The sequence below is a fragment of the Numenius arquata genome, chromosome 8 (assembly GCF_964106895.1).
Source record: "Numenius arquata chromosome 8, bNumArq3.hap1.1, whole genome shotgun sequence".
Classification (NCBI taxonomy): domain Eukaryota; kingdom Metazoa; phylum Chordata; class Aves; order Charadriiformes; family Scolopacidae; genus Numenius; species Numenius arquata.
Genome location: NC_133583.1, coordinates 25,275,977 through 25,343,710, shown reverse-complemented (window position 1 = coordinate 25,343,710; position 67,734 = coordinate 25,275,977). Strand labels below are relative to the sequence as shown.

At 59.8% G+C, this 67,734-nt stretch overlaps 4 protein-coding genes across 5 annotated transcripts in view; 2 read left to right on the top strand and 2 right to left on the bottom strand.

Moving 5' to 3' along the window:
* Positions 1-20,754, bottom strand: part of RIPOR1 (RHO family interacting cell polarization regulator 1) — a 24,374-nt gene extending 3,620 nt beyond the window's left edge. Inside the window, exons 1-17 of one of the 2 annotated variants that reach the window (XM_074151355.1) lie at positions 20,690-20,754; positions 9,240-9,366; positions 6,857-7,006; positions 6,492-6,570; positions 6,163-6,186; positions 5,626-5,679; positions 5,363-5,515; positions 5,212-5,275; positions 5,085-5,128; positions 4,747-4,872; positions 4,391-4,539; positions 4,040-4,169; positions 2,120-2,920; positions 1,533-1,672; positions 982-1,156; positions 701-836; positions 1-119 (exon numbers count right to left, since the gene is read on the bottom strand). The exon at positions 1-119 is cut by the window's left edge and continues 43 nt beyond it. In XM_074151355.1, the coding sequence (XP_074007456.1) occupies positions 1-119; positions 701-836; positions 982-1,156; positions 1,533-1,672; positions 2,120-2,920; positions 4,040-4,169; positions 4,391-4,539; positions 4,747-4,872; positions 5,085-5,128; positions 5,212-5,275; positions 5,363-5,515; positions 5,626-5,679; positions 6,163-6,186; positions 6,492-6,570; positions 6,857-7,006; positions 9,240-9,340 (2,445 nt within the window). In that variant the 5' untranslated portion in view covers positions 9,341-9,366; positions 20,690-20,754. Of the gene's footprint in view, positions 120-700; positions 837-981; positions 1,157-1,532; positions 1,673-2,119; positions 2,921-4,039; positions 4,170-4,390; positions 4,540-4,746; positions 4,873-5,084; positions 5,129-5,211; positions 5,276-5,362; positions 5,516-5,625; positions 5,680-6,162; positions 6,187-6,491; positions 6,571-6,856; positions 7,007-9,239; positions 9,367-15,073; positions 15,205-20,689 lie in introns of those variants that run through there. The other variant, XM_074151354.1, reaches the window with a different exon arrangement.
* Positions 20,755-34,865: 14,111 nt separating this feature from the next.
* On the bottom strand, positions 34,866-41,974 carry LOC141467350 (C-signal-like). The gene is made up of 6 exons (XM_074151832.1): positions 41,810-41,974; positions 37,704-37,755; positions 36,664-36,854; positions 36,168-36,326; positions 35,796-35,906; positions 34,866-35,156 (listed from the first exon to the last, which is right to left on the bottom strand). The coding sequence occupies exons 1-6, from the start codon at positions 41,954-41,956 to the stop codon at positions 35,043-35,045; spliced, it is 774 nt and encodes a 257-aa protein (XP_074007933.1). The 5' UTR covers positions 41,957-41,974; the 3' UTR covers positions 34,866-35,042.
* An 8,148-nt stretch (positions 41,975-50,122) lies between these two features.
* On the top strand, positions 50,123-52,379 carry LOC141467490 (C-signal-like). Its single transcript, XM_074152062.1, has 6 exons — positions 50,123-50,296; positions 50,793-50,844; positions 51,050-51,237; positions 51,500-51,658; positions 51,783-51,902; positions 52,185-52,379. Exons 1-6 carry the CDS (start codon positions 50,150-50,152, stop codon positions 52,296-52,298), a joined length of 780 nt encoding a protein of 259 aa, XP_074008163.1. The 5' UTR covers positions 50,123-50,149; the 3' UTR covers positions 52,299-52,379.
* A 10,699-nt stretch (positions 52,380-63,078) lies between these two features.
* LOC141467530 (C-signal-like) lies at positions 63,079-65,569 on the top strand. Its single transcript, XM_074152119.1, has 6 exons — positions 63,079-63,225; positions 63,671-63,722; positions 63,928-64,115; positions 64,547-64,705; positions 65,064-65,183; positions 65,456-65,569. Exons 1-6 carry the CDS (start codon positions 63,079-63,081, stop codon positions 65,567-65,569), a joined length of 780 nt encoding a protein of 259 aa, XP_074008220.1.
* Positions 65,570-67,734: the final 2,165 nt, after the last annotated feature.

Genomic DNA, 67,734 nt, shown 5'->3' with positions numbered 1-67,734 from the left:
GTACTGGGTGCTGAGCACCTGCAGGAACCGCTCCACGGGGCAGGTGTAGACATTGGGCGCCTCCACGCAGCTGTCCCAAAGGGGCAGGACACCCTCCTTCCGTGTCGAGAACTGCACCACTGCGGGGACAGCTGCTGTCAAGCACCCCCCGGGGCGGGGGGGCACGGCTGCAACAGCCCCTTGCTGCCCAGGCCATGCCAGCGACGGGAGGACTGGGCCCCGCGCAATCCCCGGGATATAGAATCATAGAATCATAGAATGGTTTAGGTTGGAAGGGACCTTAAAGACCACCCAGTGCCACCCCCTGCCCTGGGCAGAGGCACCTCCCACCAGACCAGGTTGCTCCAAGCCCCCTCCAACCTGGCCTTGAACCCCTCCAGGGATGGGGCAGCCACAGCTTCTCTGGGCAACCTGGGCCAGGCTCTCACCACCCTCACAGCAAAGAACTTCTTCCCCACATCTCATCTCCATCTCCCCTCTTTCAGTGTCAAACCCTTCCCCCTCCTCCTATGGCTCCCCTCCCTGATCCAGAGTCCCTCCCCAGCTTTCCTGGAGCCCCTTGAGGGACTGGAAGGGGCTCCAAGGTCTCCCCGGAGCCTTCTCTTCTCCAGGCTGAAAACACCCCCAGCTCTCTCGGCCTGTCACAGCACAGTGGCCAACCTGGTGGCATAAACGGTCCCCCTCAGCTGTTTGTCTTTACCTTCTGCGGCAGAGCCGGCGGCTCCCGCTCGCTCCTCTGTCAGCTGGCACACGATCTCCAGCACCTGTGCCTCCCGCATGAGCCTGTCCAGGGCGTACATCTCCCGGCACCGCAGGGGACCGAAGGTGCCCAGCTTCTGCAAAACACAGCCAAACCGGGGACCTCAGGGACGGAGCTCACCCCCACCCCTCCTAGACCAACCACAGCCTCCATGCCAGGGCGTCCCTCCCCAGGATGTCTCCTGTCACCGCGCGCCACCGCGCCACAGCCCTTGTCCTCACCAGCAGCAGGCGGTTGCAGTTGTTGAGGTGAAGCACCAGGGCCTTATCCAGGAACTCGTTGCCGGTGCTCAAGGGGTCGGTGCTGGCCTCGGAGCCACTGCACATGCCGGTGCTGTCTCCCCCTGTCTCGCCGGTGCTGGGGGCCCTGCTGCCGCGCCGGGCTCTCCCAGCCCTCCTGCGAGCCAGGGAGGGACAGAAGCAGCGGGTCACAGTGGGAAAACTGGACCCAGACCTTCCCCACCCACAGGGACAACGCTGGGCAGTTTCTGTAGGACCTACGGTATCATGGTGTCAGGGCTGGGTGAAGCAGCAAGTCCTGGGGGGACAGGGCATGGGGGCTGCCCCCCAGCACAGCCCCCGTGAAGCGATGCGGGGTAGCACTGTGCCACCAGAAGGGCCGCATCCTGCTGCTTCTTGACCTGGACCCGGCTCTGAGCTGTGATGGGCTGGTCTAAGGCTTGGGAACCCGAGGATAGCTGGGCACCCCCCATCCCAACTGCCCCAGGGCCACATCCTGCCCCGCACCCCATCTCACGAGCCCCGCTCTGCACCTCTCATCGTGGAGAGGCTCCTCCTCAGAGCCCTCCGAGTCCTCCATGTCAGAGGTGTTGAGGAAGCTGAAGCTCTCCAGTGCGTGCTCCACTGTCAGGCTCATGCTGGAGGCTCGGCTGAGGAAGACGCCCTGCTTCTGCTGCGGAGGAAGGCATGGTGGCGTCACATCCTGGCTCACCAGCCACAACAGCCCTGCCACCCGTATCCCCAGGCACTGCTAGCAGGGATGGCCCCATCCCCCTTGTCCCCAGGCACTGCCATCAGGGGTGACCCTATCCCCATTGTCCCTGAGTGTTGTGACCAGGGATGGCCCTGTCCCCGTTGTCCCTGGGCACTGTCATCAAGGATGGGCCCATCTCTCTTTTCCCCAGGCACTGCTATCAGGGATGGCCCTTGACACCCTCATCCCTGGACACTTCTAGCAGGGATGGCCCTGTCCCCATTGTCCCTGAATGTTGTGACCAGGGATGGCCCTGTCCCCATTGTCCCTGGGCACTGCCAGCAGGGATGGCCCCATCCCCATTGTCCCTGCTACCAGAGACGGCCCCATCCCCGGTGTCCCTGGGCACCGCCGGGAGCCCCTCACCAGCAGTATCTCCTCCAGGTGCTTGAGCTCCCGCTCGAGGGGCTGCAGCTCCGGGAACTGCCCCCGATAATCATCCAGGGCTGAGCCCAGGAGGCCAATAGCCTCCTCCAGACCTGAATCCACCGCCTTCCCCCGCGGCACCTCAGGGACGGTGGCAGCCAGCGGCGAGGCCGGGATGGGCCTCTCCTCCACAGGGGCTTGTGCCAGCGCCGCCATCACCCCGGAGCCGCAACCGCCCCGTGCCGGCGCCTGGCTCTGCACCGGCTCGTCCGCGCCGGCCTCTGCCTCGCAGGTGGTGGCCCACGCCGCGGTGGCACGGGGCTTGGCCTCGGCGCCCCTGTCCTGCCCTGCCACGGCCACTGGGGCACCGGGGAGAGGGTCCACGTCCTGCTCGCCCATCTCCGTGTCCTCCGGACTGGGTGCGGGCTCCCAGGGGCCCTCCGCAGCCTTGGCTTCCATTGTGGCATCCACGCTGGCCTCGCTGATGTGGCTCAGAGTCCGGGAGTAGGGCACATGCCCGTTGGCCACCACATCCTTCTTACGGTTGCCTGGTTCCTCCGGCTGGCTCCCGGAGGGGGGGATGCCGACATCGCCGCCACCGGCCACGGCCTCCACCGGCTGCTGGGAGAAGGAGATCTCGATGGCGGGGGCGGAGGCCTGCACCTCGGGCTGCACGATGGGCTTGTGGGCGGCATGGCGGGAGCTGCCGGACAGCTGGGGGCTGGAGGAGTCGTCCGAGGACTCAGAGGAGATGGACCAGGCCGTGCCGTTCTCCAGCTCCTCCTGGCGCCGCAGCATGTTCTGGGGAGGGGGGCAAAATGGTGTCAGCCAAGACCCTCCTGTCGCCCTTGCTCCTCTGGCCACCTTCCCTTCAACCGGGGACAGGAGCCAGAGGGCAGCGAGGCCAGTGCGACCACCGGTGCCGGCTGCCACATTGCCACAATGCCTTGGCTCTGCTGGCACAGCAGGACGGGTGGGGAGGACCCGGCAGACCATGGCTGCCCCTTCCAGCCCTGCACCCCGTGCCATGGTTGGGGGGGAGTCTGGCTCCCCAGGCCCAGCCATGCACACCCCGGAGCCCCGGGGTGCCAGCAGCTCCCCGGCACAGCAGGCAGCTCCATCCCGGCCATGATGGCGTGTGACATGTCCAGCCAAGGACACCACCCGCCATGGCACCAGCTCACGGGGGACAGCACCGACCATCACACCAGCATCCCACCAGTGGCCATGCCAACGTTGGCCACGCCAACACCATATTAGCATCACACCAGCAACCACGCCAGCATCACGCCGGTGCCACGCCAGCAGTGTCACACCAGCACCGTCCCACCAGCACTACGCCAATGCCACGGCACAGCACACCAACGCCACCAGTGCAGGGACACGGACAAGCCTTCTACTCACTAGTGCCCAGCTCTCGCACAAGGGCACGCGGACAGAGGCTCCCCCAGCTTGGGGAATGTCTCCCCAGGCCCCGGCCTGGCAGGATCAGGCCTCTGGCCATCAGCGAGGGCTAGTGAGTAGGAGACAAGGAGCTACGGCTAACGGGGGATGGCCACACCGCTGGGCTAAGCTACTGGCCGGCTCCAGCCCTCACACTTACACGGCCCTGCTGCGGCCATCTCCCGAGCTCGGCCGAGGAGACGTCGCCGCAGGAGCAGCTTTGAGACAGCTTCTCGAAGAGTGTCTCCCGAAAGATGTCCAGCAAGGACCACCCATGCTTGTCGGCCGCCCGCCCCAGGCTCTTGGGCAGAGAGAAGAGGAGCTGTGAGCACGGGAGGAGGAGCGGCCGGTACCAGGGAGCCATGGCCGTATGGCTGGAGAAGAGCTGCCCAGCCCTGTCCCCAAGCCGTGCCACCCTCTGGGACGTCGCCACACTGACCCCCTCACCCAAGCAGCCCTGCCCGGTGTCACACTTACATAGAAAGCCTGTTCCCGCAGGGATGGCGTGTCGGGCGGGCTCTGGTTGTAGGTGGAGAACCTCTTGTTCACCGTGGAAGCCTTGTTAACAGTGCTGGCTGCTGAGGGCTGGTCGTCCTTGTCGAAGGGGCTGAGGAGGACAGCAGGAAGGTGAGGAGTGTGTGCCAGCCCTGAGGGGCAGATCTCAACCCTGCTCTGCAGCGAGCAGGACACCAGGATGCCATCCAGTCCAGCTCTGGCAGCCCAGCTTTGGGATGGGAGAGAGCCCAGGAGAGGCCACCTCTTGCCAGACCGTGCCAGGCGTCCCCAGCCCCGTCATGTGCTACCAGAAATGCCTGCCGAGGTACTCACTTCCAGGTCACCTCCAGGCTGAGTTTGAGGGTGCCCAAGTCATTGATATCCACAGCCACTACCTGGGGCAGAGCCGCAAAGAGGTCCTTCGTCTCGCAGGACACGTTGCCCACCACAACATGGTTGGCCAGGCTCTTCAGCTCCGTCACCTGGGGAAGGAGAGGGAGGAGAGGAGAAGGTAAAGCCCTGGACTGCACAGATGCTGTGTGCATCCACACTGTGTGCCAGGATGCCACCACCACCAGATGGCCTCCTCTCCACCCCAGTGAGGGTGAAGTTTAAGTGAGGTCCTGCAGGGAAGCCCTGCTGGGGTGCAGGGTGGCTCCACACCATCCCTGCCCCTTTCTGCACTGTACCTTGATGGAGAGGAACTCGGTGACGAGGGGCAAGAAAACCATTTCCTCACTGTCCCACACCTGCTTGCTGTTCACCTCGATGCGCCCCCGCAGCTTCCACCGCTGCCGTCCATACTTCATGAAGATCTGGGGACGTAGAGGGGTGGTGGGTTATGAGGGAGACACCGCCCCAGGGTGGTGGGTGCTCTCTGCGCGTCCCCGGGCACGGCCAGGGAACCTTGCCACCCACCACCACCCTGCAACATGCTTCCATGCCAGCGCCCACGTACACCCCCCCAGGCACCCCAAGGACCAAGGGCAGGAGAAGAGCAGATCCCAACCCCTAGAGCCCCACCAACCTCATACTGGTCACCAGCACAGAGCCGGGCAAAGCCTGCCAGTCCTGCAAGAGAAGGCAGAGGGGCGTCAGCAGGCAGCGGGCAGGCAGGCAGGCAGCAGGGCAGGGATGGAGCGGGACGCGGTTACCTTTCATCCGGACGTGGAACTCGCCCAGCTGGCTCTCCAGCTCGTTCTCCAACAGGCACATGTTCTGGGGACAGACAGATCCACAGCACCCATCAGCAGCCACCCACGGGACCCAGCACCCTACCAGCCAACCCCAAGCCAGTGGCCTCACCTCCGTGTACTCCTTGTAGCCCTTGCTGGCCTCGGCCAGGCTCTCACGTGCTTCCCGGCTGCCCGGTGAGCCCGTGCTGTAAGCCTTGACCATGTTGTGGGCTCCATCACGGAGCCTCCGCTGGATGCAATAAGCCTCGTAGAGCTCATCGATCTAGAAGGACAGGCCCGAGCTGCAGTGAGGTGCAGGGCAGGGGACAGTACGGCCATCCCGGCACTGTACCCAGGGAGACCCAACGTGACCCCCGGGTCCCCAGCTCTCACCTTGCTAGCGTGAAACTCCAGGCGACGCAGGAAGCGCTCGATGGACTTCACTTGCTGGAAAAGCAGAGGAGATGGCATTAGAGGCAGCCCAAGCCCTCCAGAGAGGAGCTGTGGGTCAGGATGTGCCCTGCTGCGTGCCCGGGCTGTGGCTGGGATGGATCCTGGTCACCAGCCCTGCCTGGGATGGTAGCCGGGTGTGCCTGCACCCAGGTTCTGCAGCATCCTCCAGCCTCCCCTGCTCTGGAGGGTCCCCCACAGGAGACAGGCCAAGCTCTTGGGTGCTCTTCTCCCAGCCTCAGAGTTAACCCAGGCTCAGCACTCGCCCAACCACAGCTTTTGTTTGCCAGAAGCGGGCTACAAGCTCCTGCCCGTCTCCGCTTCATCCCCTGCCCAGACTCACCTTGCCTGCAGAGCCCCGATCCCACCCCACATGCAGGGGACTGAGGGGCAGGCAAGCGGATAAGGGGCTGGCAGTAGCACATCCCTGGCACGAGGATGAGGGGAGACAACGGGGATAAGGGCATGGATCCCGCTTACCTTATCCAGATCGTAGAGAAAGCCCTGGAGGAGAGAGGAGAGAGATAAAATGCAGCACAAAGCCAGCTCTGCCCACCCAAGGGGACCCAGCACATCGCACACCCACCACCCCTAGCACGTCAGCGGGGACATGCAGCACCCAGCCAGGGCTGGAGACTGGACGACAGGAGGACAGGAGCCACGTGTAGCCCAGCACCACAGCCCGGGCTGGGCCCTGATGTCCCCAACAGAAGCAGGTCTGCCCTGGGGCACAGATGGACCACAAGTTGCCACAGCCTTGCCCACAACCCTGGCTGTCTGCCCCAAAGGATCTTCCCAGCAAGACTCACCAGGCGCGAATTCCTCTTTGACTCACGTATCTGGGTGCTGAGCTTCTCCAGTTCCAGCTGGTGCACCTCCAGGTAGGCTCTGGGGGCAACCACACCACAGGGGTCAGGCTGGGACACCTTGCCCAGGGCTCCTGTCACCCACAGCCCACAGCAACCCAGTATATCTGGGGCCCACAGGTGCCTCTACATGGGACGTGGTGGGATGTGGGACCCCACACCACTCTGGGACCCCAAGACACTGTGCCCAGGAGACCTAGCATGTCCCTGTCTGGTCCCCTGTCTCAAGGAGAGACCTGCCAACCCCAACCCACAGGGCAAGCTGTCCCCGTGCCCCTCACCCAGCCATGGGAAGCCCCAGCACTTACGTTAGGCCTTTCTTGAGAGCTTCGTACACCTCGTCCAGGCGGTTGGGCTGAGGCACCTTGGGTGGTGGCGATTTGTGGGACATTGAGAACATCCTACTGACCCTGGAGCCAGTCTTGCGGGAGACAGTGGGGGTGAAGGGTGAGAGGTTCCTGGGGAGAGAGGCAGGCAAAACTGGGGCGGCTGGGGTCAGCACACAGTACCAGTGTCATCCTGGGTGCCCCAGCCTGCTGGGCACCCTTTCTTGAGACAAGAAGGAGCTCTGGGATGGAGGCCAGGTCTGCCCGGACCTGTCTGCCTCTCCCAGGACTCCCCAGCAGCTAGTCTAACCGGCCAGCGGGGCCAGGCAAGATGGGGACATGAGGCCAGGTAGTGCTGCCTGCCCTGGGTGTCTGCAGCCCCCTCGATGCATTCGGCTGCCCCAAAGCCATGGGAAGGACAAGGAGAAACCCACAAAGCTGGTGGGGGTCCAAGAAGCTGGGGTAGCCTCTGAGGAGATCTGTGGGTCCCATGCGCTGGTCAGGGGGAGCAAAGGCAAACAGAGCTGACACCAGCTGCAGCCAAACTGTGCTCCTGGAGTGCCCGTGGGGACACCTCCAGCCCTGGCCACTCCCCAAAGGGCCCGTGTTCTGCTCCATCCCCAGCATCCCAGGTGGCCAGGGCCATGGAGATGCCCCCTGCGGTCTGGGCGCTGTGGCAGGGTGACACATGCCACCATCAGCTTGCTGTCCTGCCACCATGAGCTCCCAGCGACAGGCAGGGATCCCAGCAAGGGAGCATCCTAGGGACAAGCAGCACTGTCACCCCATCCCAAAGTGCAGCAAGATGGGGCATGGACATCCTCACTGATGCTATGCCTCCCCAGATGTCACCAAACCTGCCGTATGGAGCTGCCAGCTGCCCATCACCTCCACCTGCCCCACTGCTGCCTTGGGGACCTGAAGAGATGCTGACCCAGCACATGGGACCCAAACACCACCCTTCCTGCCTTGTGCAATGGAGTTGCTCCCCAGCCCAGCCACCAACGCCCCACTCAGACCAGCTCTTCCCTTCCTCCTTCCAACTCATTGTCGCGCCACTGGCACCCAGGAGACACCATGGGCTCCTCGGTTCCCAGCCCCAGGCCGGACCTCCCATCCTGTGCCGCTCTTTTGCAGGAGCGGCCAAAAGACTTCCCCGAATCATTGGTGGAGGGGAAATGAATGTCTTGGCCTCCTCCCAAGCCAGAGAGATGGGTAAGCGCTTGATTTCCACCATCCCTCCTCATTCCTGTCCTCCAGGGCCTCTGGACACATCTCCCACAAGCATCTCTCCATCAGTGGGCATCCAAAAGTCCTCCCTCTTCCCTGCCCCCAAGCAAGCTCTTACGGGCACTCTTAGATCCAATGATGTGCTGGTGCCCTGGAGCATGTCTCTTGGCTCAGAGGCTGGACGAGACCTGGGGACAAGAGCCAAGCAGGGCTGGAGGTCCACTCCCAGGCATGGGGAGGCTCTACCTGGGCTTGTGCCCACCCAGTGAAGGTGGCCCACAGCCAGGCAGCTTGGCGCTGCTCTCCCCAGCCCTTTGGCTGAGTGATGTCTCTCCCCTGGCACCAGTGGGTGCACTGGGAGGTGAGGAGCCTGGCTGGGTGCTAGGAAAAGGGATTAAGAGCATTGAAGTCCTGCAGCGCAAAGCCATGGCGTGCCCATGTCCTGAGAACCACCGGCAAGAGGGTAGCCAGGAGCTAGGGACAGTGGAGAGGAGGGTGGCAGGGATGAGCAGCGTATGGGGCAGTTCTCACTGACATGAGGTTCAGCAGAGAGGAAGAGGAAGGGTACCATGGGACCGTAACATCACCAGCAGCCAGAGAGGATGAGGAGGGAACAGCTGCTCCTCGCAACGCAGCTGATGGGCAGCCAATAAAACCTTTCAGCAACAGGTCTGAAGTGACCCGGAGGAAACCCTAATTCACGTCAGCCCTCAAATCCCAAAACCAGCCGCCGCAGGAGGTCAACACCATCGAGACACCGCTTCAAAAGCCACCCCAGCTCCTTCACCATACCCATTAACCAGGATGAGATGGTCACAGGGAAGTCCTTAAGAGCTGACTGGAGAACGAGGGTGAGCTACACCTGCCCCCTCGATGCTCTGGTGACAGCAGCCACGGGGCTGCAGGGTCCTCATGCAGCTGGGACATGGCACAGCGGAGAGTTGGGGTGATGTCTCCCATCTCGATGCTCCCTGCAGCCCCCCCTGCAACATCCCACGGGTACCACAAAGGTCCCTGAGGGCGATGCCAGGACAGCGGGTTGGGAAGATGCCTCAGGATGCACAGCAGGTCCTGCCACCACGCCCAAGCCTGTCCCTGTCCCTGGTGGCAGGCAGCATGAGCACTCATCTCCTACCTGAAGGGCCGGTCGGCTGTCGAGTTCACTCCGGCGAAGGACTGGCTCCTATTGATCTTGGTGACGAGGACTCGGCGCTGCGGGCGCACAGACAGTGACATCGTTGAGTGTGACCTGGAGGGCCTCCCTGGGGGACGTGAGAGAGCGGTGTCACCAGCAGCAGGGTGGGGAAACACACTCAGGCAGGGCTGCCGCTGAGACTGGGATGGGAACGGCACCCAAGGGCCAGGGTGGCTACGACACCCACGGGCTGGAAGCCTTCCCTCCCTCAAGGATGCTCCTGGTGGCACTGGGGATGCTGGTCCCATGCTGTCCCCAGCAATGGTGTCACCCTGCCCTGGGTGAAGCAGGGCTCCGGACACTGTGAGCACTCGGCGGGAACAGACGGATGGACACGTCCCAGCTCGGCCCCCTGGGAGCCAAAGGAAGGGGCTGATGCCCAACGCTTACTGTGGCCCATCCCAGACACAACCATGGCAAGCCCTCCGCTGTGCCCCATTCCTGCCACCTCCTCCTGAACCCCGACTCGTCCCCTGTCCCGCTGTCACTTGTGCCACCACTGCAGGGGCAGGAAGGGCGGGGGGCCGGACCCGGACGCCCAGCCCTTCACTGTCTCCATGCTTGCTTCCGCTCGCTCTGGCAACCAAGAGGGAAACCCAGGGACAACAAAGCACTTCGGAAAGTCCCCAGCTTCACCAGGAGCTCTGCATCGGGGAAGGAAAGGCCGAGCCATTCCCTGCCGGACCCTGGAAAGTCCACGCAGGCAGCACGTGTCCAGCCCCATGGCCACCGCAGCCATGTCCTCTGCTCCTGGCAGCACCAGAGGGGGTGCTAGGAGCCCCGAACACACTGCTGGGACCTGCCTCTCCCCGCGGTGGCCGGTGCAGTCGATGCCAGCCAGGACAGAGCAGATTTCCAAGTTTTGGGGCCCCGACCCAGCTGTCACCCTGGGTCACAGGAAGCATTGCCGCAGCCCTGGCCGGGGCAAAGAGCAGGGGACCCCGGGGCTCCTCCTGGCAATGCTGGGGGGTACACAGGGGACCCCAGCCCGCAGGGCAGCCGCAGGAGCAGGGCACAGGCTGCTGGATACTCCACCCCTGATGGTCACCTCTGATGCCAACTTGGTCCCCCTGTCCCTGCCAGCCCCCAGAGCCGAGCTGCGGGCTGGGGAGCCAGGAGCTGCCGGGGATGAGCCCACACAGTGCCCGGCAGTCACGGACCCTGCTGCAGAAGACCAGGCAGGGTCCTAGGGATGCACAGCTTCCCCGGTTGGCAGATGGAGCCAAGCTAATGCCAGGCAGAGACACCCCGCACTCCCTAAGGGGCTTGCTCTGCCTTTCCTCCTGCCCCAGCACAGCCCCCGGCCCCAGCAGCCCAGGGACGGCACGGGGACGCAGACACTGCCGGGGGTCCCACCACATTGCCACCATTCCCACTCCTTCCCAGCTGATGATGCCAGCTGGAAGCATCCCGGCGCGGCACGCACCTGCTCGGCCACCAGCTGCCATGCCCCCGGCGCTGTGGTCCCCACCGCCCCGCAGCCACGCCATCACCTCCCCGCACACCAGGCTGGGGCCGGGCATTCACAGCGCTAGAGATGAGCCGCAGCCGTTTGGAATCAAAGCCAGCCACCGCTGATAACCATCATCCCAATGAAGCCAGGACGCAGCAGGTCCATCTGGTCCCCTCTGGGCACCAGGGTCCCAGCCCAGGACCAGAGAGTCGCCCTGTGGGTGCCACTGCCTCGGCGTTATCTCGGTGCCAGTCCCTCCAGTTTCCAGGACAACACTGTCCCAATTAAGCTCATTAGGAGGAGCTGTAATCCCTGGCAGCCCGGCTGACCTGCAAGGCCTGGGCAGATTACCCTCTGCAGGGCTCTTTAATCTGCTCCCCACTGAGCGAGCAAGGCCAATGGCACAGGTGCTTGCTGGGACTGACAGCGGCTCATCTATAGGGCAAGCACCCACCACTCCTACGATGGGGCTCTCCACAAGTGGGGCAGATCACAGCTCCTATGGGGTGAGCACAGCCCTGCCAGCCCATCCTTCTCCAGCCCACATTACTGTCTGGGGACATGGGAGGGGGGCTCTAAGGAGGGTCACCCAGGCAGGAGCCTGGGAGAAGGATGCTGGGGACGTTGCAGGGGAAGAAGCATGCTGAAGGCATCACAGGGGAGAAGGATGCCGGGGCTGTCACAGGGGAGAAGGATGCTCGGGGTGCTGTAGGGGAAGATGCTGAGGGTGCTGTGGAGGAGAAGGATGCTGAGAGCGTTACAGGGAAGAAGGATGCTGAGGGCATTGCAGGGGAGAAGGATGTCGGGGCTGTCGCAGGGGAGAAGGATGCCGCGGGTGTCGCAGGGGGGAAGGATGCTGTGGACCAATGCCCCAGCACAACTCCCCAGTAGAGTTGACCCCTTAAATACTCCAGCAGCCACCTGAGGCTCCTGCACTAGCACAGGGACTAGTGCCATGAGCGGTGTCCGCTGGCAGCACCACATCCCTCTGCCCCAGCCCAGGGACCCAGCTCTCCCCCAAACCCCCCTGCAACGCACCGCACCAGGAGGCCAGACCACCGGCAGGGTGGGTGCAGACCTAAAGGGTCAAAGGGACGGCTCAGCCCCAGCACTTGCCACCAGTGAGCCCAGCACCTGGCCCTGGGCACTGCCAGGTCCTGCCAGCGCCAGCCTGTCTGCCATGCCACCCTGCGTCCCCAGGCCTGGCACCCTGCAGCCCAGCTCCTCTGCCAGGACCCCAAACCTCCTTCGAGGAGGGGGACACCATACCCCAGTTTGTGGGACCGATGCCCCGGGAGCCCCAAGGATGCTCGAGCCTGGCACACGTGGGCAACCAGCCCGGTGCCAGATGGCAGCGCTGCCTGCATGAGGCAGGGCAGGCAGGATGTGGGGTCTCCGCTCCTGGCACGCTTGGCTCACAGCGGAGGGAGGAAAAGAGCCCGGCGTGGTGCATTCCTGACATTACCGAGATAAGAGGTACCTGGTACCGCGGGGGACCAGAGCCCGGGGCACGCTTGGAAGGGGCCACCGGCCACCGCATCTCACCCAGGGTGGTGAGCCCCCATGCCAGGCTTACCAGGAGGCTGGCACCGGGCACAGCACCGCCACACTCGTGTCCCTGCCATGGGCTAAGCCCAAAGCACAACCCTCCCTCTCACAAGAAGGAGCCACAGAGGTCCTGCCCCAAAGATCCTGCCCGAAAGGTCAGGTCCCTGCCAGCCCCACCGCCCTCTGCCCTCAATTAGAGCTTCGGTACTAACGAAGCAACCTCCCCACCAAGCTTTTCACCTTGCCGTGCCTGCGCCGCAGACTGCCAGCAGCTCTCCCGGCGTAGAAAACACAATCCAGGGAATCTGTCCGTTCGTCTGTCCCCGGCCGGCGCTGCCCGTGGGGCCAGAGCAGCCAGCTGTGAGCAGCCGGTGTGGCCGGGGCGGGGGTCGGGGTTGCCCACCCCGGGGCTCACCAGCCCGGCCGCCGGCTGGCTCCTCACTCGACGCCCGCCCGCCCGGTGCTCTGGAGATGATTGGGATGCCAAGAATGCTGGTCGGAGCGGCAGAGGGGGCAGTCCAACCGGCTGGGTTGGTCCCAGCTGGTTTCTGTTTCCGACACTCCAGACACCAGCCTCAGGTCGATCCGGCGGGTTTATCAACACTGCCCTGGCTGGAGACGCCCCAAACTGGCTCCCCCCGAGCCCCACAGCCCTGACCACCTTCTCCGGTAATGTCACTTACTGGAGGCCAGCAATACGTGGGGTGGCCGACCCAGCACCCCAGGGAGAAGCACCAACGACCAGCCAGCTGCACCCCCAGCCACCCGAGGGGCGTCCCCAGGAGTGGCTGGCAGGGCTGGGCTGTGGCCCCCACACCGATGGCACCGCGGCCACCTCCCCAGGCACCGGTGTCCCCCAACGAGGGCACAGCACGATGGCCACGGGCCAGTCCATCCCGCCCACGGTGTCTGTGGCAAGTGGGGGGTCCTGCCACCCCACCCCAGCGACATGACCCACCCCCCTCCCCGCTCCCGGCACCCTTGGGTGCACGGCGGGGCTGACCTTGGGAGCCTGTGAACTCAACCCCTTGGCACGGCTCCCTCCAGCCCAGGCGCTGCATCCTTGTTTGCACAGCTGCGTCCCCGCTGCCATAACCCAAGCCCGTACCCCAGCCTCCCCCCCAGCAGCCCCTTCCGGCCCCAGGACGGCCCTTGGCCGGCTCCTGGCGTGGGTTGGAGCAGCTCTTCCCTCCCATCGCCCCTCGTCCCTCCCCAGCACACAGGACGAGAGCATCCGGGGACTGATGCCACGCTGCCTTGGTCACATGGAGACTGGGACACCTCTTCCCTGACCTCCTCCACGCTCTGCCTCTCCTCCAGGCAGGCAGCCCCCCTTCCTCCTTGCCCGGCGAGGAGGGAAATTGGGTTTTTTGGGGAGTTGGATGAGTTGGCGAACGGCATCCTGACTGCCTATGGCTCCCCCGAGAGAGAAATTCCCAGCCATGAGGCGCCAGGAGCAGGGGATGGCAGTTTGGGTGCCGTGGGCAGGGGTCTGCATGGGTGCTGGGTGCTCATGGCAGTGGTGCTGGGTGCTCTCGGCCCCGTGGTGGGGGGGACATGGTGGCTGTATCCCCCCTCGGGGCTACAGGAGGCCGGCTGGCTCCTTGGGCCGAGTGGGAGGGCGGCAGGAAAGGGAAGGAGCTGGGAATGGGAAGAATTGGAGGAAGTGCTTATTTACCCCGTGGAGTGTCCCCGAGGAAGGGCAGGGCAGGGCACGGCGCAGGCAGACACTCACGGACGGCTCCCTCCGGGGGGGGCCTCACAGCCTCCCACCCCACCACCCATCCCATCGGCTCCCAGTTCGCAGCCAGAAGGGGATGAAAGCCCCAAACCAGGACCCACCCCACCCCACCGGGGCCGGGGAGTTCCCCGGTGTCTGGCTAAGCTCAAGCCCAACCCGTTTTCTAGAACAGGTCCTGAGAACCAGCCCAGGACCCACCAGGGTCCCAGTGAAGTGGGTCCCCCACCACGGAAGGCACAGACTGAGCACCCAGCCAGGATCCCCCTGGCTTTGGAGGCCTGGGGGCCCATAGCTCACCTCCGTGCTGGCCAGGGGCAGCACAGTGGGCTGTGACCCCTCTCAGAGGGGCTGTGATACTCTGGAAGGATCCTCCTGGGGTTGGCATAACCTTGCGAAGGTGCCGCATGCCACCTTTGGCCGTACCTTGTCACCTCCAGGATGGGTACCGGTAGCTTCCTGCCCCCCCTTCTCACCTCCAGGATGCTCTGCTGGGTACCAGTAGCTCCCCCTTGCCCCCACCTGCCCCAGCAACTTGGTCCCTGTCAGCGAGAAGCAGCCCCAGGACCCCCTGTTCTGCCCAGGTCCCCTGGGGTGGCCGTGGCAGGGATGCTCGACACAGAGCCGGGCTCTGTTTGTCCTCGTTGGCACAATATATGGCGGGTACAAGGGGGAGAAAACCTGATTCGCCAAGGAAAGCCTTGCTGCTGTGACACCTGGGGGCATCTCCTGCCTTGAGATGAAGAGCCCGGGTTCTCAGCGCGGGCAGCAGCAAGGCTGAGCGGCTGGCGGGTCCTATCCTGCCCCGGGCACCGCGTCACCACACGCCACGGTGACAACCGTGTCCCTTGCAAGTGGCGAGTACCCTTGTCCCTGGAGCCCCTGGCAGGGAGAGCTCTCCTCTCAGGGAAGCCCCTTGCCCAAAAAAGCCCCCTGCTAGCCCGACTACGTCACCCTGGGAGCCTCAAACAGCTGGGGGTCCCCAAGTTAACGATGTTTGCCGGAGCCCCCCCGGTGCTGCTGGCGCTCGGTTACCTTTTGCTTTGCCATTCATGGCGGGCTGTGGCAGCACGTCCCCCCCGGGCTGGGCTCAGCGTCCCATGCGGCGCGGGCGGCTGTTGCTCTCTCATGCCGTCCGTCCCTTCGTCCGTCCACCCGCCCGTGTGCGGGGGCTGGGGGGGCTCCCCCCCGGGGCAGCAGTCTCCTCCCACACTTCCCCTGCCCGAGGGCTGACATCACTGCCCAGCGCCGCAGCCCAGGCCGTGACTCAAGGGCTGGGGACAGACGTCAGGATGGAGGACAGGAGGACAGAAGGACCTCCATCCCCCTCGGAAGGAGGAGACCCCACCAGCACTGGCCACCCTGGGAGCAGGGACAGCACGGCTCGGTCCCGTTCCTTCCCTCCATGCCACCCGCCTGGGGAAACTGAGGCGCAGGGGAGGGGACCACACTGCAGGTCACTGTGGTGCAAACTCAGGACCGCAGCGTCCCCTCCGAGCCCTGCCAGCCTCATGCCACCCTCCCCGCCATGAGACCGCTCCCCTCAGAGGCCCCCTTCCCTCCAGCACCCAGGGCAGGCCACCAAACACCGCCCTGCCGACTGCACTGCTGTCCCCAGGCTGGTCCCTGCTCTGGGGGGGGGGGGGATGCTCCAGGCACAGCCCCTCGTCCCCATCCCTGGGGGCTCTGCTGTGGGCAGGCACAAAGCCGTGGGCAGAGCAGGCAGCCCACACTCACGCCACTGCGGCAGCAGTCCCGGCAGCCCTGCTGCTCGCTTCTACATTGTTTTGTTTTGTTTTGATTTGATTTTTTAAATATATATATACATAAAACTGCCATGGCTTTGCTGTGGGCTTCCCATGGCACGCATCCCCATGGCACATCCGTGGGCACCCCGCAACAGCCAGGAGCTGCTGGCAAAAGGGTTTCCTTGCTCAGATGTCCCCAGTTTGTGCTGTTTGGGTCTCCAAAGCCTCGGAAGGGCTGGCTCTCCAAAGACGCTGGGTGCCATTCCCACACGGGAACCGAGGATGCCCCGCTCCCCAGAGGTCTTGCACCCACGGGGCAGCGTGGTAGACCCACCTGCCCCCCATGCCAGCCTCCCAGCCCCACAACTGCCTGCCAGAAAGCACACGGATGTCCTAAACAACCAGGGGGACCCTTTGGCACAGATGTGACCCCCCCTTCCCAGCGCTGTGGGTCACTGCACGGGTCCTGGTCCTGAGTCCCTGGCACCCGCCTCCGGCTCCGAGGGAGGAGGGTGGAGGGAGCAGCCAGCCCAATCCAGGCTGGGACCGGCTGCCACCACCACGTCACCGGGGCAGGAAAAGACACCTCCCTCCCGGGCTCCTTTCCTGTTTGCTCCTGCTTTTAGAGCAAGTTCAGGCCAGGTTCGGGAAGAAAAAATATTGGGGCAGAGCCTTGGGGGGCTGTTCAGAGAGATGGGGTGCTCCCAGACACCCCAGAGGGCAAGCCAGTTGTGGGGCTGCTTGCCCAGCCCAGAGCTGGTCCCCTCCTTGCTGATCCCTGCACGGGACAGGGCCAGGACACAGGAAGGAGAAGTGTCCCTTGTAGGGTGGCACAGTTCCCCCACCATGGGCACCCATGCACATGGCTCTGAGGCCAGGCTTGGCAAGTTGGGGCTTGCAGCGGTGCCACCAAAGAGAGCTGTAACCCAGGGCACCCTCTCGTTCTGGTGTCCGGCTGGGCACCAAGCGCCAGCCCCATTGGGAAAGCAGCGAGGAAAAGAGCTGGTGAGACTGGGCTGGCCCACGAGCAGCACCCGAGGAAAAACCACCCCAGGACTGGCAAACAGAGGCATCTGGTCACCCACCTGCCTGCAGCCTCCAAGCCAATGTCACAGGGAAGGAAGCCAGAAGCCCAGTGCGCCACAAAGCATGGTGAGGAGGGACCCACCTCCACCCCAGCCTCCAAGAACTTTCAGGAAGACCATGTCTCCTACCCTGCCTGGATGGGATGGTCCCCCCGGCTCTCCCTGCCGATGGGTACGGTCCCAACCCGGTGGCTGCCATGGGCAGAGAGCCACCACCCGGCTTTTCATCCCTTGCTGCTTCTCCTTGGGGGAAATCATGGCTCCCAGCACAGCCCCGGCACCCACCAGCCTTCTGCAAAGCCACCGCCATGCCGGCAGCCATGCGGAGCCGGTGTCCGGCACACGGCCAGGCAAGGCGCCCGCAGCGACGGCCCATGCCAGCTCGTTTGTTCTCATTAAAGGTTAACGAGAAAGCCACGCTAAAGCTGCCGGGCGCTGCAGGAGAGGCGTTCCCCAGCGCCACGCGGAGCGAAGGGACCTCCAGGCTTCCCTACCTGGAGGGGAGGTGACGGCCAGGCTGTGCCACTCGTGGGGACTCTGCCTCTCCGTAGCCCTGCCTGGGGGGCAGCCGGTGTGCGGGCAAACTGCCTGGCACGGCACCCTCCTGGGCATCCCCCCTGGGGACACCGCCGGGAGCTGGCAGGAGGTGGGGGGCTGAGCATTCAAAAGCTGGCAGAGGACGCCGGAGGAGGCCACGGGCCACCAGACATCTCCTCTGAGCACCCCCTGGCACCCTGAGCGGCACTCAGCAGGGCTTGCCAGCTCGGGGACACCTTGCCAAAGGAGGGCAGAGGAAGGGCACGAGCCCAGCCACTGCCGCCAGGGCCGGGGCGGTAATTGAGTTAAATGAATCTCTGTCCCTGGCCTGGACAAGGACAGGGAGTGGGTGCAGGGAAGGGGACAGCACTGTGGCCCCCCACAGGGCGCTGGTCACCCCCCCCAGCTCAGGGGACTTTCCCTGGATGCCCACCACCCGGGCTCGGCACAAGCAGCCATGACGGCTGCCTCCATCCCTCCTACACAGCAGGGACCTGGGCGTAACACCCTAAGTGCACCCTTTCTGGGGGTGTCCCCGTCATGCCCTCCTCTCACCAGGCCTGGGGACCTGCCCCCAGCATCCCCACCCCATGCAAACCAACCCCTCCGTGGGCAGCTGCGCTTGGACCCGGGTGTACAGCCATGGCCAAGCAGATGAAAAATCCAGACACCCCGGGAGGATGTTCCCACTTCCCTGCCGTCCATGGGATACAGCACTGGCATCCCAGAGACCCTGGTTCCTGCCAGCACCGAGTCCTGGGGAAGTTCTCCAGCTGCTCCCTGCTGGCCCTGGGACCACCAGCACCGAGGTTGTATCCACCTAGCATCAACCAGCCCCTGAAGAAGCCCCCAGCCCCAGGAGCACGCTCTCCTGGTGGCACCAGCACCAACGGCCAAGGTGATGAAGAAGCTGTTTCAGGCTGTTCCTGGACAAGCGCTCCCTGGACACAGCCACCCTTGCATGGCGGGGAATGTCACCGGAAACACAGCACGACAGGACACAGGCCAGCCTCAGCTGGCGAGCAGAAGTCACTGCTGGCCAAAAGAGGCTGGCGGAGGCGAGTGCCAGCATGTAGGCACCAGCCTGGTGAGGAAGCCAAAGAGCTCCTGGCCATGGGGGTCACCAAGGAGGACACACAAGGTGACAATTCTGGAGAGAAGACCCACCATCATGGCTTGAAGGAGAACCACGGTGAGTGACCAAGTGACGTATGGCCTTGCAAGAGCCAGTCCTGCTCTGGGAGAGCCTGGTGGTGACCACCACCACCACGGTGCCACAGCCGGCCCCTCTGACTTCTTTTGTTTGTTTGTTTTTTTGCAGAAACAGGCAAAGCCAGCTCCACAAAAAACCTGGCAGATCATCCGCAAAGCTTTTTTTCTGCAGGTTGGTGCCCCGAGGGCTGGAGAAGGAGCCGCCCTTGTGCCAAGCCAGGGCTCTACCCGTAGCCAGGCTGGCACCAAGGCCGCCGCCGGCAGCATCCCTCGCCGGAGGGGCCGGGCACCCTGCATCCGGGCAGGCTCAAGCCCTCCCCCTTCGCTTCCTTGAGTCGTCCCCACACGGCAGCAGAAATAGAAGCGATATAAATGGCAGCCCTATAAATAACCCCCAAGCACGAGGCGGGGAGCTGGTCCCAGCCTGGCAGTGGCCTCAGCCCGGCAGTGGCCTCAGCCCACGCAAAGCCAGGGCTTGGTCTGCCTCCGCTGTCCCCTGGGGACCCCGAATGCCAGCTCCCTGCCCACCACGGGTCTCCCAGGTCCCGTCCTTGAAGTCAGAGCCACGGCAGCAGCTCCAAGGCGCCCACCGAGCCTTGGCCACCGGCGCAGGATAGAGCCCAGCATGGTGGCATCCCTGGGGGACGTCCCCACATCCCTGCCTGCTCTTCTCGGGGTAGCAGCAGGCACTGGACAGTGTCCACCCTGGGTCCCCCAACAGCACCCCAGGCTGGAAATTGGTGGGCAAAGCAGGAGCACTGGCCAGGAGCCTCAGGAAGGGTTTGGGAAGAGATGTCCTTGTCCCCACCGCTGTCCCCGCTGCAGATCAACAGTTATACCCCGGTTGCGCCCCAACACCCACCTCATCGGCTGCCCATCCCGGCATCCCCCATCCCTGCCCACCTTCCCACGCTCGACCCCATTGCCCCGTCTCCTCCACAAGGGGCTCGGCCACCACCACGCCAGCTCCTCTCCGCGTCAGGGACGTCCGCCAGCTGGGAGCAGGACACACCACCGGCACCAAGCCCTGCACCGCCTGATTTAACGCGGCGTCATATCCTCACGCCCCAGCCCTGCCCGGGGGGACGCCGCAAGACTGGTCCTCAGCCACCGGCCAGGAGACGGGTCCTTGGACTTTATAGGAAGGCCAGGACATCCCGGTGGCCTCGGTAGACTCCTTTGGGAATCTGGCAGGGGTAAAACCCGCTAAGGCCCTGGGATGTGAGCCCTGGGGGTGGCAGGGAAAGCGTTAATGGTGGTAGGCCTTCCCGAGCACTTCTTGGCAGGCTGGGGAGGGCTGGGAGATAGGAGGATCGGGCCAGCAACAAAGCCAGATCTGTCTCATTAATTCCTCCGAGCATTCCTCCCCTCCTCACCCGGGAGGAGGAGGAGGCAGCACCCAGCTGACACGGTCCACCCAGGTCCCACGGGAGACCCCCCCACACCCCACCCCACCCCCGGGGTCCTGTTTTGGGTGCAAGGCAGGGGGAGATGGGTGCAGCTTCTCCTGCGGGTTCCCGCAGAGCCCTCCATGGCCAGCCGGGCAGCCCCCCCCCCCCCCCCCCTTGTTTGCTTGTCCCCCTGCCCCGCGGTCCCGGGGTGGGGGGGTGGGGAACGGGGACAGGGGCAGGGACAACCCGACGCCCGTCCCCAAGCCGGGAGCGGAGGGAGCCCCCCCACATCCCCGTCGGGGGGCTTGGGGACACCGGGCGTCTTTGTGGTGGTGGGTGCTGTGCCGGCTCCCGTATCCCCACAGTCGGGGCGGTGACTCCTCCCGGTGTGTGTGTGTGTGTGTCGTGTGTGTCCCCCCCCCGCCCGGAGAAGCGACGCCGCGTCCCCGTCCCCCACCGCACCCGGAGGAGCCCCCCCCCCCCTTCATGTCCTCCCCCGTCCCCACCCGCACCCCGCGGCGGGTGGCACACGGCGACATGTCGTGTGTCCCCCCCCCAACAACCACCCCCGGCTGCTAAAGCCACCAAGCTCCCCCCTTCCTCTTTTGTGTGCCCCCCACCCCCCCCAAAACCCCGGGGGGGGGGGGGGGGGGGGGCGGAGGTGGCGGTGTCACTCACATGTCCCAGGAGAAGCGGGGGGCGCCGGCCGGCCTCATCCCCTCTTTGTTCCGCTCCCATGGAACGGGGCGGCGGGAGGTGGGGTGGCGGTGGGGGGGGGGGGGGGGGAAGGAGGAGGAGGAGGAGGATGGGGGGGGACGACGACGAAGGAAGCGAGCGGGGAAGAGTTGGGGCAGGCTCGTCTTTGGCAGCGCCCACCCCGGCCCTCTCCATGGAAACGCGGGAGAGCCATGTGATTTGGGGGCAGGAAATGGCGGCCGGGAGGAGCCACCGCCGCTGCCGCCACCGCCATCACCGGCACCGCCACCGCCACGGCCGTGGCGGTGGCGGTGCCGGTGATGGCGGTGGCGGGGGGTGGGTTGAAGGGACCTGAAAGACCACCCAGTCCCACCCCCTGTCCCTGGGCAGGGACACCTCCCACCAGACCAGGTTGCTCCAAGCCCCCTCCAACCTGGCCTTGAAGCCCTCCAGGGATGGGGCAGCCACAGCTTCTCTGGGCAACCTGGGCCAGGCTCTCACCACCCTCACAACAAAGAACTTCTTCCCCACATCTCATCTCCATCTCCCCTCTTTCAGTGTCAAACCCTTCCCCCTCCTCCTATGGCTCCCCTCCCTGATCCAGAGTCCCTCCCCAGCTTTCCTGGAGCCCCTTGAAGGACTGGAAGGGGCTCTAAGGTCTCCCCAGAGCCTTCTCTTCTCCAGGCTGAACCCCCCCAACTTTCTCAGCCTGTCCTCACAGCAGAGGGGCTCCAGCCCCTGATCACCTCTGTGTCCCCAGACCTGGTGACAGTGCAGGCTGCCACTCCAACGCATGGCACGGAGCCTCATGGCTGCCCTGGATCCCTACCCTTCCAAGTCCATGTCCTACACCTTGACACCTCCGAGCATCCTCACAGCTCTGGGTGGAGGCCGTGCTTCCCCAGAGCCCTTACAGTCCATCTCCTGGCATCTCCGAGCACCCCCAGAGCCCTTCCAGTCCATGTCCTGGCACCTCTGAGCATCTCCAGAGCTCTGAGTGGAGGCCATGCTTCCCCAGAGCCCTTACAGTCCATGTCCTGGCATCTCCGAGCACCCCCAGAGCCCTTCCAGTCCATGTCCTGGCACCTCTGAGCATCTCCAGAGCTCTGAGTGGAGGCCATGCTTCCCCAGAGCCCTTACAGTCCATGTCCTGGCATCTCCGAGCACCCCCAGAGCCCTTCCAGTCCATGTCCTGGCACCTCTGAGCATCTCCAGAGCTCTGAGTGGAGGCCATGCTTCCCCAGAGCCCTTACAGTCCATGTCCTGGCACCTCCATGCTTCCCCAGAGCCCTTCCAGTCCATGTCCTGGCACCTCCACGCTTCCCCAGAGCCCTTACAGTCCATGTCCTGGCACCTCCACGCATCCCCAGAGCCCTTCCAGTCCATGTCCTGGCACCTTTGAGCATCTCCATAGCTCTGAGTAGAGGCCATGCTTCCCCACAGCCCTTCCAGTCCATGTCCTGGCACCTCTGAGCATCTCCAGAGCTCTGAGTGGAGGCCATGCTTCCCCAGACCCCTTCCAGTCCATGTCCTGGCACCTCTGAACATCCCTGGAGCTCCAGGTGGAGGGGAGGGAGGAAGCCACGCTTCCCCAGCCCCATGCCTGCTGGGGGTGGGGGGGTGAATGCTGCTCCTCTCCTTTCTCCCAAGCTCATCTTTCTCCTAACCTGTCCTAGATCATATGGAATTGACCCAGTTTTAAACGGGACTGGTGCCTTCACGGCCCCAGCGAGACATCCTCCACGTAAGGACGAGAAAGCGCAGGGCTCCAGCCAGCCCAGCGATGCAAAAGCACTAATTAGACCATCGCCAGTCTCAGGGCTCAGTGGAGTAGGGCAATATCAGTGACGAGGAAATCATTGCACCACTGTGGCTCTCTTGGGGCCGCACCAAGGAGCGGAGCACCATTGCCAAGGACACTCGGTGAGAACCGGGGCGTCCCAGCTCCCATTCCGGCCCTCCAGGCTGGCCTGGTTACGTGGAAGGAGAAGGGATGCAAAGATGGGAGAGAGGACAGCAGGTCCCACAGCCACCAGGGAAATGCCAAACCAAAAGGCCAACACAGACAAGCAGAGAGGGTGTGTGGACCCGTCAAGCTAGCTGGCTGATCAACCAATTAACCCAGGTCCCAGTGTCACATGGTTCCTGTCCCACCAGGATGGTCCACCATGTGCCCGGCATGATCAGCACCACCATGCCATGCTGTCATTGCGAGGATCAAGCAAGGGCCTGGATCCTACCCACAGCCTGTGGATGGTGTCACCACCTTGGTCACCCTCAAAAGTTCTCCAAGGGCAGCCAGATCTTGCCGTGTGGTCAAGGGGTTGAGGTCAGCTGGGGGAAGGCAGGAAACCTCCTCTGCTACCACCACTGAGCATGTTGTGGATGATCAAAGTGCAAGTAGAGGTGTTCTGCTGAACTCCCGGGACTTGCCCCATGCAGACACCCTGCCAACATCCCTGCCAAGGCTCCCCCTGAAAAAATAGGGGTGGGGGAGAAGCTGACCCCATGCAGTACCCAAAGGAAGCTCTTGGTGCACAGAGTCATGGAATCAGGGAATTGTCAGAGTCGGAAGGGACCTCTAGAGATCATCTAGTCCAACTCCCCTGCTAAAGCAGGGTTGCCCAGAGCACATCACTCAGGACTGCATCCAGGCGGATCTTGAAGATCTCCAGAGAAGGGGACTCCACGAGTCAGTTGGGTCACCCTCACCAAGCCCTTCCAGCAATACCAGCTTTTTGGCCCACCAACACACCAGGCTCTCTGCCAACCTGCCAGACCTGCCACCACACCAGCAAGGTGGCCATGGGGACTCAGTCTGCACCCACAATCGGCACGGCACGGCAAAGTGGGCATGTGGGAACCCCCACCCACCCACCCCAGCTCTGTGTGGGTGCACCTGATCCTCCCCGTGGTCCCAGCCTGGCTGCCCTGGGCTGCCCAGTTCCCACCACAGCTTGCCTGGGCTCACCCACCTCATCTGAAGACCACCAAGGTGGTTCCTACCCACTCCGTCACAGCAGGGTGGGTCTTCAGATACTGAGCATTAGGGAAGGGAAGGGAAGGGAAGGGAAGGGAAGGGAAGGGAAGGGAAGGGAAGGGAAGGGAAGGGAAGGGAAGGGAAGGGAAGGGAAGGGAAGGGAAGGGAAGGGAAGGGAAGGGAAGGGAAGGGAAGGGAAGGGAAGGGAAGGGAAGGGAAGGGAAGGGAAGGGAAGGGAAGGGAAGGGAAGGGAAGGGAAGGGAAGGGAAGGGAAGGGAAGGGAAGGGAATATTTTCAGTTGGAAGGGTCCTACAACCTGGTCATCTGGTCCAACTGCCTGACCACTTCAGGGTTGACAAGTTAAAGAATGTTATTAAGGGCATTGTCCAAACGCCTCCTAAACACTGCCAGGCTTGGGGCAGCGACCATCTCTCCAGGAAGCCTGTTCCAGGGTTTGACCACCCTCTCCATAAAGATTTGGGATGCCTGGAGGTGGACTGACCCACACCACCACGTTTCGCTTACCTGGGCATCCCCCATTGCAAAGTAAAACACCATTGGCAGCTGGTGGCGGGCTGGAGAGCACCCGCATCACCCCGCAGCTCTTGGGACAGGGGACCACGGGGAGGTCGGGGCCAAGAGGGCTGCCTGCAGCTCCCCTGCCCTCGGCCACACGCCTGCCTGCCCTGCCAGACTGGGTATGTTGAGCCAAACACTCCCGCTGCCAAGGCTGGGGCTGGCACGCCGCGATGGCTATTCTGGGCCACGGGCAGCTTGCTTAGCGCGGGCCAGCTTTGCAAACAAAAGCAAGAAGGGCAGGCTCAGCACCCCAGTCCTCCCAGCACCCCCCTTGCCTGCTCCCCAAGACCCCCCCTCCTGGTTTTTAGGGAGGGATGATGCCCACCGTCAGGCGGGGTTAAGCTTCCCAGCGTGGATAGGGATAGTCCTAGAGCCAGGCCACCGGAGGAGGCTTCCTGGCAGTCCCTGCCTGCGCTGGGAAGCTGGGTGCTGGTGCAGGCAGGAGTCCCTGAGCATAAAAGCACCCTGTCCGAGCACCACTTGGCATCACCCAGCACGGGATCACAGCTTGCTTGGTGACCCAGGACCACCCTAGGCACATTCCATCCACCCCGCCAGCTCCAGCTGTGCCAGCTGCCTGCATCTGCTCACCACCACACAGAGGAAGGTCTGAGCCTTCATCAGACCCCTCTGCCCAAATTGCTTTTCTGGCTGCATGCTGGGCCTGGAGCCACGTGTCCCTCTCCCCTCTCTCCAGAAGGCAGGAGGCCAGCTCTTGGCTCCAGGCCTGCCTCTCCCCTCCACGGCTGCCCTGGAGCTGCTGCGTGCTCAGCATTCCTGCTCAGCATTGGAGCAAGACAGTAAGCTCAGGCCAGACCTTCAGGACTCCAAAAACCTTGTGCCGACACAGCCATGGTGTGCCGAGCACACTCAGAGCCCGGCCATCGCCTCCGAGAGCAGCCGCGGTGCCATCCCTGCCGCAGGCTTGGAGCTGAGCATCCTGCCATCCCGGCGCCGGGCTCCTCATCCCTCTAGGTGCGCATTTTTGGGGAACACAAAACCAAGAAAAAGCTAAAGGAGCCAGGGGTGGTGCCGGTACAGTGTGAGCAATGGGAATCACTGCTCCAGCTGACTCACCAGGCCATGCTCGGGAACTGGCCGGCAGCGGGGAAAGGCTGTGCCAGCAGGTCCTCCGAGCCCTGCTGGAAACCCTTCCCCAGCATGCTGGGGGCCAGCACGCAGCCTGGGACACAGCCCTGACCCATCCCATCCCTCCCCGTGGGGCAAAACTTGCCTCTCCCGGCACTTTGCCAGCCTGTGGGGCTGGGAGAAGGGAGGCAAGGACATTCCCACAGTGGCCACAGACCTGCTCGGCGTTGGCCAGCGCTGGGTGCCGGTCAGCTCGCCCAGACTCTCTGGCTGCCAAGCAGCACCTCAGCCTGGGCGTTGCAGCAAAGCCAGAACATCCAGATTGCGACTGCATCAGCTTCAGCTGATGGGCCAAGGAGGGGAAGGAGCTGCAGATGGGCACCATGGGCTAGTTCAGGCTCTCCAGCCACCAGCCAGCTGTCCTCTCTCCTATCTCCACCCTGGGAAGGTGGCAGGCAACATCTCCAACCCCAACCCTGGCTCAGCCTGAGGGGCTGAACATGCCCTGGGACCACATCACCTCCTGCAATCAGCCATCCATCCCCGACTCGGCACGGTAGGAACGATCTCACGCACACCCCGGAGGAATCACTCCAAAAATATTCATGATTCACACCATTCCTGCAGCCCCTCGGGAACCATCTGACACCGGGCAGGAAAGCTGAGGTCATGGGCAAGCCCAGGGACCAGCCCAGCTCGGACCATACGGCCAGCAGCCAGGAGGCTGGCACGGCCGGACCACGGTGCGGCATCAGCATCCTGGGGATGTGGCATCGTGCCCACGGGCTGCGGCAGGAATACTTTACCCTGGAGCTGGCCTGGACCAGGAATGCTGGTGCCGTAGGGGACGCAAGAGGAAAACGCAATTCGGAGCACGAGGTGCTTTGGCGGGGGCTGAATTTGCAAATTTGGCAGGGCTGTTTGCAAATATATGCAAATATGGTCCTCCCCGAGCAGTGCAGGGGACCCCAGGTGTACCTGGATCTGCCCCACAGGCACCACCGAGGTGCGCTCCCCATCCCCTTGTGAGCAGCACCTGCTGCACCCAAAAACGGAGAGCAGATCCCTGCAGGGGCAGCCGGGGGCACCCACGTTGGTCTCCCAGAGCGAGAAAGCACCCCCTGCAGCGAGAACCAGCCTTCGCAGATGATCCCTCCCCTCCAGAGAAAACAACAAAGAAAATGTGGGAATGGGGATTAAGGAAATGAAACCGGCTGCCCGGGGTAAGCAAGGGTAGGAAGTGGCTGTCATCATCTCCTGTCCCCGCTGGCCTCCAGCTCTCCCAGCCTGGATCCACAGCAAGGCACACATAAACCCAAGGGGAAATCACGTGCTGGAGAGCACATCAGACAACCAAGAGGTTTCTGAGTGATCCCTGCTCCCAAGCCTGACATTTCCATGCTCACTCTATCCCTCTGGAGGAGAAGATGCAGGGAGACCTCCTGGCACCACGAGCTGAGCTCTGGTCCTGAAGCTGGCACCTCAAGATGGCATCTCAGGAGCTTTGCCCTCACCCTGCACTCCTTCTGCTGGTCCAAAGTGGTCCCCACTGGGAGGGGTGTCCCTGGAGGGAAAGCGGTGGCAGCCAAACAGGCAGAACAGGGGTAAAACTGGTTGCTAAAAGGCACCAGTGAGGCAGGGGTAGCAGAGGGGGCGGGGGGCCATGCCAATAGTCACGTCCTCTCCACCCAAGTGATGCTCCCCTGAGCCTTAGGACGGGGCGGGAGCGGACCCATCCTGGCTCTCCAAGGCCAAGCCCCCTCTCACATGCCTCTAGCACATGTGTGGATGCCACCAGCCCCGGGGGCTGTGGCTCCAGCCGGTCTCTCCTGTATCTGTCACATGTCCTGGCCCGCGGGGGACCAGCTCTGTTTACATCTGCGAGCTTCATATTCTCCTGCGGGGGATGAGTCAGGCTTCCCTCCGACACCCGGCAGCGTCGGGGCCCCGGTGCTGCGTCACCCAGTTGGTGTTTGCCTCCCAACCGACCGGGCACAAGGCTGGGGAATGGCTGGGAAGGGCTGGCGGCAGCTTTCCATCCTGCTCGGAGCCATCTGCAAGCAGCGCGGAAGGCGCTGGAAGGCTGGAGCTCGCTGCCAGGAAGCTCTCCTTGGCTCGGCTCCACCAGACCGGCTTCCTCTCCCTCCACCCCACAGGCACGTCATGGCTCAGCGCAGGAAGCGGGGGGGTCAAGCCCTAAGCAGGCGCCCCCCACAGAGTCCCCTCCAGAGGGTCTAGCGCGGGTGGGATGGCCAGGATGGTGCTGAGAAACCCCCACGTCTGCAAAGTCTTGGGGTGCTGGGGTGTCTCCTGGGGTGTCAGCTCACAGGAGAGGGGTGCCCCTGGATTTGGCGGGGACAGAGGCTGCAGCTGGAAGGAGAAGCCAGCCCTCAAAGGAGAAGCCAGCCCTCCTTCTGCCTGCACATCACCCGGAGATGCCGAGCTGGTGCTGGATTTGTGGGGTGGCGAGATGGGTGCCAGCCCCACACCACCACCCTGCCATGCACAGGAGTTTCCCCAGTGGGAACCAGCCGTCTGTCCCCTCAAGGGGGTCCCCAGCCAAGCCGCAGCGAGGGCAGCATCCCTGGCCCTTCTCTGGGGGGGGGGCATCAGACACCCCCAGCGCACCCCGGCCTCGTCCCGGTCCCCCTGCCCTTCCATTGCTCCCAGCCCTTGCCTTCTGCTCCCTCACCCCCACATATCCCAGAGCCAGGAGAGCTCTTCCTCCCCGGAGAGAAGCCTTTTCCCTTTGCTTCCAACTTTCCCAGGGTGGGTAAAGAGCCTCGAGGCTCCTTTTCGGATCCTGCCTCCCCAATCTGTGTCCCCCCTCGCTGTGCCCAGGGCTGGGAGGGGGCTGGCTCCGCACACGGACAGTAACAAGAAGTGCGTTGGAGCCATGGGGAAGGAGCGATGTTCCCTCATGGTATGCAGCCCTGACAGCACTGGCTCTGCTTTAAAGGGTAACTTTATCCTGTAATAACAAACAAGAGGAGCCAATTTCCTCCCCAGCGTCACTTCCCTGGCTCTGAGGAGAGGGACACTGGGGAGAGAGCTCATCGAAATGAGCTTGGATCCTTGTTCTTGCCATCTCCGGGGGCCAGTCCTCTCACTGGAGCCAATAAGGAGGGGAGGATGCTCCAGGGAAGCAGGGCTGGGACATCCTGGCCATGTCACTCCGTGTCCCCGGCAAAGGCTGAGGCAAAAACCATGTGGCTGGAGGGGATGGAGACCTGTCTCAGGGACGTCCCTGAAGTCCCTGTGCCACTCGCTGGGCTTGCACAGATGCATTTCGGTGGTGATGTGCTGGGGACTGAGGGACACAGCAGGGGATGCACAGGGGGCATGACCCCTCCAGTGAGCCCCATCCTGCTCCGGGACTGAGCCTACAAGGAGCCTGGAAGTCCATGGCATGTCCTGGGCAGCTTAACCCCATCCGCCGTCCCCGCAGCCCCCCACTCATGCTCACGGCACCAGACGGACACGCTGGCGGCTCGGCACGGTGCCAGCTCTTGCTGCATCCTCCCGGGAACTCGTTCTGCAGCAGCTGGAAATTCAGGCCCAGCCAGTGCTGGGGGGCCGGGCAAGGAGAGGCTGACCTGCACCCAACCCCCAGCAGGACCCTTCAAAGCGGGACTGGGTGGAGGACCCGCACTGGCACCCTTCTGGGGACAAAGGCATGGGCAGGAGCCCATCTGTGGGAGGGAGGGCGAGCACCTCGCTGCAACCCATGGCTGCACACTCCTGTGCTGGATTCAGGTGACACCAGGGCTTGCACAGCTCCCAAACGGGTGGCTTTGGTTTTTTTTTTTTTTGGCAGATCCACGTGTGTGGCTGTGGCCAGGGTCCCAGCTGGGTGGCCTAGGAGAACCACTGGTTTACGCTGGGGGTGCACCACGTGTGATGGACACGTCAATGTATGCAGTGTATTCTCAGGACAGCGTGGAGCATCTCTGCATCACCCCGTCATCAGGCTCAGCGGCTGGGTGACCTACCTCTGCTCCTGCATGGACACCGATGCTCAGGAAAGGTGTCCCACGGTGTTCATCACCAGGGAGGACACAGCCCCAGCCTGTGCTGACAGGACACTAAGGTCCCCTCCCTGCCAGACAAGAAGTGGGGGACAATTTGGCCAAGTTCAGTTGCACGAGAAGGTGATCTGGAGAAGGTTGCGGAGATGTCTGTCTGATTTCCACTTACCCAAGGAGCAGCAGGCAGCACCTCCAGAGACCCTGGGGTTCAATTAAACCCCGGCTCGTCAGATGAAGCTGGTGAAGTGCTGCGATTTTCTTCCCCAAGATGGATTTCCTCCAAACCGTTTGTTAGGTATTTGGGTTAAATCTGTGCAAAGCTGGTAACGCTGCTGCCTCCATGGTGCCCCACAGCAGACTTAGGGGACTTCCAGAGGAAGCACCAAGCGGGATCCAACCAACTAAAAGGGAGAAGAGAGAGCAAGGAGGGAATCGTCGGAACCCGAAGCCTTCAGGACCTTCTCTCCACGCTGAGAGATGACAATGCCAGTATACCCTCTTTGCAAGGGTGGCTGGGGGAGACAACATGGCTCGGGGCAGACCTGCCGTGGTCCCCAGGGAGGCAAAGCCTGCAGGATGCTCCTGGTACCCAACCGCCCTCCCAGGGCAGCTGTGGAGCCTTCCTGGCGCCGGCCGACGGGAGCAGAGAGCAGAAGGCCGGGCAGCAGCGGGTTAAAAGCTCGAGGTGGGACTTGGTGAGCTGCTTCCTCCCCGCTAACAATAATAACACTGAGGGAGAAGGGACGGCCGCAGCTCTGCAGGGCCAGATAGCGTTGGAGCAAGCCTGGCCCCGCAGCTGCGGTGTGCCGGAAGAAGCCTCGGCACATTATCTGCTGGCCCCACTTGGCTTCCTCGGCAGCCCGTGTGCTGCAGGGACCGGGGATGTGCTTCCTCCCGAGCCCCGCTTCTCATGCACCCAGGCTGGGTCCCGGTACTTTGATGGGCCCCCAGCACCCTCTCGGTGCTGCACCCCCAAGAGAGCTGCAGGTCCTCAGATCATCCTGCCTTCCCAGCATCAGCCTACCCCACCGCTGGTGGCTCTGGGAATGGTCACCCCGGAGCTCCGAGCCACAGGACCACATTGCCACCCGGCACAGAGATGCCCCCACCATCGCCATCCTGCTGCCCCGACCCTCCATGGATAGTGCCCGCACCTCGGCAGAATGAAGAGCGGTTTTGGCTGGAAGAAGGCTCCTGCCCAGGGGATCTCCAGGTCCTGGCTGAGGTCCCTGCAGTTCTGGTTGCCTCTGCTCCCGGTCCTTCCCCTGGCCGGTGAAGTTCTGCTGCCCCTGGAGCTGCTGTGACCGGCCGCCCTGGCCACACTGGCTGGTGTCCCAGCGCTTCCTCGTGTGCTGGCTGTTTGTGACCTGCCTCCCGCTCCACCTCCAGCTGCATCCGTGTCACAGGAGCTGCCCTTTTCCGTTCCCAATCTGCTTTTTTGGCCCTCTCCTCCTGGAGAGGGGCTTTGCCTTCCACGAGGGCTTCTGCCTGCCGCTGTTTGCCCCACTTGGGCATGGGAGGTTGCCTCTCCAAATGGATCTTGCCCTGATCCTGGCAAGTCCTGCCAGGACTCCCCATGTCCTCCCCACTCCTGTCCTAACCCACAGACCTGCTTGACCCCAGCTCCCAGTGCAACAAGTCCTTACCCACGGCTACTGATCTGAAAGAAGGCAGATGGTGGAAGACCCTGGAAAATACGTGCCTTTCCCAGCACTGAAGTCAATCCCAGGAGCCTGGAAAGCTGCTGGGCTCCCCAGAGCAGAGATATGTTTACCCCCAGAAGCTACTATGGCTCCACAGGGGCTGGTGGGGACAGCCTGAGCTGCTCTGGCTGACAACCTCCCCACCCATGGTCCTCAGATGTGTTGCTGTGCCCTTGTGCAGCCCCCGTGTGAAGGTTGCCCCGAATTCCCTACTGCTGGACCCAGTGGCCTCCTGCGGCAACATGCTGGTCCAGTTGGTGCAGATGTATAAGCTGCTAAAAGCAGATGGATCCTAAATCATCCTCGCTCTGTTCCAGTTCACCCGTGCCTCCAAGGAGCTGCTAGATGGCCAGGTGGAGCTGGCATCTCAGGTGTCTCCTGGGGCACCCAGTGAAAGGACACAGGACACGGTGCTCAGCGCTGCACGTTGCCCTCAGGGCGGACACCGAGGTCTGGAGGTCTGACACTGCCCAGAGCCAGGAGATAAGCCTGACACAAAGGGCAAAGCCAGCAAAAGGGTGCGAGTGAGGCAGGAAACATCAGGCAGGAGAGGAAATGGGGAGATAATCAGCTGTGTGAGCACAAACGCCCGGAACTTGTGCAAAGGAAAAGCCAACTCCACTTGGGAAAACATTTGTGCAGGGAGACCTGCCCGGCTGGGTCTCACCGAGGCTTCTTGAGGAACACGTGCCCTGGAGCACCTTGAGGTGATTCCTGTTGCAGAGGTCCAAGCTGGGTCATCCTGCCCCAGTCTCCCGTTGGCTTGAACAATGGGATGGACTGGCCTGCTGTCATTTGGCTCTGCACGGCAATTAGCCCGCTGTCCCAGCACCCAAAGGGGAGACTGGGCTTCCTATGGGCTGATGGTGCTTCAACGTCCAGCAACCCCTTGAGGTCCAGAACCCCTTGTTCTCATCCCCAGCAGCTGGGCTTCTAGTAATGCCAGGGTGGACTTCACTTGCAGAGCTCCCAGTTTCTCCTCCCAGCACCTTGGGCACACCTGGGGCACACGGGGCCACCCACATCCCGGGTGACCTGCCCACGCTGTGATGTGGCAGTTCCCAGGGGGTGGGAGAGACGTGCTGCTCACAGATTTATGAGCCCCCCGAGCTCAACCAAAACCCTGCTGCCACAGCAGGTGGGCAACCATCCTGTGTCACCAGCACTGCAGACCATCAGCTAAGCTGATGGAGCTCATCCCAGCTTTCAGCAGTCCCGTTTCTCCCTGTTTTCCCAGGGGAGGATCTGCATCCATCTTATGGGGCTGGCTATAGGCTGTCTGCAAGCAGAGATGGGATACCTGGCACAGCTCATCTCCCAGGATCCAGCACATGGTACGGGGCAGAAGGGAGAAACATGGAGAGAGATGGCCATGGAGCCAGTCCATGGTGACTGGTGGGCTCCAGCTGGCTTCTGCAGAGCAACTGGGGCAGGAGAACCTCTGCCAAGGGGCAGGAGAGGCACTCGGTGAAGGTTTGGCCATGTCTCTGAGCCAGGGCTGGGCTAAGCACAGCCAAACAGCTGCAGGATCAGACCCTTCACCCATGCTTCTGTCCCTCAGCCATTCCTCAGAAGGGATTTCTCTCCTCCTGCTGCCATCTCAGCGCTGACAAATGCCCGGGAAGGTGCCCAGGTGGGCACTGACTCCTCTGGCCACAGATATGAGCTGGGAAAGAAAAGAACAAAGACGAGCAAGCAATTGCATGGGAAATCAGGTGGCTGGGAAGAGCCCAGATGGCTCAGAGCTTCCCAGAGGACGGAGCAGCTCTCAGCTGGGGCAGCAGAAAGCCAAGGCCCGTGTCTCCCTGCCAAGAAGCACCCGTGCAGCAGTGGGTGCCTCGTGTGGGTTTGGCTCCCCACAGCTGTGCTGGCAGCGCCGTCTCCTGAGGGCCCCGGAAAGTGGAGCAGGGGCTTGGGAAAGTGCACGTCAGCCTGGGCATGGGGAAGAGAGCGAGCTCCAAAGAGCCCGGGGGCTTGGCACAGCCAGGTGGGTGTTGGCATTAGCCCCAGGCCAGCAGTGCCCCCGCTCCAGGGGAGAAGTGGGACCCAGGTGTCCCAGCTCCTGTAGTTGTTCCAGAAAGGACTATTGTGGAAAGGGCTTGTGGAGTAAGGGACCCCTTCTCCATCTGGGGATGCTCCCAGCACCCCTGAACTTCACAGGGGCATCTTGCCCCTCCTCCTGTCCCTAGCTGGGCACCTGGTCTGCTTTTGACCACCAAGAAGGGGTTACAAGGAGCCAGGGGTCCAAGCTCACAAGCTGTGGCAGCACTGCTACCTCCAGCCACTCTGTCCCCAAGCCCAGGCTGGCACCCAGGTCGCAGATGCTCCCTGCTGTCCCCTTTCCCAGCCTCTCACAAGTCTCAGCTACCAAAACGCCACTGGTTTGGGAGGAAGAAAAACTCACTGGTGCCTGTGACTCACTGGGCTGCGGGTGCCAGGGCTTGTTGGAGCTTGTTGGGGCACAACTCACCTCGGTGGGGCAGAGACATGGCCCCCGCCCAGCAGACTACCCCAATGCTCTGTCTGCCTTGGGGGTGAAGCCTGGGGTTGGGGGGACAGTAGCATTTGTGGTCCTGGTTGGGAAATTGCGGGGGGCTCCTGTGCAGAGTGGTGCACGGCCTCAAGATTTCCAGCAAAGTTGGTGCTACCAGGCAAACCCGCACTCCAGGGGAGAGGTACAGCCCCAGAAAAGGCCAGACCCAGAAGGACAGAGGTGCTTCAGCTATTCTTCCAGATGAGAAAGAGGAGGTGGTGGCCTCTGAGGCAAGGAGGGGTGGGTTTGCCTCTCCTGCAAGCCAGGTTGCTCTGCCCACCTGAGACTAGGCTTGGTTTTGAAGGAGCCTCGGCTCCTTTTCCCCATATCTCCCCAAGGAGAAACTCTTTCCAGATGGGGCAGAACCCTCCTGAGAAAACCCAGTACCACCCCAAAGTCCTTTTCTTTGGGGGTGTTACCACCTTCTGGGCAAATTCATGCAGTCCAGGGCTGCCTGGCCCATCTTACTAGGGTTCTCAGCCTCTCCATCCTGCAGAAGTGCTATTCCCATGCTGTGTGCTCCCCAATGGGACCACATTTCCCCCACCCAGGGGTACCGTGCCCAGCTGGGGTTCCACTATGGGAAGATTTGACTGCCTGGGATTGCAAAACTGGACTGTGGTGCTACTGGTCCTCCCATTCCAGCCCCAAGGCTGCTCCCAAGGACACTGTGTCCCGCACAAAGTCACACCAAGAAGCCTGCAGCAAAGACACCGTGCTTTGGGTGGAAGAACAGCAGAGACCAGGCAGGCCTGAGCACGCTCAGTGGCCAGGGAGGCCACTGGGGCTTTGGGCTGGTTATGTGCCCCCTGTGGGACCTCCCTTTGGCTCAGAGCAGCCAAAGGCAAGGCAGGCAGACTGCTATAATCATAGAACAGTTTGGGGTTGAAGGGACATTTAAAGGCCATCCAGTCCCACCCCCTGTCCCTGGGCAGGGACACCTCCCACCAGACCAGGTTGCTCCAAGCCCCCTCCAACCTCGCCTTGAACCCCTCCAGGGATGGGGCAGCCACAGCTTCTCTGGGCAACCTGGGCCAGGCTCTCACCACCCTCACAGCAAAGAAGTTCTTCCTGAAATCTAGTCTAAATCTCCCCTCTTTCAGTTTAAATCTCCCCTTGTCCCGTCGCAACAGGTCCTGCTGAAGTTTGTCCCCATCTTTCCTTTTCCTATAGGTACTAAACTTATTTTTCACAGGGGACAGCCCCAGGCCAGGGCAGAGACAGTCTCAGTGGGGACGCTGCAGCTGGGAGAAGGCATAGGTACTAATTGACTTTATTTATTAGCAACGTGAAGGCAGGGATCACACGCCCGATGGAGTCCCAAGTAGGTCCCTTGCAGACCACAGAGGGCTGAGCATCCTGGTGCTCCAGGGCACCCAGAGTCCCCTGTCACTGCAGGGTCCCTCACAGGGACAGAGAGCCGTCACCAAGGAATAGCTTTACCTTCCCAGTTGAGCAGGGTCCCGCTGTGCTTCTCAGAGAGGATTGGCAGTACAGACAGCAAACCCCGCACGCTTGTGTCCACCGTCAGGTCAGCCTGCAATGGAAGCAAGTGAGGAGCAGGACCGAGACCCCACCATCATTCCCAGCCATCTACTCAGCTTGTAGACATCAGCAGCAAGGCTCCTTCCACCCAGAGCAAGTACAGAGCATGGGAGGCGGGACGGGTCCATTACATGGGAGGATGGCTGGGTATCTGCCTGCTCACTGATGGCTTGGATGGAGGTGGCTTGGGCTGGGAAGCCCTTAAGACCATGTAAAAGATCCCTGCTGCAAGCAGGATGCTACAAGCAGCCTTCTCAAAACTCCAGGGTTGCAGGGACCAGCAACATCACAAAACGGATCTTGCAGGGTGAGCGGAGATCTCAGAGACCTGCTCCTCTCCTCCCTGCTCTGTTGGATTCAAGTTCTCTGCACATCTGAAGGCTGCCCATAGCTTTTTCTTCCCTGAAGAGGCCTCCTGCTAACCCTGGATATGCGCAGCACCCACATGTTCTGCAGTGGCCCAACACAGACATGGGCAACCTGAAGCCCAAGAGGCAACTCATTCTCGCATGGATCCCTCCTCCCGAGAGCCATCTTGGCCACATGAGGAACCTCCCGTGCCACTGCAAGTTTGCGGGCTTGGGTCCCACCCATGGGTGTCCCCTCCTCGACCTGCTCAGCCAAAACCCACCTCCTGGCTGCCCATGTCAGTTTTCACCCAGCCGGGATGAAGTGCCACGCAGAGGATCCCAGCTTCCCCGTAGGTCAGAGCCTGGCACTTGGTGAGCATGTTGAGGGCAGCCTGGTGGAGGAAGGAAGTGTCAGCCATGGGCAGCAGAAAGCTACACACACTCAGCTCCCCTCCCATCACCGCCTCATGGCAAGGGAGAAAAAGTAATGCCAGGTCTTCAAGAAATAGTATGTGTCTGGCCTAGGTGGGCACCAGCTGGGCATGGAGATGCTCAGGGATCTCAGTGACCAGCATGAGTAAGTCCCTCCATCTCAGGGACAGCTCTGACTCCCAGTGAGCTCAGGAGCACGGGCAGGTTCCTGGTCTCCATACCTTGCTGCAGCGGTAGGAGATGACAGGCTTGCAGAAGGACTCAGAAGTTTTCTCAATGGACCCCATGACGGTGGAGATGTTGATGATGGCTGCCTTGCTGCAACTCAGTCCCTTCTCCGTGCTCTCCCGGGCAGCCTTCTTCAACAGGGGCAGGAATGCCTGGGGAGAAGCAACCTTGTGGGACGCCTGTGCCTCGAGCCAGCCCTGCTTACAGCAACTGCAACAGGGAGGAGGAGGAGGAACAGCAGGAAGCCAAGAGAGCCCTGGTGTTTTGCTGTAGTGGTCCTGCCTGCTCCCAGCTAGCCCAGCACAACGTGGGCAGGCTATACAGCACTTGAGCCCCCTCCCTCCTGCAGCCCTGGGAAACTTGGCAAAGCCATCTGAGATCTCCATTATGACTACAGATGGGTGGTGGCCAGGCTAAGCCCAGGCTACCCTCATGCTGGGCTAAATTCTCTCTCCATGGTGAGCTTCATCTCCAGAGCTTCATCCATACCTGGGCCATCAGCATTGGCCCCACCGCATTGGTCTTGTACGTCCTTATCATCTCTTCAGAGTCTACCGTCTCCAGCGACGCCGTCGGGGTGTAGATGCCAGCATTGTTTATCAGCAGGTTCAAGCCGGCACCGCTCAGCTTCCCCTCCACAATCTTCACTGCATCGGTAATAGCCGAGGGATTTGCAACATCTGCAGTGGAAGAGAAGTTTGAGAGCCATGGGGTCCACACGGGGGACTTGGGGAGAAGAGGGAGGTAAAGATGCTGAGGAACAGCTATGCACCCTGCCCTGTGTGACCTTCCATCTGTGGGCACCAGATGGTGCTGTGCAACCAGCTGAGAGCACCCCGGCTCCCACAAGGCATAACTCATCCCAAAACTGCCTCCTTTGCCATCCTAGGAGCTGAAAGACCCTGGCCTGGGGCAGCCCACCAGGCAAAGCCACTCTAGGGACAGCCTCGTGGTGGCAAAGTGTTGCTCCGACTCCCATGCTGTGTCAGGCACCAGCAGTCATGGCCTTCCATCAGGGCACAAAGTCCATCCCTGAGGAAGCTCTGGAGAACCCAGGGTGGTCTTGGGGTAGAAACAGTCCCCATGGGGGCTGTGCTGGGACCTGCTGGGGGGTGGTTCTGCAAGGTCCTACAGCTCCTGCCCAGGCTCTGGGACAATCACACAGTGTTTCCTCGGGCACTGCCTTCCAGGAGGAGCCCTCCCAGTCTCGCCTGGGACTTTGGATGATGGCAGCTCAGCTGCATGGCACAGCAAGGACACAGCCGCTTGGCTGCGGGAGCTGGGCCCTGCCCAGGATGGGTTTCAAGAACCTCCTGGTCCTGTGGCCACGGGGCAAGAAGGCTCCAGGGAACAGTATATTGGGACTGAGACAGGTCTGGAGAAGCTGGGCTTTTCACAGAAGGACTGAAGCAGTTCTGAAGAACTGGATCCCCATGTAGAGCCTGAAGGCAGGTAGGGAAGGAAGGAGAAACAGGGCAAGCATGGCTTGCAGTCACAAATTTACCATCTCGGCAGCAGAGCGCACCTACCCAGCTTCACAAGAACCAGGTTTGGGTGTTTGGAGGCCAGATCTCTCAACTCCTACAAAGAGAGACATGAAAACAATCAGCACGAGGCAGAGGTGATGACAAGCACGATCCCAGGGCACCAGCGATGGTCCACCCTGAGGAAAGCACCTTTCAGATGTTACTCAGCACTTGTGAATAGCTGGACTGGGGACCTGTCTCGCCACTTGAGCTTCTTCTAGGCTCCACAAAGCAACGTCCACATGCTCAGAGTGTGACACTGCCACAACTGCAAGATACTATGGCCACTCTCCCAAAGACTGCTGGGCCTACATGCACAACCCAGCAAGAGCCACAGCGAAGGATGACAGCAAACAGTTAAGGACCAGCTCACCCAGAAATTATGCAAACTGCGTGGGAATATGGCCAGAAAAGTCTCCCAGAGGCAGCTGGAAACATGATGGAGGAGGAATAGCTGTGAATGTCAACATCAGACTTGATGTTTGGGGAAGTCACATCTGGATCCAAATAGCCCAATCCCAGGATCTACTCTGCTTTGGACACTACGTCTCATCCACTCAAGAGAAATGAACCACTCTGCACGTTTTTATTGATTATTTTCACCAAATACAGCAGATTCAGAAGCCCTTTCCAAAAAGGAACCATTCAACTTTATGGTTCGTAGCAGGTCTTTGCTTTGAGCCCTCTTCAACTACAGCAGGTTTTAGACAACAGAAACCAAAACATCACGTTCAGTGTGTCCAAAATGATTGTTTTTAGAACTAAAAACCTCTTAGAAACAAGCCCACAGAGAATGCTACAGGAGAAACGCAAATTGGTGCCTTCTTGTGAAGGGACCCGTCCTACCAACATGGAGCAGGAGAGCTGCTGGCACTGGCTGCAGCCCACCTTCAGTTACCTCTGAGCTTCCCCACCAGGCCCCGTGTTCCCACATTACCCCGGGCACAGGAAATTATGGAAAATCCATCTAAATGGTTTGTGATGGCCAACAGATGTTTCTCCTCCCCCGTTGTGCCCAGCTGCTGACCTCTACAGCCTTGCACCGTCCCGGCAGACCACACCAACACCTAATCCAGGCACAAAGGGACAGGAAGAGCGATGTGGCACCAGCCTGATGGAAGGCCACTCTGCCCTAGGTCTCCTGTGGTCACAGATTTCAGCAGCAACACCCTGAAGATAATGCCCTCACCCTACCACAGCTGGACAAGGCTTAGAGAAGCATCCCATGGTTGACAGTGATGAGCATGGACCACCTTGGGGGGAAACTGGCTCCACGTCCAACCCTGCAAAAAGTCCTCTGATCTCACCATTGCCTGAGTCCAGCAAGTTGTGGGGGGAAGAACGGGGCAAAAATAAGGGACCCAACCTAGCTTTGACCCAGCCAGCTTGGGCACCAGCAGCAGGAGGAGCACGGCTGGTGGCTGGGAGGACTGGGTTAAAAACTGGCTGGAGGGCCGGGCCCAGAGAGTGGTGGTGAATGGAATGAAGTCCAGTTGGCGACCGGTCACGAGTGGTGTCCCACAGGGCTCGGTACTGGGGCCGGTTCTCTTCAACATCTTTATCAATGATCTGGACGAGGGGATCGAAAGCACCCTCAGCAAATTTGCAGACGACACCAAGCTGGGTGGGAGTGTTGATCTGCTGGAGGGTAGAGAGGCTTTGCAGAGGGATCTAGACAGGCTGGATCGATGGGCTGAGACCAACGGGATGAGGTTCAATAAGGCCAAGTGCCGGGTCCTGCACTTGGGTCACAGCAACCCCAGGCAGCGCTACAGGCTTGGGGAAGAATGGCTGGAGAGCTGCCTGGCAGAAAAGGACCTGGGGGTGTTGGTCGACAGCAGGCTGAACATGAGCCAGCAGTGTGCCCAGGTGGCTAAAAAGGCCAACAGCATCCTGGCCTCTATCAAGAACAGTGTAGTGAGTAGGACCCGAGAGGTGATCGTCCCCCTGTACTCGGCACTGGTGAGACCCCACCTCGAGTACTGTGTCCAGTTTTGGGCCCCCTACCACAGGAAAGACATTGAGGTGCTGGAGCAGGTCCAGAGAAGGGCAACGAAGCTGGTGAGGGGTCTGGAGCACAAGTCTTACGAGGAGAGGCTGAGGGAGCTGGGGCTGTTCAGCCTGGGGAAGAGGAGGATGAGGGGAGACCTTATTGCTCTCTACAAGTACCTGAAAGGAGGCTGTAGAGAGGTGGGGGTCGGTCTCTTCTCCCAAGTTACAGATGATAGGACAAGAGGCAATGGCCTCAAGTTACGCCAGGGGAAGTTCAGGTTAGATATTAGGAAATATTTCTTTACTGAAAGGGTTGTCAGGCATTGGAATGGGCTGCCCAGGGAGGTGGTTGAGGCACCATCCCTGGAGGTATTCAAGAGAGGAGTTGACATAGTGCTTGGGAATATGGATTAGTGTTGGGTGGTGTGGTGGTGTGTGTGTGGGTTGCGTGTGTGGTGGTTTTGTTTTTGTTTTTTTGTGTTGTGTTTTTTTTTTTTTTTTTTTTTTCTTCATTGGTTGGACTAGATGATCTTAAAAGGTCCCTTCCAACCTCTGTGATTCTGTGATTCTGTGATTCTGTGACTCTCACGGCACCAGGATCGCTCCTGAGCCAGAATAACGCTGGCAGCGAGCACACGAGAAGCATCTCAAGGGCTTCCTAAAGTGTGATCCCTGCACACAGCCAAACTGCGGGAAGATGCAGGGAACAAACCTGCTGGAGCCAGGATCTATCAGAGCCCAAGTGTCTCCCCGCTGGGATTTCAGTGCAGAGGAAAATCAGAGCTGGACCTAAGGAAAGCTGGAAGCACGACAATGCTTCGCTCCTGTGATTTCCCACTGAAGCAGCACGTGTCAGTCTCTCCCATTTTCTTGAAGCAGGAAGCAGCAGAAGGATGACCCCACAGCTCCAATGAACCCCCCAATTGTGCAGAGACCGGTAACACATCACAGAGCTGCAGGACTGCAATTCCCACCAGCTGAGCCAGCCACAACCACCGAGTAAAACCCTGCTCAGACCCCACGGTGTGCAAGCTGGTGCCCTGCCGGTGTCACACAGGTGAAGGCACCCGGAGGGCTGGCTGGGGAGCAGCCAATGCAGCCTCCAAGAGCCCAGCAGCGCATATTTAAGGCGGCACAGCTTAGTCTTAGTCATAGAAACACAGGAACATTTAGGTTGGAAGGGGCCTTAAAGCCCACCCAGTGCCACCCCCTGCCCTGGGCAGGGACACCTCCCACCAGACCAGGTTGCTCCAAGCCCCCTCCAACCTGGCCTTGAACCCCTCCAGGGATGGGGCAGCCACAGCTTCTCTGGGCAACCTGGGCCAGGCTCTCACCACCCTCACAGCAAAGTTGTTCTTCCCCACATCTCATCTCCATCTCCCCTCTTCCAGTGTCAAACCCTTCCCCCTCCTCCTATGGCTCCCCTCCCTCATCCAGAGTCCCTCCCCAGCTTTCCTGGAGCCCCTTGAGGGACTGGAAGGGGCTCTAAGGTCTCCCCGGAGCCTTCTCTTCTCCAGGCTGAACCCCCCAACTCTCTCAGCCTGTCCTCACAGCAGAGGGGCTCCAGCCCTCCCAGCATCTCCGTGGCCTCCTCTGGCCCTGCTCCAACAGCTCCATGTCCTTCTGCTGTTGGCGGCCCCAGAGCTGGAGGCAGCACTGGGGGGGGGGGGGGGAGTCTCCCCAGAGCGGAGCAGAGGGGCAGAATCCCCCCCCTCACCCTGCTGGCCACGCTGCTGGGGATGCAGCCCAGGGTGGGGGGGGCTTTCTGGGCTGCCAGCGCAAATTGTCAGAGTGTTTGGAGCTTCTCCTCCACCAACACCCCCAAGTCCTTCTCCTCAGGGCTGCTCTCCAGCCATTCTCTGTCCGGCCTGGATTTGTGCTTGGACCCAGCGCCGGACCTTGCCCCTGCCCTTGGCGCTTCTTCACCCGCTGCAGGGTGAGCCTTCAGAGGACTTCCCCACCGGGCAGGACACAGTGCAAACACGACGCTCCCTGCGACCGCAACGCCGTTTTCACGTGGATGAAGCAAACCCAGCGTGTTTATGGCACCCCCCCCCGCACCCAGGGGTGCCGCCGAGTCCGTCCCCCCCGGCCATCCCGCACAGACCCGCACCGACCTGGGCCCGCGGCCCCTCGGGGTCCCGGCAGGTGGCGAAGATCCAGGCTGGCGGTCGCGGTGTCCCCAGCAGCTGTTTCACCAGCTCCAGCCCGATGCCGCGGTTGGAGCCGGTCAGCAGCACCGTCCGCGCCCGCACCGCCGCCATCGCCGCCCGCCCCCCCCCGGCTCCGCGGGGCGGGACCGGCCCGGCACCGCCTCCCCGTCCCCGGGCTGCCCGGGAGGGGTTTGTCCCAAACACCGAGAGCGGGGTGGGGGGGGGTGGGGGGTGGCGTGTGTGTATTTTTTTCTTCCGATCCAATATTAAGTGCGAACGCACGGCCCGCATCCCCATCCCCATCCGCATCCCGGGGTCCCCGCGGGGAGAAGCGCCGGCGGCCGGAGCAATGCTCTGGGGGGGCTGGGGTGCAAGGAGGGAAGGCTTACAGCATTTCTGGGGTGGTGCCTTCAGTAGCTTTAGCATAACAATGCGACTCTTCCCCTAGACAGGGGGAGTTAAAAAAAAACCTAAATCCCAGTGATGCATCGGGGAGGTACCAAATCCTTCCCAGCTGTGTCTGTTGCCCGCCCAGAAACGCACCTGATTTGGGTCTCTCTGTGATGATCAGGTGGGAGAAAATGAGTAACTGGGCTGCAGTGTGGGGATGGACATGGAGCTGTTGGAGCAGGGCCAGAGGAGGCCACAGAGATGCTGGGAGGGCTGGAGCCCCTCTGCTGTGAGGACAGGCTGAGAGAGTTGGGGGGGTTCAGCCTGGAGAAGAGAAGGCTCCGGGGAGACCTTAGAGCCCCTTCCAGTCCCTCAAGGGGCTCCAGGAAAGCTGGGGAGGGACTCTGGATGAGGGAGGGGAGCCATAGGAGGAGGGGGAAGGGTTTGACACTGGAAGAGGGGAGATGGAGATGAGATGTGGGGAAGAAGTTCTTTGCTGTGAGGGTGGTGAGAGCCTGGCCCAGGTTGCCCAGAGAAGCTGTGGCTGCCCCATTCCTGGAGGGGTTCAAGGCCAGGTTGGAGGGGGCTTGGAGCAACCTGGTCTGGTGGGAGGTGTCCCTGTCCAGGGCAGGGGGTGCAACTGGGTGATCTTTAAGGTCCCTTCTAGCCCAAACCGTTCTGTGATTCTGTGGAGGTGTTTGTGGGGACTTTTCTCGTTGCCTTTGCTGATGAGTGTCAGGTACCTGGTTCAGCAGCTGGACCAAAGGCACGGAAAGGAGTAAAGCAGGGAAAAGGTTTGGTAGCATCTAGGGATGGGTAAATGGGGCATAAGGGGAAAGGTTGAACAGAAAAGAGGCCATCGGCGTCAGCTGGAGGACTGTGTCTGGAGGGGACCTGCATGTATCAGCTCTGCTGCCAGCCCCGAGGTGGGTGTTGGTATCTCACTTTTAGATCTTGTATGGAAAACCAGAGGCACAAACAACATTAAAATCGCCTTACTGTGAGCCACACCCAGGAGTTCAGTAGTGACATAATGACTGAGCAATTTATTTAAATGATTATTTCTATTGGTTTTTTAATCCTTGTTGGACAAACACCAGACAAAACATTTCTGATAGCCCTAAATAAATCAGAAAATAAATCATGATATCAATCTGGTGATAGCATGAGGTGATTTGTGCTAACTTTATCCTACTCCACTGCAGCTCAACTACATGGCTGAGCCTCTGCTCCCCAGTTTGCCTTGGGATATAAAAAGGCTTTGAGAGCCTTTTCATTTTGAACAATGATACAAAAATTGGAATTTACTAGAAATAGATCTTTGATTATGCCAATAAGCACTAAGAAGCTGAAAACATCCTTGTAGCATATATTTGGGTTAAAGGTCCCATTCTCCCTTTTTCTGTCTCATTCTGTGCTCAAGCCATTAATTAGGTGGCTTGTCACCAGAAGGGCTGCTCCACTCGTTGCAAAGATTGGCAGATATGTCGCAAATGAGGACACAAACCATCATGGTGAACCACACCGAGGAATGGGGTTTCGGCCACCTATTCCACACAGACCCTGCGTACTGCAGGCCAATTATGCTAACAAGCTCTTGCTAGGTGCTTGTTCCAAAAAGCCTTGGATACGGGGATCCCCTGCAACCTACTGTGCAGAAACAGGGAATGCGCGGTCCTGGCTGAAGTCAGCAGGAGCCTGCTCTGAATATAAATGTGAACTGTGGGAAAAGGCCAGCTCCGAGCAGCTGTAACTGAACACTTCCCAATGTGGACATTTCTTGACCCGCTTTTGTGCTTCAGTTTCCCATCTACAAAATAGGGGACAATAAATTTTTTTAAAACCTTGTGAGGCTTCCAGAAGGTAATAAAGAGAAATACAACCACAAGCGTTGCATATGAATAAACCCAAGTGTTTTATTTTTTCTACCACAAACAGGCATTGGTAGGTTCCTGCTGCCTGGTAAAGCCTGGTTCTGGTATTACCAAATCTTGGAATGCTTGAGCATGTAAATAGGAGCATGTCCCACCTGTTTGCTGGTGTGTGGCCCTCAGCCCCCTCCTAACCTTGGTGGGCACTGTCATCCTACTGGGATGGACATGCTTGACCCCCCTTAGACCAGATGGTGGTTGTGTCAAGGAGAGTTCTCAGGCTGCGTGGGGTGACTCCTGCAAGGAACGTGGCTGTGTGGCCTCTGCAAGCTAAGGGCAGAGTAGGCAGGACCCAAACCACCTTTGGTTTTGTTTCTCCTTCCTTGCAATGAGAAGCCAGTTCCTGTGAAACCCATGAGCTGTGACCCAGCTGGAGCTTGTTGCGCTACCTGTTAAAGAGATGCCAGTAGACAGAGACTTTGCAGGGAAGCCTCTGCCTCCGTGCTTTCTCCATGTACCTTTCCTGACAAGCCCTAAAACTGTCCAACCTTACAAGAATTCCATGGTTGGTGGGCCATTGTCTGTCTTTGGGCAACTGAATCAAGCTCATGGGCTCTGAAACTCAGTCCAAATCAGTTGTGCTCTGTCTATACTCAGACTATGAAAAGTACATTGGTCAGCATTTTTTAAGCTGTCTGGTTGGAAGGGGAAGCAGAAGGCTTGGTTGTCTGTCCTCCCCCTCTCTTCCCATGGCCTGGTCAGCCTGGGCTTGAGCAAGCTTCCACCACCAGCTCAGTGGTGATGGGGACGGTTGCTCTGGGCAGGGAGGTGGCTTTGCCCCTCCACCTGCCCAAACCTAGCAGCACTGAAGGAAAATTGGCTCCTCTGCACTCTCTCTTATAAGTAGAGTCCTCCCATCTTGCTCTACCCACTTGTCCCTGGGTCTGGTGCTTGAATGTGGGGAGTGAAGGTGTCTTGTGCTCTTTGTGCCTCTCTTGGCATTGTGTTGGACTCCCATCAGCACTAATCATCCAGCCCAGCTTCCATCTAAATCTCTGTGCATCCAATGAGCTGGTTTGAGGTCTTCAGAACTGCTTTGCTAAGGGGAAACCACATCTCAAGGACTTTGGTGGAATTCATGGAGTCTGGACCAGAGAACCCACTATAAGCTTGGAAAAGGAGAAGTGCCTTTGCTCCCTCCCTGATGTAGCCACAAGTGGAACCCCACAGATTCATCTGGACCTTAAGAGACCCAGCAGTTCCTGTAGCCGTCCTCTCCACCGGGCATAGGCTGTTTGGAAACCTGCCTCAGACTTGGTTTCTTCTCATGTTAAGATACCGTTTGCTCTGCCAGGGTCATGGGTGCTTTGCACCTGCTTCCCCTGCTGCCAGTAGTTTGGGTGCCTGGGCTCAAGGCCAGCTATGAGTTAAAGCCATTGTAATCTGGAACAGTACACTGGGAAAACACCAAAGCTATGAAAATGGACCATGAGAAGCCTTACTTGAGACCACCTCACCTCACTTGGGAGCTCAGGCTCTCACTCTCAGTCCCTACACGATCTCTTCACAGTGGGGTGTCACTATTCCTCTCCGTCAAAAAGAAAATGAGTTAGGGAGGGGGAACGTGACCTGCCCAGCTTCACACAGAAGCAGTTACAGGGCTGGGTAGGTCTCACCCCACCCCTGGATTAGCGGTTCATTCATCACTATCTATTGATTCTTTAGCAAGTGAGTAATATGTGATGGGCTGAAACAACCCTGAACACACTGTGAGGGAAATAAGCTTGATAAATAGTAATGCATTTATTCTTACTTACACAGTAGATTAAATGTACTAAACCTAATTGTGCCACACACCCATTCCCCGGCTGGCAAAGAAGAATTTGTTTCTCAGTGCCTCTGTAAGAAGCGCTGTCGTTGCCCTTTGTGCAAACATCTAGGTGAACCCAAGCACACCTGGGATTCCAGTAGCTGATAGTGGAGGAGGTGTGACTGCGTCTTGGAAAAGTCTTCCCGGTGTGGTGAGATGGAAAGCATCCATGTGGGAAACATGGCTGTCTGAGGGGTTACGGGAGAGGGGTGTACACAAGGACCTAAATGCTCATCTTAAGGTGTAGACCACACAAGAATATTTCAGAGCAAAAGAACTATCTGATTCTCTTCTCGGGAGCTGGTCTGAGGTCCCTTCCAGAGGCTTGGGGACAGCAGCAGCACTTGTGAAGAGGCTGGGTTGTGAGCCAGGCAAGGCTGGTTTCTCCTCCTCTTCACACCAGGTTGGACTCTGACTCCCGGAGAAGCAGCGCTTGTTTACACTCTAGCGATCAATAATGCTGCATGGGGCCCCAGAGCAAAGTCAACATCATAAAGTTACAACTCCAAAGCAGTGAAAGGCTGTAAAAACGTGGTGACACAGCAAAAAAGGGAGAATTAAAAGGTTAATTTTTTTTTTCTGATGCCGTCTGGTTCTGAGGGACCGCGGGGGTTTCTAACGGCCTGTGAGTATGGCCTCACCCTCCACCCAGAAGAAGAAAACCGTGGAAGGCTGTTTGGAGGAGCAGAGCTCTCGCATAAATGGCATATATCGGTGTGCTCTGTGGTCACTGAAAAGTAAAAATATAGAAAAGGCTATTGAAATGACCTATCAGAACCCGAAAGCCAGTCTGACAGATGTGCTAAGGTGGGGAGAATTGTCAGGGTCCTCAGTGGGAGATCAGTCCGAGATGGGCAGCTGGAAGACCCAGAGCTTTGTACTGCGGGTAAGCGGTAGGAACTCACAAGGCCAAGGAAGTGTCTCAATCCGATGCGGAGCATCAGAAAAGCAGAGGGAGGCCTGATTAGCCCCAGGGAAGAAAATGTGAAAAAACAAAATGTGTAGAGCTGAGGGAAAGGCTGAGACTTGGGAGGGTCGAGGAAGGGAGAAGAGGGAAGGTCCGTGATGGGCTCCCAAATACAACCTGCAGATGCACAGGAGGGCAGGAGCCAATTGCTGCTGCTGTGTTCCCACCAGGGAATATCTCACCTAGAAGATGGGCAGCACAGCACCAGATGGCCATCAAAGCAAGGGCAGTTCATGGGATGCTGGTGCCAAAAGTATCACAAGACCCCAAAAAGGGGCAATGCCATGACAGAAAAGCTCCAGACAGTGGAAGGGAGAAGGGTAAAACCCCAGTCATGGTTGCCATGAGGTTGTCCAAGTGAATGAAATGTGCTTAACATGCTGATATTGTACTTGTGGGTAAAGCCTTATGAATAACAGCAGAGGAACTAAACAAATACACTAACAGGGAACATTTTCCACAGGGTCCAGAAGAGGAAACATTGATTATTGCCTGCCAACAAAGATTATTTTTCATCTGCCATGCCAGCAAGCCCAGTGTGTTTGTGTGCACTTCTGTCACATGCTCTGGACTTTATCTCAGGATTTTCACTGGGCGAACAAGATGGGAAATTTTACTCCAAGGATGTGAAAGCAAATGAACACCCGACGACAAAGCTTGCTACAGGGGAAGAAGAAAGGCTGAGGCGGTTGCCAACCTGCATGTTCCAGGGTACAGAGGGAATTACGAAGCCCCTTAGAGCTGGAGAGAGATGCGCGTGCCAGGTCCAGCCAGCAGAGCAGGCGTATCAGAGGGATTTGGTATCTCATGCTGAGATGCTGTTACGGACTCACGGAACTGTCAGAGTTGGAAGGGACCTCTAGAGATCATCTAGTCCAACTCCCCTGCTAAAGCAGGGTTGCCCAGAGCACATCACTCAGGACTGCATCCAGGTGGGTCTTGAAGATCTCCAGAGAAGGGGACTCCACCACCTCCCTGGGCAGCCTGTTCCAGGGCTCTGCCACCCTCACCGGAAACAAGTTTTTTCTCATATTTGAAAGGAACTCCCATGTTCCAGGTTGTGCCTGTTACCCCTCGTCCTGTCACTGGAAATCCTCCTCCTTCAACCCACCCTTTAGACACTTGTAAGCATTAATAAGGTCTCCCCTCAGCCTTCTCTTCTCCAGGCTAAAGAGGGGATGTGTGGGATGTGCAAAATTCCATTCTCTCTCCAACAGATACATGGTGATGATATGGTTTTCAGTGATGCCCAGTGTCAGGAGAAGAGGTAACAGGCACAAACTGGAACATAGGAAGTTCCATCTAAACATGAGGAGGAAATTCTTTACTTTGAGGGTAGCAGAGCCCTGGAACAAACTTCCCAGAGACGTGGTGGAGTCTCCGTCTCTGGAGACATTCCAAAACCACCTGCACACATTCCTGTGCAACCTGCTCTGGGTGACCCTGCTCAGGCTGGGTCCCAGAATGACTCATGTTGGACTAGACGATCTCCAGAGGTCCCTTCCAACTCTGACAATTCTGTGATTCTGTGATATTCCAACACCACCACAGAAGAAACTTCAATTTTCTGTGTTAAAAGCCTAGCTTTATATACATTCAATTCATTTTTAACATACCTGGGAAAGAACTGGTGGCTATCAATGAGAGTATTTCCCAAAGGCGTGACGTCCAGATCTAGATGAGGTCTGTGCTGATTTGATGAAAACCACTTGCCCGTCCTGTGCTGGATTAACATCTACTGTGGCCACCCGAGCTGTGGGCTGGGGCAGAGCCTGGCGAAGGCAGGTAGGGATGGAGAGGTGAGACAGGGCAGGACTGCTTGTTTCGGTGGCACCATGGCGACCATGCGACTGGTCTGAGGTGCAGAAGGCTCCCTGGGACCAAACCTTGGCACATCCGTACTTTGAAGTAGTTTTGTTTGAGGGGGAAGGTGAACCCAGCGGTGATATGAAGGTGAGGATGCTGGAGTCTTAGAGCGGGACCAAGTCAGAAGCAACTGTGGGACTGATGATGGCAGAGCTGGACCACCAAATGGGTTTGGGGAAGGTGCCGCTGGCAGGAGCACCCCAGGGCTGCATGGAGGACCTGCCTGTCTCAACGTGTCTGCCAGCCAAGCCCCAGAAAGCAGAGAGGACTGGGGAGGAGGAAAGCAGCTGCTGCTGGAGTACAAGAGCTCACGTGGTACTGCAGCTGGGAGGAAATGACTCTAGATAAATGCTACTGCCAAGACATCCCAGGGGAGAAGTGTCAGTGTCTCCATTATTGCCCAGCAGCCTGTGCAATGGCTCTGGGACTCAGCGCTTGAAAGCAAGGGGTTGGCAAGAGGTTTCTGGGGATATGTCTTCACCTGTAGTGGTGCGGGAACACATGACGTGCAGGCACACCAGTCCCAGCCCTGCAAATCTGTAATGCCTCGCTGGAGGTACTGGGCAGCACTGGGCTTCACAGGCAATAGGACAGAACTGTCTGTGCCCCACGCCAATAGGCGATGCGGAGAATGGGGCTATGACCAAGGCATCTCTCTTTGCAGGAGAATGTCCTGGGCACCTGAGTCCTCCATGGCTCTGGGCAGAGGGACTGCTCAACTTAGGACTGTACCCCGAGGGATGGAGTGCATCACCAGCGGAGACGTGATGTGCTGGCCATGCAGGGCCACTGCCTTCTGCCAGCAGACCATGCTAGGTTTGCTCCACCTCACAGTTCTTTCATAGGACAATCAGTGAATGGGAATTGGCTTGGAGGAGGCAAGAGCAAGGCAGAGAACACCTGCTTGCAGCCATCTGAGGCATGACCTGGTACAATGTGGAAAGACCAGAACCTGCAGGATGCTTGTTAAGCTGTCAAGCTCACCACTGTCAAGTCCCCATGGGGGGACATCCCACATCCCTCCCACATGCTGCTCCCGCCCTCCTCATCCACCACAGCTTCTCCTGGACAGGCTGCCTGGTAGCTCCTGGATTATGGGGCCAGGTTTCACAAGGTCAGCTGAGGTGGCCTGAAAACCCAAGTGATTTTTGCCCTTTGGCAACGAGGGCTGGTTCCCAGCCAGGAACTCTGCTCTAGAATTTGAGGAGCTGGAGGGGTTGTTCCTGGAGCCAAGGGTTTGGTCAAGCCCCGAGTGGGTGGGGTGGCCGCAGAACATGATATAAAGAAGCACCAGGGGCTGAGCAAACAACACCAGCCGGAGCAGCGGGAGGAAAAGTGACATGGCAGGGCTTCACATCCGCTCTGTCCTGGTGACAGGGGCCAACCGGGGCATCGGCCTGGGGCTGATCCAGCATTTCCTGGAGATGCCAAAGCCACCCACGTGGGTCTTTGCGGGTTGCCGGGACCCCAAGGGCCAGCGAGCGCAGGTGAGGCCGGGCTGGGAGGCAGCGGGTTGTGCTGGGGACGGGAGCGCTGGGTGCCGGGGCAGCGGGTCGGAGCAGGGAGGGGGTCTGCCAAGGGCTGGGGCTGCAGCCGGGCACGCGCGGCACAGGGAGCCAGGCTGGGAGAGCCCTGGCTGTGGCTGTGGCTGTGGCCAGCTGTGGCTGGCGTGTGCGGAGGGGACAGTGGCCCAGGCTGGGAGAGCCCTGGGACCAGCTGTGGCTGGCGTGTGCGGAGGGGACAGTGGCCCAGGCTGGGAGAGCCCTGGGACCAGCTGTGGCTGGCGTGTGCAGAGGGGACAGTGGCCCGTGGGGGAGGCAGGGAGCCCCGTGCCAGGGGAGCAGGGCAGCTGGAGCAGGGTGCTGGGTGTGAGGGCGGGCAGGGACGGAGCCAGAGCCAGACGGGCTTTGCCCGGGAAAGGCTGAGCCTCTGCAGGGGCAGCCCCTCCTGCCCCTCCGTGCCCAGGCAGCCCCTCTCTTGCAGGAGTTACAGAATTTGGCTTCCAAGCACCCCAACCTGGTCATCGTCCCGCTCGGTAGGTGCCCCGAGGTGGGGTCCCTCGCCCCGGTTGCCCTGGCGTGTGCCCGGGCGCTGCACACACCCTGGGAGCCCCGTGCCGGGAGGGAGCCGTGCCCACGGGCTGGTGCCTGCGGGGACACCGGGTGCTGCCATCCCTGGGGGGACACAGGGGACCCCAGTCCACCATGGGGACGCTGACCTCCCCTGTGTCGGCCCTGCAGAAGTCAGCGACCCCGCCAGCATCAAGGCAGCTGCAGCCAGAGTTGGGGAGCAGCTGGGGGGCTCGGGGCTGAACCTCCTCATCAACAACGCTGGAATTGCTCATCTAACATCACTTGACAATGAGACGCTGGAGAACATGACCCAGGTTTACACCACCAACACGGTTGGGCCCCTGCTGATGGGCCAGGTGAGACCCTCACCCATCAGTGCTGTCCCCAGGGAGATGATGGGGTCCAGCCTCTGCTCCAGTGCCGATGGGCTCTTGCCTGACACAAAGCTCATGGAGCCTCTGTCTGGGGCTCAGGAGCTGGAGCCTGGTGGGCTGTGGCAGTGGGAAGAGGCGGGAGGATGCTCCGGTCCTGGTGCCAATGTTGCCCGCTGTGACAGGAGCTGGTCCTCTCCCCTGTCCCACCTCCATGTGTGCCCCTATCTCCTCTTCCTCCTCACAGGCGTTCCTGCCCTTGCTGAAGAAGGCTGCCCAGGGAAACCCGGGCTCAGCGCTGAGCTGCAGCAAGGCAGCCATCATCAACATGTCCAGCATCGGGGGCTCCATCGCTTCTCCCTTTGGTTTTGATCTGATGCAGGTTGTCTCGTACCGCTGCAGCAAGGTACAGCCATGCCGTGCTGGGGACAGGTTTGCTTCCCCTGCCCTGTCCCAGCCGCGGGGTCTGGCCGCGTCCCCTCGCAGCCACCCTTCCCCTCCCACCGCCATCCCACCCTCTCTCCCCGCAGGCCGCTCTCAACATGCTGACCAAGTGCCAGTCCCTGGGCTACCGGGAGCACGGCATCCTCTGCGCCGCTCTCCACCCTGGCTGGGTGCAAACAGACATGGGGAGCTCAGCTGGACACACGGTAGGATTTTCCCCCCGGCGGGTCCCTCACAGCCCCTCTGCTGATTGCTCCCAGGAGGGAGTCGCTGCCCGCAGCCCCCGACCACCCCCTCCCTGCCTCCTCCATCCCTGCCTGGGATGAGCTGCCTCAGACCCGGCTGCCCCCATCCCCTCGGCTCCCTGCTTGGCCCGGGGCTGCCGCCTTTCCCCTCGCCCTCCGGCGGCTCCTCACCCCGGCCCGGCTGCTCCAGGGCAGCCCTGAGCCCGGCCTGGGCCAGGGGCTGCCTCTCCCCCTCTCCCGCAGCCCCCCGTGACGGTGGAGGCCAGCGTGCGAGGGATGCTGAAGGTGCTCTCCTCCCTCGGCGAGAAGGACACCGGCGCCTTCCTGGACTGGGAAGGGAAGGTGGTGCCCTGGTGAGGCGCCCGCCCGGCCTCCTGGCAGCGGGGCCCGGTGCCGGTGCTCCCGCCAGCCCCCAGCCTCAATAAAGCCCTACCCGAGAGCCCCCGGCTCTGCTCTGCGGCCCCGCTCCTTATCCCGGGCTGCGGCCGTGCCCGCAGCCACCCGCCCGCCCCACGGCTGCCGCGGGGGTCCCCACCAGTGACACCCCCCCGGGTGCTGTGGCACCGTGGCCGCCCTCTGGGGGCGTCCCCTCCAGGAGGCACCGCAGATGGGGCACAGCCCCTCTCCTGGCAGTGGGGCTGCCCCAGGGACTTGGGGCGTCGCGGCGGTGGGACCCCCGGAGCCATGCAGACACCACTCGGACAGGGTGCCCCAGGGTCTGGGGGTCACAGGGACCAGGTGCCCCAGGGGCCGGGGGTCGCAGGGACAGGGTGCCCCAGGGGCTGGGCGTCAAAGGGACAGGGTGCCCGAGGGGCCGGGGGTCACAGGGACAGGGTGCCCCAGGGGCCGGGGGTCGCAGGGACAGGGTGCCTGAGGGTCTGGGGTTCACAGGTACAGGGTGCCCCAGGGGCCGGGGGTCGCAGGGACAGGGTGCCCCAGGGGCCGGGGGTCACAGGGACAGGGTGCCTGAGGGGCCGGGGGTCGCAGGGACAGGGTGCCTGAGGGGTCGGGGGTCGCAGGGACAGGGTGCCCCAGGGGCCGGGGGTCGCAGGGACAGGGTGCCCGAGGGGCCGGGGGTCACAGGGACAGGGTGCCCTCTCCCCTCAGCTGGGGGTCACTGGGTCGCAGGAGGACAGACGGACACACGGTGCTCGGGCAGCACCTGGGCAGTGGGTGCCAGGCTCAGCCAGGGCCTGCCTGTCATGGCAGGCTGTCCCGTCCCCTCCCACTCTCTCCTCAGCCCACCTCGCCCAGGACGGGGCTGCCGGGGAGTGACCCCCGAGGCCTGGAGGAACCCCAGCTCTGGATTTGGCCCCGGCCCCCTGGGCAGGTCGGGGGGCTCTGGTGGGAAAGCAGTGGCCTCTGGAGAGGGGCCGGCACTGGCCCAACATGGCTGGCACCACCATGGGGAGGGAGGGGAAGGGCTCCTGGCCCAGCCCTGGGTGGAGCGGCCACCAGCCATTGGGGCTGGGGGTGTGTGGGGATGTGACGCCCGTCTGGGTGACTGCACTCCCCATGGGGACAGCCTGGGGCTCAGGAGGCCTGTCCCCATGCTGACACATCCCCCGGCTGCTGTGATGTTCTCCTCCATGCTTTCCTGGGCCCCATGCTGGCAGGGCTGCCATGGTCAGTGGTCCCCTCCCTGCCCCGGAGTGGCTCCAGAGCCTCCAGCTCCATGCTCACAGAGATGCAGGATCCAGAGCAGGTCCTGGGGCCCCAGGACCAAGTGCCCCTGCCTTCCCAGAGAGGGAGGAGAGTTGGGGGTACAGCCGGGATCCTGCTGACCCTTCCCTGCACAGCCCAGTACTTCCTCCATCCCCATGTCAGTCTTCACCCAGCCAGGATGGATGGCCGCGCACAAGATGCACTTCTTTTGCAGCTCCACAGCCAGGCACCTTGTCACCATGTTCTGGGCAGCCTGGAAGAGGCACCACCATGCCAGCACCATGGGTGGGCAGGAGGGGGGACGTTTCTGTCCTGGGTCTGGCGGGGATAGGGTTAATTCTCCCCAGGACCTAGCAGGGACACAGGTATTCCATCCCATGTGAGCCATGCTCAGGGGGTAACAGGAGCTAGCCGGGGGAGGGGAGGGGCAGGAAGTCATCCCCCAGGGGAGCGGAGCGGTCGGGGGCGTCCCGGGTGCGATCGGCAAGCGGTGGTATCGTACTCGTGGCTGTGTATTCCTCTGTCGGTGTTATTATTGTTGTTGTTTCTTGCTCTCCTTGCTGTTCTGTTAAATTGCCTTTGTCTCAACCCACGAGTTTTTGCCTTTTTCTTCCGATTCTCCCCTCCCGGCCGCGCTGGGGGGGAGGGTCCCATCTGAGCGAGCGGCTGCCACGTGGTCCTTTGTTGCCGTCTGAGGCTAAACCACGACAGTCCTTTTTGGCGCCCAACGTGGGGCAACTCGGAGGGTTGAGATAAAAACAGATCTGACCAGAGTGTGCTAAAAGGAATTTGTTATCGGTATTTATTGTATTATTTACTGGGGACAATGTTGCTTCGTTTGTTTTCATGGCTGTGTTATGTAAACTCTTACATGCTCTATGTACTCCCCGTGATGATGTTTATCACTTCTGGGAGAGGGATCAGGATTATAATTTTGCTGTCCTGTGCGATATCAACTTATGATATGATAGCATCACTGTTCAGATGGTTATGTTGGGTTGTTTATTTGGCACTGCTTTCCTGCCCATATCTCGGGGAATTTATTAATAAACACACTGAGTCTATAGGGGAAGCAGGGGGGGATGCTTTTCCCAGCTCTTTCACCTCCCTTTTCTCTTTCGTGCTGGATATGCCAGTTTTTGAGAATTTTGAATACTCTTGGGACATGCAGACCAGCTTGGTCCTATTGCTCGGTCTCCTGAATGTTTTTCAGTTTTTGTTTAGGGTTAAGCAACTATTTAAGACTACCACCCCGAGATCTGCCCCAAGGCTGGAGAGTCATGGATGGCATGGCATGTGGGAGAACATGGGCAGGTATCTAGAGAGTTTTTCACCTCCAATGGTCTGGGATTTCACCACCGAACAATTACAGAACCCCGATAAAGTGATAGAATATTTGAAAGGAAAATGCTGTGGCTATTCCAGAGAGGCACAACTCACTGCATTGTGCTGGGCCCTGGCCAGTATCTACCAAGCATTGCTCAATGGTGCGCAGCATCCTCAGGAGGAAGAGATGGAAACCAGGCTGACAGGCAGTGTGGCTGCTCCGGCCCCTGCGGCAGGCGCGGTGGCTGCCCCAGCCCCTGTGGCAGGCACGGTGGCTGCTCCGGCCCCTGCGGCAGGCACGGTGTCTGCTCCGGCCCCTGCAGCAGGCACGGTGGCTGCTCTGGCCCCTGCGGCAGGCACGGTGGTTGCTCCGGCCCCTGCGGCAGGCACGGTGTCTGCTCCAGCCCCTGCGGCAGGCGCGGTGGTTGCTCCGGCCCCTGTGGCAGGCACGGTGGTTGCTCCGGCCCCAGTGGCAGGCACGGTGTCTGCTCCGGCCCCTGCAGCAGGCGCGGTGGCTGCTCCGGCCCCAGTGGCAGGCACTGCAACTGAACCAGAAAACCAACCTGTGCCCATATCAGTTGCCCCTATCCAGAAGAAGAAATACACCAAGAAATCAGTTCGCTCAGCGAAGGATGACGATGATCCAGGGTTGTCACGAGAACAAGAGGAAGAGGCAGAACCAGAGATAATCACTCGATCCCTGTCCCTGAGTGAGCTGCGGGACATGCGAAAAGATTTCAGCCGACTTCCAGGTGAGCACATTGTCACCTGGCTGCTCCGGTGCTGGGACAACGGAGCTGGTAGCTTGGAATTGGAGAGTAGGGAAGCCAGGCAGCTGGGATCTCTGTCTAGAGAGGGGGGCATTGACAAGGCAATTGGGAAAAGGACACAAGCTCTCAGCCTCTGGAGGCGACTCCTGTCAGGCGTGAGGGAAAGGTATCCCTTCAGTGAAGATGTTGTATGTCATCCGAGCAAGTGGACCACCATGGAAAGAGGTATTCAGTACCTGAGAGAATTAGCCGTGCGGGAGATGATTTATTATGACCTGGACAATGCCCAGTTTCCCACAGATCCTGATGAGATCCAATGCACAAGGTCCATGTGGCGGAAGTTTGTACGGAGCGCACCATCATCATATGCCAACTCATTAGCAGTGATGGAATGGAAAGGCGAAGAGGGACCAACAGTGGATGAGGTGGCTGCCCGACTTCGGCAATATGAAGAAAATCTGTCTTCTCCCCTCGTCTCAGCTGTGGAGAAACTGTCCCGGAAGGTCCAGCAACTTGAAGAGAATATGTCCTCCCCGCCTGTACGAGCCAGTATCTCAGCTGTTAGGAACAGACGTTTTTCCACTCAAGATAGAGAATACAGGGAGTACACCCCACGAAGCACCCTGTGGTTCTGCTTGCGTGACCACGGAGAGGACATGAGGAAGTGGGATGGGCAACCTACTTCAATCCTACGGGCACGGGTACAGGAATTGCAAGGAAGAACAACCACAAAAGCAGATCTCCCCAGGAAAAGTGCTGCCCCGGTTTCCAATGTGCAGTTCCCCAAACAGAATAGAAGGCCTGAGCCTACTTCTGATCCCCTTGAAAGAACCTCCAGAGCATTTCTGCACGAGGTGAGTGACGGATACTATGACCAGTATTAGGGGGGCCCTGCCTCCAGCCAGGTGGGGGAAAGGGACAACCGAGTTTATTGGACAGTGTGGATTCGATGGCCTGGCACATCAGAGCCACAGGAGTATAGAGCTTTAGTAGACACAGGTGCACAGTGTACCCTAATACCATCAAGCTATAGAGGGACAGAACCCATTTGTATTTCTGGAGTGACAGGGGGATCCCAAGAATTGACTGTACTGGAGGCTGAAGTGAGCCTAACAGGGAATGAGTGGCAAAAGCATCCCATTGTGACTGGTCCAGATGCTCCATGCATCCTTGGTATAGATTATCTCAGGAGAGGGTATTTTAAGGACCCAAAAGGGTACCGGTGGGCTTTTGGCATAGCTGCCTTGGAGGCGGAAGAAGTTAAACAGTTGTCTACCTTGCCTGGTCTCTCAGAGGACCCTTCTGTTGTGGGGTTGTTGAGGGTCGAAGAACAACAGGTGCCAATTGCTACCACAACAGTTCATCGGCGGCAGTATCGAACTAACCGAGATTCTCTGATCCCCATCCACAAGCTGATTCGTCAACTAGAGATTCAAGGAGTGATCAGCAAGACTCGCTCGCCCTTTAACAGTCCCATATGGCCAGTGCAGAAATCTAATGGAGAGTGGAGGCTAACTGTGGACTATCGTGGCCTTAATGAAGTTACTCCACCGCTGAGTGCTGCCGTGCCGGACATGTTAGAACTCCAATACGAACTGGAGTCCAAGGCGGCCAAATGGTATGCTACAATTGATATCGCTAATGCATTTTTCTCAATCCCTCTGGCAGCAGAGTGCAGATCACAGTTCGCTTTCACTTGGAGAGGTGTCCAGTACACCTGGAACCGACTGCCCCAGGGGTGGAAACATAGCCCCACCATTTGCCATGGACTGATCCAGACTGCACTGGAACAGGGTGAAGCTCCGGAACATCTGCAGTACATTGACGACATCATTGTATGGGGCAACACAGCAGAAGAAGTTTTTGAGAAGGGGAATAAAATAATTCAAATCCTTCTGAAAGCCGGTTTTGCCATAAGACGAAGTAAGGTCAAGGGACCTGCACAGGAGATCCAGTTTTTAGGAGTAAAATGGCAAGATGGACGCCGTCAGATCCCAATGGATGTGATCAATAAAATCGCAGCTATGTCTCCACCAACTAGTAAAAAGGAAGCACAAGCTTTCCTGGGCATTGTGGGTTTTTGGAGGATGCATATCCCAGATTACAGTCTGATTGTGAGCCCTCTGTATCAAGTAACCCGGAAGAAGAACGATTTTAAATGGGGTCCTGAGCAGCGACAAGCTTTTGAACAAATTAAACAGGAAATAGTCCACGCAGTAGCTCTGGGGCCAGTCCGGGCAGGACAAGATGTTAAAAACGTGCTCTACACCGCAGCTGGGGAGAACGGCCCTACCTGGAGCCTCTGGCAGAAAGCACCAGGGGAGACACGCGGTCGACCCCTAGGGTTTTGGAGTCGGGCATACAGAGGATCTGAAGCCCGCTATACTCCAACAGAAAAGGAGATACTGGCAGCATACGAAGGGGTTCGAGCTGCTTCAGAAGTGGTTGGTACGGAAGCACAGCTCCTCTTGGCACCTCGGCTGCCGGTGCTGGGTTGGATGTTCAAAGAAAGGGTCCCTGCTACACATCATGCAACGGATGCTACATGGAGTAAGTGGATTGCATTGATCACGCAGCGAACTCGAATGGGAAACCCCAGTCGCCCAGGAATTCTAGAGGTGATTATGGACTGGCCAGAAGGCAAGGATTTTGGAATGTCACCGGAGGAGGAGGTGATGCGTGCAGAAGAGGCTCCACCGTATAATGAACTACCAGAAAATGAGAAGAGATATGCCCTGTTCACTGATGGGTCCTGCCGGATTGTGGGAAAGCATAGAAAGTGGAAGGCTGCCGTGTGGAGTCCTACAAGACGAGTTGCAGAAGCCACTGAAGGGCAAGGTGAATCAAGCCAGTTTGCAGAGGTGAAAGCAATTCAGCTGGCTCTGGACATTGCTGAGCGGGAAAAATGGCCAGTACTTTATCTCTACACCGATTCATGGATGGTGGCAAATGCCTTGTGGGGGTGGTTACGGCAGTGGAAGCAGAGCAATTGGCAGCGCAGAGGCAAACCCATCTGGGCTGCTGAATTGTGGCAGGATATTGCTGCTCGGGTAGAGAATCTGGTTGTGAAAGTACGTCATGTAGATGCCCATGTACCCAAGAGCCGGGCCACTGAGGAACATCAGAACAACCAGCAAGTGGATCAGGCTGCTAAGATTGAAGTGGCCGAGGTGGATCTGGACTGGCAACATAAGGGTGACTTATTCATAGCTCGATGGGCCCATGACTCCTCAGGCCATCAAGGAAGAGACGCTACATATAGATGGGCTCGTGACCGAGGGGTGGATTTGACCATGGACACTATTGCACAGGTCATCCACGAATGTGAGACATGTGCTGCAATCAAGCAAGCCAAGCGATTAAAGCCTCTTTGGTATGGAGGACGATGGCTGAAATACAAATATGGGGAGGCCTGGCAGATCGATTATATTACACTCCCACAAACCCGTCAAGGCAAGCGCTATGTGCTCACAATGGTGGAAGCAACCACTGGATGGTTGGAAACATATCCTGTGCCCCATGCCACCGCCCGGAACACCATCCTGGGCCTTGAAAAACAAATCCTGTGGCGACATGGCACCCCAGAGAGAATTGAGTCGGACAACGGGACTCATTTCCGAAACAGCCTCATTGACACCTGGGCCAAAGAGCATGGTATTGAATGGGTCTATCACATCCCTTATCATGCACCAGCCTCTGGGAAGATAGAACGGTACAATGGACTGTTAAAAACTGCACTGAGAGCAATGGGTGGTGGAACTTTAAAAAATTGGGATACACACTTAGCAAAGGCTACCTGGCTAGTTAACACCAGGGGGTCTACCAACCGAGCTGGCCCTGCCCAATCAAAACCTCCACGTACTGTGGAGGGAGATAAAGTCCCCGTAGTGCACATGAAGAATATGTTAGGGAAGACAGTCTGGGTTAGTCCTGCCTCAGGCAAAGGCAAACCTGTCCGTGGGATTGCCTTTGCTCAAGGACCCGGGTGCACTTGGTGGGTGATGCGGAAGGATGGGGAAGTTCGATGTGTACCACACGGGGACCTGATTTTGGGCGAGAATAGCCAGTGAATGAAACTGTATGATGTTAAGTGCTAAATAACCCTGCGACTGTACATCTCATTTCTGTAACTGCTATTGGTTGTACTATAATAAGAATCACCCAAACTAATGACAAATGGACTCTGATGAAAAACCAAGTAAAGTGCAGCAGCGAAGGGACCAGAACTGACCTCAGCAGCTGGCGTCCAGCAACTTCACTGAGATCGACATCTTCAACCCATGGACCATGGACATGAGCCGCACCGGATACATCAGCCACAAGCCCCAAGAATACAGCATGCGACAGTCCAGCTCCACACACGCTATCTTGCATGCCCTGAGGGACTGTTCCAACAGATGGAGCTCGAAGTCATGGACTATATGAACTCAACGGACATTTTAGAGTGATGGCGCACAGACTAAGGACATTACGCCTGTATGGAGATATACATATGTATATATATATATATGTATGTCAGGGGAAACTGATAGTATTTAATTGGAAACTCTAAGATCTGGGCATGGCATGAAATGGTATGGAATAAGGGGTGGATGATGTCCTGGGTCTGGCGGGGATAGGGTTAATTCTCCCCAGGACCTAGCAGGGACACAGGTATTCCATCCCATGTGAGCCATGCTCAGGGGGTAACAGGAGCTAGCCGGGGGAGGGGAGGGGCAGGAAGTCATCCCCCAGGGGAGCGGAGCGGTCGGGGGCGTCCCGGGTGCGATCGGCAAGCGGTGGTATCGTACTCGTGGCTGTGTATTCCTCTGTCGGTGTTATTATTGTTGTTGTTTCTTGCTCTCCTTGCTGTTCTGTTAAATTGCCTTTGTCTCAACCCACGAGTTTTTGCCTTTTTCTTCCGATTCTCCCCTCCCGGCCGCGCTGGGGGGGAGGGCCCCATCTGAGCGAGCGGCTGCCACGTGGTCCTTTGTTGCCGTCTGAGGCTAAACCACGACAGTTTCCCAGCCAGAAAATGGCTGTGGAGGTGGAAAAAGGGCCTTTTCCCCAGGGTGAAGCATCGGCACCACCCGCCTGAAGGGCTCAGTCCCGGGTGCTGCTGTCTCCATCTCGGTGCTTGCGCTTGGGAGGACCAAGCAGGGGGTGGGTGGCCTGGGGCAGGTGGGTGCCCCTGTGGGCTGCTCCCCACAGGCACGTTACACAGCAGAGCATCCCCAGCACCTCCCCTGGCACCTCACGTTGCTGGCACGGTACGGGTACATGGGGGCCTGCAGCACCCCGAGGCACAGCCCGATGGAGCCCAGTTTGGTAGAGACGTTGATGACGGCGGCCCTGCTGCAGCTCAGCCCCTCCTTCCCCGCGCCCTTCGCTGCCTTCTCCAGCAGCGGCAGAAATTCCTGGCACAAAGACACCCATGCTCAGTTAATCCGTGACAAACCCGGAGCCTGAGGAGCGCCCTGGAGGTCTCTGTCCCAGAGCGTGGATGAGCAGCTGGACAGACACCCCTGGCAGAAGGGCAGGGGATGGGGAGGATGCCCCAAGGACTGTCCAGGCTCCAGCTTTTCCCTTCCCCAGGGAAGGAGGGAGCCAACACAGCCAGCCTTGGGCGGGCAGGAGCTCCAGGATGGGAGATGCTGGGGCAGAGCTGAGCTGCCTCTCGGCCTCCCTGCTCCTCTGGGTGGGCAGAGGAGACCCACTGTCCCGGTCTTACCCCATCAGTCCGTCTCATTTGAGAGGGCAAAAAGCCACCCAGCTGAGGCGGCACTGCACGTAGTGAATTCACAGACAGAATCATAGAATCGTGAAGATTGGAAGGGGCCTATCAGATCATCGAGTCCAACCATTAACCTAACACTGCTAAAACCACCACTAACCCATGTCCCTCAGCACCATGTCTGCCCGGCGTTTAAATACCTCCAGGGATGGTGACTCCACCACTTCCCTGGGCAGCCTGTTCCAATGCTTGACAACCCTTTCTGTGAAGAAAACTTCCCAAATATCTAATCTAAACCTCCCCTGGCACAGCTTGAGGCCATTTCCTCTTGTCATATCACCTCTCATGTGGGAGAAGTGACCGACCCCCCCCGGCTACACCCTCCTTTCAGGGAGTTGTAGAGAGCGAGAAGGTCTCCCCTCAGCCTCCTTTTCTCCAGGCTGAACACCCCCAGCTCCCTCAGCCGCTCCTCACAAGACTTGTGCTCCAGTCCCCTCACCAGCTCCGTTGCCCTTCTCTGGACACGCTCCAGCACCTCAATGTCCTTCTTCTTGTGAGGGGCCCAAAACTGGACACAGCACTCGAGGTGGGGCCTCACCAGTGCCCAGGACAGGGGGACGGTCACTGCCCCAGTCCTGCTGGCCATGCTACTCCTGACACAGGCCAGGATGTTGTTGGCCCCCTTGGCCACTTGGGCACACTGCTGGCTCATATTCAGCCAGCCATCAACCAACACCGTGGCACAGCAGCCCGCCATGTGAACTGACTCTTGTCTTGCTGATGAGGAGCTTCAGGCCTTGGCCCTTCAGAGCCCCCTGAGCCTGGGGATGCTCACTCAAGCTTTTGGGCAAAGCCCTAAACTTTTATCCTTCCCCAAACAAGCATGAGACGAGCTGCAGAAGGGAGGCACAATGACAGGAGTTTATTTGCAAAGCGGGAAGCAGAGGGTCGAGGTCCCGACAGCAACAATGGCCCCAGCATGTCAGAAGCTGTGGGCCAGCCACTGGGCTTAGTGTATAGAGAGGCAGCACCCAAAGGGATGGTGTGTATCACCAGTGGAGACGTGATGTGCCGGCCATGTAGGGTCCCTGTCTTCAGCCAGTAGCCACGCTGGGTTTGCTCCACTCCATGGGTCTTTCGTGGGACAATCAGTGAATGGGCATTGGCTTGGAGGAGGCAAGAGCAAGGCAGAGAAGGTCTGCTTGTGGCCATCTGAGGCACGACCAGGTTCATGGGACCCAGGGGAGGTGGATGAGCCCAACCTGTTTCCAGTGCTATATGGGGACGACGTGGAAAGACCATCTTGTGAAGCTGTCAAGCCCACCAGAGCTTGACATCCCACATCCCTCCCACATGCTGCTCCCACCTTCCTCATCCACCACATCTTCTCCTGGACAGGCTGCCTGGTAGCTCCTGGGTTACGGGGCCAGGTTTCACAAGGTCAGCTGAGTTTGCCTGAAAATCCAAGTGATTTTTGCCCTTTGGTAACGAGGGCTGGCTCCCAGCCAGGAACTCTGTCCTAGAGTTCGAAGAGCTGGAGAAGTTGTTCCTGGAGCCAAGGGTTTGTTCAAGCCCCAAGTGGGTGGGGTGGCCGCGGAACATGCTATAAAGAAGCATTAGGAGCTGAGCAAACACCAGCCGGAGCAGCGGGAGGAGAAGCGACATGGCAGGGCTTCACGTCCGCTCTGTCCTGGTGACGGGGGCCAACCGGGGCATCGGCCTGGGGCTGATCCAGCATTTCCTGGAGATGCCAAAGCCACCCACGTGGGTCTTTGCGGGTTGCCGGGACCCCAAGGGCCAGCGAGCACAGGTGAGGCCGGGCTGGGAGGCAGCGGGTTGTGCTGGGGACGGGAGCGCTGGGTGCCGGGGCAGCGGGTCGGAGCAGGGAGGGGGTCTGCCAAGGGCTGGGGCTGCAGCCGGGCACGCGCGGCACAGGGAGCCAGGCTGGGAGAGACCTGGCTGTGGCTGTGGCTGTGGCCAGCTGTGGCTGGCGTGTGCAGAGGGGACAGTGGCCCAGGCTGGGAGAGCCCTGGGACCAGCTGTGGCTGGCATGTGCGGAGGGGACAGTGGCCCGTGGCCTGTGGGGGAGGCAGGGAGCCCCGTGCCAGGGGAGCGGGGCAGCTGGAGCAGGGTGCTGGGTGTGAGGGCGGGCAGGGACGGAGCCAGAGCCAGACGGGCTTTGCCCGGGAAAGGCTGAGCCTCTGCAGGGGCAGCCCCTCCTGCCCCTCCGTGCCCAGGCAGCCCCTCTCTTGCAGGAGTTACAGAATTTGGCTTCCAAGCACCCCAACCTGGTCATCGTCCCGCTCGGTAGGTGCCCCGAGGTGGGGTCCCTCGCCCCGGTTGCCCTGGCGTGTGCCCGGGCGCTGCGCACACCCTGGGAGCCCCGTGCCGGGAGGGAGCCGTGCCCACGGGCTGGTGCCTGCGGGGACACCGGGTGCTGCCATCCCTGGGGGGACACAGGGGACCCCAATCCACCACAGGGATGCTCATTTCCCCCATGTTGGCCCTGCAGAAGTCAGCGACCCCGCCAGCATCAAGGCGGCTGCAGCCAGAGTTGGGGAGCAGCTGGGGGGCTCGGGGCTGAACCTCCTCATCAACAACGCTGGAATTGCTCATCTAACATCACTTGACAATGAGATGCTGGAGAACATGACCCAGGTTTACACCACCAACACGGTTGGGCCCCTGCTGATGGGCCAGGTGAGACCCTTATCCCCAGAAACCCATCACAGCTCTTGTGAGTGTTCCTTCCTGCAAAGCTGCTACCCAAGCTGGGCTGTACCATGGGACACGAAGGGACAGTGGCAGATGGTCCTGCCTCCAGTCTGGGGCCCGATGGACTGTCACTCAGTGAGAAGCTTATGGAGCCGCTCGCTGGAGCTCAGGAGCTGGAGCCTGGTGGACTGCAGCAGTGGGAAAAGGAGGGAGGATGTTCTGGTACTGATGCCAATGTTGCCCTCTCCTCTCTCCTCTCCTCTCCTCTCCTCTCCTCTCCTCTCCTCTCCTCTCCTCTCCTCTCCTCTCCTCTCCTCTCCTCTCCTCTCCTCTCCTCTCCTCTCCTCTCCTCTCCTCTCCTCTCCTCTCCTCTCCTCTCCTCTCCTCTCCTCTCCTCTCCTCTCCTCTCCTTGCAGGCATTCCTGCCCTTGCTGAAGAAGGCTGCCCAGGGGAGCCCAGGCTCAGCGCTGAGCTGCAGCAAGGCAGCCATCATCAACATGTCCAGCTCTGCTGGCTCCATTGAGGAAGTCTATTTATGGAATTTTGGACACGTTGTCTCCTACCGCTGCAGCAAGGTACTGCCACACTGCGCCAGGTGTGAGACCAGACTTTTTCCTCTCCAAATAATCTTGCACGCCTTCCATCCTCCTCCTCAGTCCCTGCTCCTCTCTGCCCTGTGACTGAGCTCCCGTCAGCCACTGGGTCCCTCTCATGGCACATTCCCATGCTTGGCCCCGGGTCCCACCTCAGAGGGACATGCCAGGACGGGCCCTCAGCTGGGCTGGGCATCCACACAGTGATGGTGCAGCAGCACCCTATGCCCTGGGGGAGCTGGCTCCACCTGCCCTGCCCTGTCCCAGCCGCGGGGTCTGGCCGCGTCCCCTCGCAGCCACCCTTCCCCTCCCACCGCCATCCCACCCTCTCTCCCCGCAGGCCGCTCTCAACATGCTGACCAAGTGCCAGTCCCTGGGCTACCGGGAGCACGGCATCCTCTGCACCGCTCTCCACCCTGGCTGGGTGCAAACAGACATGGGGGCCTCAGGATCACAAAAGGTAAGAAAGCATTTGACCAAGGTCTGGAAGAACCTCTTTATTTGGCAATGCAGAGCTTGCTGTAGATTGAACAGTCCCAGACATCCTGGGCTCTGGGGGAGATCTTTGGCAGATACCCTGAGGGAAGGAGATGAGAGATGAACTCTTCTTGCCCTGTGGCGGCCTCTCCTCACTCACTTCAGAGAGCCCCAAGGCCTGACAATGACCTGCTCCAGGGCAGACCTTAGCCAGGCCTTTCACACATGGCTGTGTTTCTTCTTCTGCCCCTGCAGCCCCCAGTGACAGTGGATGAGAGTGTGCAAGGGATGCTGAAGGTGCTCTCCTCCCTCTCTGAGAAGGAGACTGGGACCTTCCTGGACTGGGAGGGGAAGGTTGTGCCCTGGTGAGATGCCAGTCCAGGATCCTGACAGCAGGTCCCATCTGCACCAAGTTGTGCCTGTGTATTAATAAATTTGTGTCTGTAAACAATAAGTAGCACTGTTTGAGCCTTCATCTTGGTCTCCTTCTAACTATCATTGTGAGAGTCTTCACTAGTGTTTTGGGAGAACTTCTCAGACTTATTTCTGTGTATAATTAAGCTAGGTTGGTCGAAAATTCTGATCTGCTCTGACTGGCAGCCTTGGCCAACACCCCAGCAGGGCTTTGATCGCTGGGCACAGAAGGCCTCATCCCACAGCTCTCCCTCTAATAACCTTCTGATGCATCAGGCACTTCTTCCAGTGAACCCTTCCTTGTGTCTAAGTATGAGGGCCAGCAGAGCTCTGCTCCTCTTCAGCTCCTCTATCACATATGTCAGGAAGTTACCACCAATGCCCTCTAGGAACCTCCTGGGTTGCTGATGCCCTGCTGTGTTATCCCTCCAGCAGATATCGGGGTGGTTAAAACACCCCGTGAATGCCAGAGTCTGCAAACATGAGGCTACTTCCGTCTGTAGAAGGCCTCATGCACCTGTTCCTCCTGATCAGGCAGCCTACAGCAGACACCCACTACAATGACACCCATCCCAGTCTTCTCCTTAATCCCGACCAATAAGCTCCCTGCTGGCTCATCACCCATCCCCAGGTAGAGCTCCATGTACTCCGGCTGCTCTTCACAGAGAGGGGAATTCCATAGAGGGGTCCCTGAGACCCACCAGTGTCCCGGGACTGGGATGCTGCTGTGTGTGTCCGACTCCAAGCCTTCTCTCCTTCTCGTATCCCAGGAACTGGAAGGTTGCTGTGTGCACAGCCCTACACCAGCAGTGGTGGCACAGCCTCTCCAGTTGGGACTGACGAGCCAATCAGAGTATCTGGAGTGCACAAGGCGGGCCCCCATCTGAGGACACCCCCCCATGGCTCTCAGTGCTCCCTCATTCTCCTCGGAGAGTGGGCAGGGAGATGGGGATTGCACCCTCCCCTCCCTCTAGTAGGGCAAAACCTGCCAGGATCTGGGGGAGGCTAAGGGGGGGCAGAGGAGCCCTTGGAGCCCCCACGTGACACAATCTGGGGTCACAATGGGACATTCCATGTCAGGATAGAGCTGGAGGCCCTTGGGTAAAGTGAAAGAAGGAGGTGGAGATCGTGGAGGAGACGTTTCCTTCTCACCTTCCTGCTACAGGAGTTAACCCAGACAGAGGGGGGGACAAAGATGGAAAACCTGTGCAAAGATGAGTTCCCAACACTCAGGAAACTCACCTCTGCTGGTGAGGCTCACAGGAGTTATTTCCGGGATGTTGTAGACAATTTCAGCTGTGAAAGTAGTTGTGGAAATATGGGGACTTTGGGTGAGAATTGACAGGGCTGTTGGGTACAAGAGCAGCCCTGTCTGATCATCCCTTCCTGGCTCAGCATCAGTTTGGCAGCCAGGTCTCCTGGGTCCTCTTCCTGAGGACCTTCCTCTGCCTTTGCCTTGCTGCCCACTCCCCAGGTTGAAGCCCCTGGCACCAAGCGTTGCCACTTGCCTTGCAGAGGGGATTGCCCGCCCAGCGCTCCCAGCCACAGTGGCTGTGTGGAGTTGATGAGCGCAGAGAGGGTTGACAGTGGTCCCTGCAGGGGAGATACCTGGGGATCCCCTGAGCCTCCAAGCCCTCTGTGGGCACCATCATCCTCTCACTGGTTTGAACATCTATTCCCAGTTTTCTACATCTGCTGACATGTGGAGCACCTCACATGTTCTTAATTGGAGCGAAAATATGTTTAATCTCACTTGTCATCTCCTTGGGCAAGAGTGTGCTGAAGCTGATTTGGAACATGACACATCTTTCGTTCGCTTTCCAGAGATCCTTATGATTTGGGATAGCGTGTCTGAACACGTGAGACAGCATTTGGCACAGGATGTGGTGAGTCTTGCATCTTCTTCTTCCCCTGGTGAAACCCTGAGAGCTTGCCTTGTCCGGACAACACTATGCCATCGAGTGCCATCGCTTCCCCATGCTGAAAGCAGAAGCAGTTGCCCAGCAGGACACTGCTGCCAACAAGCATGGCACAGACCAACTTCTCTGGCTGCTGCGATAAAAGTGAAAGTCCAGATGAAGTAGAAGAAAGGGTTAAGCACTTTCTGGGCCTTCTCTCAT

Bases quoted from the DNA above. Each gene is read 5' to 3' on its own strand.
- LOC141467350 (XM_074151832.1), bottom strand. From the start codon at position 41,956: ATGGCGGCGGTGCGGGCGCGGACGGTGCTGCTGACCGGCTCCAACCGC. The intron at 36,855-37,703 runs GTAGGTGCGCTC...CTTCCACTGCAG, and splicing joins CCTGGTTCTTGTGAAGCTGG to ATGTTGCAAATCCCTCGGCT. The intron at 35,157-35,795 runs GTGGGTTTTGGC...CTTCCATTGCAG, and splicing joins CTGACATGGGCAGCCAGGAG to GCTGACCTGACGGTGGACAC.
- LOC141467490 (XM_074152062.1), top strand. From the start codon at position 50,150: ATGGCAGGGCTTCACATCCGCTCTGTCCTGGTGACAGGGGCCAACCGG. The intron at 51,238-51,499 runs GTGAGACCCTCA...TCCTCCTCACAG, and splicing joins GGCCCCTGCTGATGGGCCAG to GCGTTCCTGCCCTTGCTGAA. The intron at 51,659-51,782 runs GTACAGCCATGC...CTCTCCCCGCAG, and splicing joins TCTCGTACCGCTGCAGCAAG to GCCGCTCTCAACATGCTGAC.
- LOC141467530 (XM_074152119.1), top strand. From the start codon at position 63,079: ATGGCAGGGCTTCACGTCCGCTCTGTCCTGGTGACGGGGGCCAACCGG. The intron at 64,116-64,546 runs GTGAGACCCTTA...CTCTCCTTGCAG, and splicing joins GGCCCCTGCTGATGGGCCAG to GCATTCCTGCCCTTGCTGAA. The intron at 64,706-65,063 runs GTACTGCCACAC...CTCTCCCCGCAG, and splicing joins TCTCCTACCGCTGCAGCAAG to GCCGCTCTCAACATGCTGAC.